Source organism: Amborella trichopoda, chromosome 3, assembly GCF_054954075.1.
Source record: "Amborella trichopoda isolate Santa Cruz 75 chromosome 3, AtrichopodaSantaCruz75HAP2 v2.0, whole genome shotgun sequence".
Taxonomy (NCBI): domain Eukaryota; kingdom Viridiplantae; phylum Streptophyta; class Magnoliopsida; order Amborellales; family Amborellaceae; genus Amborella; species Amborella trichopoda.
The window spans coordinates 37,661,780-37,733,868 of NC_142338.1; the positions used below are offsets into that span (position 1 = coordinate 37,661,780).

General features: G+C 39.9%; 1 protein-coding gene, 1 long non-coding RNA gene and 1 pseudogene across 4 annotated transcripts; 1 reads left to right on the top strand and 2 right to left on the bottom strand.

The window, feature by feature from the left end:
• The first annotated feature begins 6,943 nt into the window (after positions 1-6,943).
• On the top strand, positions 6,944-9,030 carry LOC148782867 (uncharacterized). 2 transcript variants are annotated; one of them, XR_016052465.1, is made up of 3 exons: positions 6,944-7,708; positions 8,236-8,283; positions 8,368-9,030. It is a non-coding gene; the product is annotated as an uncharacterized LOC148782867 (long non-coding RNA). The 2 variants fall into 2 exon arrangements; XR_016052466.1 differs by having other exon boundaries at positions 6,945-7,708; positions 8,412-9,030.
• A 2,465-nt stretch (positions 9,031-11,495) lies between these two features.
• Positions 11,496-20,747, bottom strand: LOC148782868 (polyamine oxidase 1-like; annotated as a pseudogene).
• A 9,951-nt stretch (positions 20,748-30,698) lies between these two features.
• On the bottom strand, positions 30,699-42,585 carry LOC18422596 (neuronal acetylcholine receptor subunit alpha-5). 2 transcript variants are annotated; one of them, XM_011625195.3, is made up of 3 exons: positions 42,355-42,585; positions 31,854-32,048; positions 30,699-31,016 (listed from the first exon to the last, which is right to left on the bottom strand). In XM_011625195.3, the coding sequence occupies exons 2-3, from the start codon at positions 32,019-32,021 to the stop codon at positions 30,969-30,971; spliced, it is 216 nt and encodes a 71-aa protein (XP_011623497.1). In that variant the 5' UTR covers positions 32,022-32,048; positions 42,355-42,585; the 3' UTR covers positions 30,699-30,968. The 2 variants fall into 2 exon arrangements, with proteins under 2 accessions (XP_011623497.1, XP_011623494.1); XM_011625192.3 differs by having other exon boundaries at positions 31,854-32,053.
• Positions 42,586-72,089: the final 29,504 nt, after the last annotated feature.

The window sequence follows — 72,089 nt, forward strand, 5'->3', positions numbered from 1 at the left end:
GGTGTAGCGCTAGTGACTTCTTGCGAGTATTCAACCGGCGCTGAGTTCTCAAAAACACAGCCAACACTGGGTTGTTAAAAGCTCAACTGACACTGTGAATGACCGTGACATTATTTGAACACAACCGATGCTAAGTTAACCGGCGTTAGGGTTGTTTTGAAAACACACTCGGCACTAAGTTAACCGACACTAAGGCTGTTTTGAAAACACACCCGACGCTAAGTCAACGGGTGCTAGGGTTGTTTGAAATTCACCCGACGATAGGGTTGGATCGATGAGAGTTACCTCGGGCCTCGAATCAAAGCCGGACCCTACTCATCGTCGCTTGGCTTCCCTTGGATGCGACTGGAATTTGCAGTTTGTGAGGGACATTTGAGGGCAACGTGGTTTATATAAGGGGGTAAAATCATGTTTTCCCTCATTTTTCACCAAGGGTAAAAAAACTATTAAGCACAACTTTCCTTTAACTGTGAGGAGAGGGTGCTTGGTTGAAGTTCCGGTGAGCAGTGGGACTTCAGCAAAAGTTTTGTAAGGAAGGTTTTTGGCCAGCAGTGGAATTCTAGGCGGTTTTGCAGAGAAGACCTTCGACGTGCAGACTTTGCCAAGAATTTGATGAAGTTGCAGGGAACGGAGCGGGAAGGAGAGTTCTCCTGGGAGTTTTTCGAGAAACAAAAGAGGTTCTGGGTGCAACAATTTTTTATAGAAAAGGGGGGAAGTCAAACTTTGATCATTTCCAGGAGCCTTAGGAGTTTCTGGGGATTTCTAAGGAGTTTCCCTTGTGGTTGTGGTAACTTTTCGATGTTGTTAGTGGTGTTTGCAGAGGTTCCCTGGGACTTAGGGGAAGTTTGCAGAAGTTTTTTGTGAAGTTCTGGTGCTGTCCAGGTGACAAACACAGACGGGAAAGTTTTTCAGTAGGTTTTCTGGCCATGTAACAGAAGTTTCTGCAGGAGATGAACGATTACGGGAGGTGGACCGTCGTGGAAGGTGTACGGTTGGAGGAGGTGAACCGTTGTGGAGGTTAACCGTCGCAGGGGAGGTGTACGGTTACCTCCGAAAATCTTGCGACCATTAAGGAGGTGCAAAAAGTTTAGGCTTTGAAAACAGGGAGTCTCGACAAGCGATTCAGTTGTGACAAGGCAGACGCTAACAAAAGTCCAGCCGACACTGATGGTTTGGAGTGCTGACTCAACCTGCGCTGTCCCTTAAGAAAAGCAACCGGTGCTAGGGGTTAGAAGCATAACCGGTGCTGGCCATTAGAGGACATAGCTGACGCTAGCTTCAGACGGTGCCCACCAGTATGTGTGGCTTACGGCAATGTTCATGGGCCATGTAGAGAGTGATACTCGCTTATGGCAGTAAGTTACATGCAGGATTTGCGACGCTCGGTGACGAGCTACCTAGGACGATGTTCATGGGCCGGCAAATTCTCCAGGATCACAGTGAGGTCTATGTTGTTATGTGGAAGGGCAACCCTTATGAACAGGATATGCTTTTTATCATAGGCCAGTCCCTTGCCAGGGCAGCTCACTTTGTATGTTTGATATACACGTCGAATGAATCCTTCGACGTATGTTTGATATACACGTTAGATGAGATATCTTGCTTGTATGTTTGGCATACATGTCAGATGGACTGAGGCTAACTTCTTGGAGTGGTTTTGCTTTGCTTTCTAGCCTGTAACTGTCCTCTTACTCATCAAATGAATTAAAGCTAACTCTCCAAGTGGTTTCGCTTCTTCTTCATGAGGAAAGCCTTTCTTTCATGGGTTTGCTTTTTCCTCATGGGGCAGGCATTTGTTTTGGCCTGTAACCGTCCTATTATCCTCAGATGCAAGAGAAACACTGTAGGTTTTGGTTTGTAACTATCCTCTTATCCTCAGTTGCAAGAGACATGTAACCTCCTTAGTAATGGACTTCTTGTAACTTGTAACTCCTTTTTACTACAATAAAAAGAGTTAGAGTTTGTTTGGACTATCTTGCTTATTTTCACGTTGAGTCTCTTTCTTTTGAATATGCATCATGGATAGTACTTCTTTAAGTATTGTTTATTGATAGGGGGCATCGCCTCGTCTCCATCAGGATGTGTCAGTATATAGGCTCCATTGGGCGAGAACTTTTTTACTATAAAGGGACCTTCCCACTTGGGCTCAAACTTCCCTTTATGCCGGCCGTGCATAATAATAGCCCTTTTGATAGCTAAGACTGGATCACCGCGGGTGAATTAGCAAACTTTGACAGACTTGTCGAAAGCCCTCTTCATTCTCCCCTAGTTAAGTTCAAGGCTCTGTTGAGCCTCTAACCTCTTTCCATCGAGTGCGTCCAATTCTTGATACCGGAGCTTAACTCTCTCATCTTCGGTTATCCCTTGGCTAATAGAGACTCGCAGTGAAGGGATTTGTATTTCAAGTGGTAAGACTGCTTCACCCCCATAAACTAAAGAATAAGGAGCGGAATCAATGGCATTTCGCATAGTAGTGCGATAAGCCCATAGGGCTTCAAGAAGCTTCTCATGTCAGTTCTTCCTTGTTTTTTATACTGACTTTTTGAAAATGTTTCACAGAGTCTTATTGAAAGCCTCAGCTAATCCATTCGCCTGAGGGTGGTACACAGTTGAGTACCTCCATTCGAAACCGAATTGGTTAACTAAGTGATCGATGTGATGACTCCAAAATTGAGGACCATTATTAGATATAATCTGGTCGGGCACCCCAAAGTGATATATGATATGATGTCGCACGAAGTAGGCCATCATTCTCCCAAGAACCTGCTTAAGGGGGACGACTTCAACTCACATAGAAAAATAATCTGTTGTAGCTAGGATAAATACGTGGCCCATTGTAGAAGGAGGGTCAATGGGGCCTATGATGTCCATACCTCATTGTGAGAAGGGCCATGATGCAACCGTAGGGTGTAAAGGCTATGGAGGCTGGTGAACCAGGCTAGAGTGTATTTGGCATACTTGGCACTTTTTAGCATATCTTAAGAATCAACATCCATGGAAGGCCAATAGTATCCCAACCTACGTATTCGTTCATAGAGCTTAAGACCGGACTGGTGTAGTCCACAAATGCCTGAGTGGACTTCTTTTAACACCTTATTTTCTTCTTGGATATCGACGCATCTCAGAAGAATGCCGTCAAACGACCGTCTAAAGAGAGCATCTCCTTCAAATGGTGGAAAAATTTTATGTTTTTGGATCATGAAAGTTGAGGGTTTTAGGGTTTCCGCTTTTCCTATTGTTTTATGCCAAATAGGGCATGAATCTGTGAAAAGTTTGAGGCATATTGATCGTAAATATGTTCATTAGAAATTTCTGTTACGAATTTGTGATTATCTTTGAGAAAAACAGATTAATTTGGAGATTGAAGCCACGGGTTCACGAAACCAGGTAAGAACTCTGCGTGTTTTTTTTTTTTCGCCATTTGATCAATTTCAGTCCATATTTTGAAAATAATCAGTTAAATTTTTAGGGTTTTAAATCTTTATTGTGTCTTTTATCATTTACCATATTCAATTTTATTTAATTTACTCAATTACATCCTGAGTTTTTAGAAGAACACATTGATGACTATGAAAAAAAAAATTCTACTGTTTTTTTTTTTTTTCCGCCTTTCGATCTATTGTTCACACTATATATTACAAATAAGGTGTTAGACTTCTAAGGTTTTGAATCGTTATAGTCTTTTTTATAATCAGATGTATTCAATTTGATCTGATTTATTCAATTTGAGCTTCATTTTTTAGATTCAATGACTGTTGTCCGTGAAGAACAGCCTTTTTTTTTTTTTTGCTCAATTTAATCGATTTGATTTGATTTATTGATGCTAATGTGTTCAGAATTTAGGGTTTTGATTCCTTATAGTGTTGTTTATCAAAACATGTACTCAATTGGATGTAATTTATTCGTTTGGAGGTGGATTTTTTAGTTGAAATGGCTGATGTAAGGTGGCATTGTGAAGAACAATTTTTTTTTTTTTTTTTTTTTGTAATCCATGATTGAAAAACCCCCGACGGCATATGAGCTCAGTGGGCCAATATTAGATGAAGAGGTGGAGGAAGTTACAAACTGGATTGAAGAATATAAACAGAGTAGGCCAAGGACAGGCATTACTCTCATGAGTGATGGCTGGTTGAATAAAGTTAGCAAAAAGGAGTTTTTAAACTTCTTGGCCTATTCCCCAAAAGGTACAGCTTTTTTGTCTAGCAAAGACGTATCAGGGACAAAGAAGGATGCAAACTTCTACGTATGACTATATGATCAGATAATGGAGGAGGTGGGAGATAAGCATGTAGTCCAGTTTATTACGGATAATGCGCGTGCATGTGTTTCTGCGGGCAGCAAGTTGGTGGATAAGAGGAAGCATCTAGTATGGACCCCGTGTGCTGCACACAGCATCGATCTTATATTAGAGGAGATCGGTGAGATCAAAATTGTGAAGGAGACTCTAGAGGAAGCAAGGTTGGTGTCGAGATTTATATACAACCACTCTAAAATTTTATTTCTGTTTAGAGAACACTCTAAGAAAAAAGAGATAATCAGGCCTGCCATAACCCGCTTTGCGACCGATTACTTAGCTGTGGACTCCATTCGGGAATCCAAAGGTGCATTAAAGAGATTGTTTACCTGTGAAGAGTGGTTAAATGACCGCATCTTGAAGTCCAGTACCGAAATAAAAGTGGACGGCATAGTCTCAAATGGGAGGTTCTGGCCTCGATGTTCTAGTGTCGTAGAGGCCACTGCCCCTTTGGTCACGGTGTTAATAATGGTGGATGCTGACAAGAACGCTACCGTGGGCATTTTTTATGAAGGTATCGAAAGGGCGAAATCAGCTATTGGGGAGAAGTGTAATTTTGCTAGCAAAGTGATCGAGATTATAGAAAGGAGGTGGAACACCAAATTTGGACGTCCAATTCATTATGCTGGTAAATATATATTTATATCATTAGAATGTTTCATTTTAAATCATTTTTTTATGAAATTGTAAATGACATTTTTCTATCTATATATTTTTTAGGTTACTACTTCAACCTAAAAATTTTCTATTTGACACCTGGACATCCCTACAAGATTATGGAAGGGGTCAGATACATTATTGCAAGGTTGGAGAGAAGCCATCGAAACCAAGTAGTGGCAATACAAGAGATATTATTTAATGTTTGGGTAAGAACTTCATTGAGTTGTTATATTTGTGAAGAATAATGCACTAAAATGTAATATATTTGTTTTAGCTTGCTATGTATAGAGATGCTATAGGATCCTTCGGAACTAGACTTACTAGGAATTCTCGAACTAAGATGGATCCAGGTTATCCCCTAGCTAATATTGTGTTCATTCATATATTTAATCATATGAATTGTTCTTGCCCTTACAATGCTTTTTACATTTTAATCTAGCTGAATGGTGGGAGATATATGGTACTGATGCACCTCACCTAAAGAGGATAGCAATCAAGGTGCTCTCCCAGACATGTTCTGCTACTGACTATGAGCGCAACTGGAGTACGTTCCAATGGTTGCACACTACTAGGAGGAATCGACTCGCTTCGGAGAAGCTTCATAAACTAGTCTACGTTCATTACAACTTAAACCTCCGAGAGCGACAAATAAGAAGGAAGCTTGAAGACTATGGGCCGATAGACTTAGACATAATATTTGTCACAGACACAGCAGACCAATGGGTAGTAGAAGAGGAGGAGCTAGTGTTGCACAAGACAGCGTTCCTTGAGACTATCGGTGAGGAAGATCTTGAAGAAGGTGATGAACAACATGAAAGAGGAAGCAGCCAGCCAACGTATCCACAATTCGTCGGATTTATCGGTGATATTGCACCTAATGAGGGAGAGAGGGAAGGGGGTCTAAGGGAAAATAAGAGAGATGATAATTTTGAGGCCACCCTATCCTAGCCATATTATTCACATATCGAGTCCCAACAGCAACAGGGTAGGGATGAGCACGGCAGTGTAGGTGAGCATGAAGGATGGACAAGCTTCGGGGATTTTGGATTGGGAACACAACAAAACACTAACACTCAGGGATTTGAGTATAGTCAGACGCCTGCTAATATCGATGATTCGTTTTTAGATCGAATCAATGAATTGTCAAACGAATTCAATCAATGGCACCAGCGTGAACAAGAAGAAGAACGACGTCGTCTGTCATTTTATTTTTAGATTGTATGTTACTAATTGTATGCTTTATTGTAGTCCATGTATGTTGATATACTTATTCCATGATAATTCTATGTTTATCCTTTTATGTGATGTAATTAAATGGTAAATAGTAGTTCATGCAGGGAAAGAACATATCAATATTCGCAGATTCATGCAAAGAAATGAAAATTCTTAATGGAGTACCCTCATTTCTTATTGAATTCCTAAAAAAAAATATTTATAATGAATTTTAATAATTTTTTCGGATTTTTTTGAAGCTTTAATCTGACCGATTCAGCAGATTCCCGATCCGGATCGCCGATTCGCCAATCCGGATCGGTTTTTGAGGTGCCTGATCACCGATCCGCTTTTTAAACCATTGGTATAATGAAATCGTTATACTATAGTTGGGCTACTTCATGTATTCCATTACATTTTTGGAGTGTCTACACCCTTCATCTTGCTGGATCCATTTTGGATGATTTATTATATTCTCGTTAAAAAAACTAATACTACCCGAAAATAGAAATTATTCAATGTAGGGATTAAATTGGTTCTATTAGGTCTCCAGTTCGATAACTTCTAGGTGGTACAGAACACAGGTTTCCAAGGTCCCTCAAAATTCCCAACAAGCTACCAAACACAATACTTTCTACTTTTAGGAGCCAGATCATCTAGATTCACAGTGAGAAGGAATTTCCAACTTTCAGATAACCCCAGCTTCCAGTTGTCAAACAAGCCCTTACAAATTATCAAAGAACACATCAATAAAGCATATCCGTATGAAGTCCACTACACGAATAATCAATTGATCAGTCTCCCCGTTAGCTTCTCCATACACATGTTGAAATGAAATTCAACATTCAAATTGTCACAGATATACATGATTTCAATCCACTGCGCTCAAATTCTAAGGCACTCTTTGCTCCCTCCTGCGCCATTTGATTGTGTTCCTGGTCTTGGTACACATAATGAAGTATTTCATTTGTCGTTCTTTATTATCCTCAACCCTTTTACCAAAGCAGTTATCTTTGTTGCATTAGTTGTAGTTTGTCCATAAGAACCTGCGGTAGGCCACAAATAATTCTCCAGATGATCCCTTGTCAAACTCGCAAATCATATTGGCAAGATAACCCAAAAAACTCCCATAAAAATGCAGTTTGATCATACTTTCCAAATCATATGGGCAAGATAACCCAAAAAACTCCCATCAAAGTGCAGTTTGATCATACTTCCCAAATCATATTGGCAAGATGACCCAAAAAACTCCCGTCAAAGTGTAGTCTGATCATATTTGAAGGTAGTGAACTGCGTGCCATCATTGTACAAGGTTTAGCAGATGCCATTCTAACCACCTCATGAGTATTTGCCATGATATCGAGATGTTATATCCCAACACTCCTTTATTACCATACCCAGCTGGTCATTGTCTCTGTAGTCCTTTTCTTAATCTCTCTTCATCCAATACACTTCTTTAAAAACCCTTCTATTTATCATGCATGCATATTTCTTTGTTATAAGCGAGAGCGGTGGCAAAAGCCTATGCTTCATCGTCTGCAGGTGAGCTCTACAATTTCATCAAATCTAAATATTACAAGTTTGAATACTTTCTAAAGAGAAGTATATTATCGAGAAGTTAATGGAGTTATTGCCTTGAAGTTTCTTGTCTTACCTGGTGACTAATAGGAATGATATTTTGCTTCAACATTTATTTAGTATCCATTGATATAGAACAACTATTTGGCTGAAAGCCTGCATATCTTAATGTTGATCTCTTTCCCATGAATCAAATCATTAATAACATATATGTGAAAGATTATGTTTTAGTCCTTAAATTTAGACTTGCATAACTATTTGTTTGTGCAACCGTTGTTTCTAAGGCATTTATGTGTCTGTACAGCCCCCACCTGTTAATGATGCCATCCCATATACTGTTTTCTTGCGAAGGGACACAAGGAGGGTATTTACTAAAGTTTATACTCGAGTTGGAAGATTTTTGTTTCTTATTTTGCTGCATTGCAATAATTTTCTAAATTCATAAGGGCTCACATGATTTTTAAGTTTCTAATACATTACTTGGCTTGTAGGTGCAAAGGCGGGAGGATAATGTTCAGTTCTTTGAGGAGGTTCTCCAGGTAATGGCTTGGTTCAGAGACCCATCTGTGACAAGTTTAAACTATTTTCTTTTTCAATTTAGTTGTTTTTGTTTTTTGTTTTAGAGCTTTCGAAAGAGGTGACGAACAGGTACTGGGTCTTCTTATAGGGTGTCAGCAGCTCCAGGAAGTGAGGAGTTGAGGACGATGAATTGAAGGAGTCACCCTCTCGGCTTTCTGCAAGCTCATATTTTATTTGTTAAGGGAAGCAAAAATAATACATATTTACTTATTGTGTTCTACGTTTCGGAGCCAAATCGACCCTGATCGTTTCTTGGGGTCATCTCTTGGAAAAGGGGATCTAGCTGCGGATTCCGATCTCAAGTATCTGCATCTTAAGGCGGTGGATATGACGAAAATCTATAGAACCAATTTTGATATGCAGACTGTACAGGCTCAAGTGTTTAAGAATATCCTGATAGAGATGTTGAATACTTCCAAATATCAGAAAGTTGTACAGAAGGTTGGAGGAGGAGGCGCTGAAGGAGATGAGGCTTAATCAGTGAACCCATATGGTTATGACTTGAAGTTAAGAATCTTTTGGTGTTAATGAATCATAATTTTGAAGGCTCTCTCTCTCTCCAGTTTGTTTCTGTCTGTGTGTTTCCCCTTGGTCCTGTATGCATGCATACCGGAGCAAACAATCGTCTATCTCTTGTTTGTATGGGATGGGATGGGATTGGATCCATATTAAAGCATATCAATAGAATACCCGTGATTTGGATGATTTGAATTATTTGAATTGAACCAACCTCAATAAATTTATTTTTGATTTTTATGGTTTTTTTTTTTAAAAATTTTTATTAAAAAATGAGATTAAGCTGAAATTCGGGTTCTAGCTGTTTTTACAAGTAGAACTGAATAAAAATAATTAAAATATACTTTGAATAAAAAATATTGATCAAAATAAAATTTAGGGGTATTTTATTTATTTATATTTAAAATGATTTTTTAATCATTTTTGTTTAGTTATCTTTATGAAAGTAAACCTACACAAATAAAATGTGAAAGTAATTTTGGCCATTAAATAGGACCTTATCAGATCTCAACTGTTCGAAATAGGCTTGTGTACCCGTACTTTCCACCTGTCCGTAGACGGGATACTTTTACAGAATAAAATGTTGTAATTTTTTCAAAAAATATTGGGCTACTTCCGTACTTTAAATACATATTAACTCTAGAAAATGGTGTACTTATTGGGCAAACTTTAAAAAATCGGTTGCAATGGACTAATATCATAAGGAAAAGTATACCATCCACATGATGTGGGTGGCTGGATGGAAGGGTACACAGGCACCCTTCCAATGGTGGAGATTTCAATTGGCCAAATCTAACGGCCACCAATTATTCTCATATCAGAAACCATTGTTTTCAAATTAGAGATCTTATATGTCCATCGAATAAATTTAAAAAATCGGCAGCATTTTGATCATAATCAGGAAGATACTTCTTAAGTTTTTCAAATTAGAGATCTTATATGTCCATCGAATAAATTTTAAAAATTGGCAGCATTTCAACCATAATCACCTGGTAAAAATCACCATATCACAAAATATTAGCCGACGTATATCAAATTTCATAATCAACTACTGCTTAAGCTCCTGCATTCATAATAAGAAGAATGGAAATAAAGTGAAGCTTGAACATACCAGCTAAATAGGCTCCATGAACATAACCATTGTAACGCTCACTAGTGTGTTCCCCAGTGAAGTAAACCTTGCCAACTGGTGCATTTGGCTTATATGGATAATGTTAGAAAATGGAATAAGTGAAACGGGGGCGGAAAATTGTGTAAATCCTTACTTTGAGTCCGAGTCGTGTAAAAATGGGGTTAAGAACAAGTTCGACTCAGTCATACATTTCACATGCTCCGCATATGTATTCACACTCTCTCATTTGTTCCATAAACATAATGCACAAGAGAGTTCCCATACAACAGCCACTCCAGTGTCGCTCTCGTCTTCCATGTCGAATTAAAATCTACCACTACCTCTCTATTTATTAAATGGGTGTGGTTAGTATAGAGCATATCTTCAAATACTGTCGAGAAATATGGTTTCAATACTAAAAATCTTTGTGATTGACTTAAAATATGTTTTTATATTTAATTATAAACTTTAAAGCTTCAAAAATATTCTAGATCGAGAAGATCTATGAAAACTTGAAAATCTTGAAAATTGACGGTCCAAAAATACATTACAAAATACGTTATTTCCAAAACTTGAAATCCATTTTTTTCTCATATCCATGCATCTTGATGTTAAGATGATCAATTTGAAGATATTTGAGCATCAAAACAAAATTTTCTAGTGAAATTTTTGAAATAAACTTTAATTTGATTGTTTAGAGCCTCGGCTCTATATAAACTTTTCCCTTATTATCACATTGTTTTGAAATACATATATTATTTTCCAAAGTCAAAATGCCAAATGTAAAACGCGCAATCTTACCCATATTTATATACATGCAATGCTCCTTATGTACGATAACATTGACATTGAATGAATTTTGCAGCTGTTAAGAACTGAACCAATCCCATGAGAACAGGCCAAGTCTACCGATTTTCAAGATTGTATCATTATTTTTTGTTTGGACCCGATTGAGTTGTCCGACCTGACTCGAGCTCAGGACCCTAGCGAGTCCGGGCCCCTGTCCTTACTTTTTATCACTATATGTTAGATAGAGGTTCTCACCCTTATTTGGTCATACTCGAAACGACTAGCCCCAATTTTCCAATAAGAGTTTAGTGCCCTTGTAAAACCTATCTGACCAAGAACAAGTGTAGCCTCTGCATCAGGAACAACGTTATGAAACTCGGACTCGGCCCATGGGCGAGGCAAGCTTTGGCCGAGTTAGTTGTGTACAATAATTTTAGATGTTAAGTATAATATTAGCACAAATTTATATCCCACTGACGAGTAGAATATATTCCAATCCGGGTTTGAATCCCCCAGCTGTCACCCTTTTCTTTAATACATCAAGCTCCCCGCCGAGAATTAAGTTGAAGACCTTTGGTAGCGGGTTCCCTTAACAAGGGCACTAACCCAACACAATGTTGCTTACTTTGTTGATAACAAGGGCACTTGTATTGTGTATAACCATTAGTTTTCTTCATTTTATTTTTTTCTAAAAAAAGAGCTGTATTTGGGCGGGTTACTCGGACTCGCACGCCAAAATTGGCCAAGCCGATTTTTTTAACATTGATAAGGAATGTTCTTCCCAAACATGTTCCTCAACACCTCCATGGCTTCAGCTTTTGTCTCTTCATCTGATTGTTGCTCTATTCTTCGTGACTCATCATCTGTGACTAAACCTAAAGAAGATTGGTCTGATTGTTACTCTATTCTTCTTGACTCATCTGTGAGTGTCACTAAAGAAGATTTGATCCAGTCCAATTGCTGCAAATCCAACCATAATCCTCTTGACATTTATTGAAACTTATCCATATTAAAAGACATCTATAGACTACAGCAACATAGAAAATTACAGAAAATGATACTAAAGTTTGCAACTGTGGATTCACCTGCCAGATACTAAAGTTTCTAGTGAGCATATATAAAAAATTCGGTCCTGGGTCCAGTTAGCCAGAATTTGCTGGGGAACTTGAGGAAGATCTTGGTGTAGATGGCCATGTTAAATTGGTAGACTGCTAGTAGTTTCCATTGCTAATGGAAAGAAGAGAAATAGTAAAGCCCTTTATAAGTAAGATCTTCTCAAACAACAGGCCATAGGATTGAATCTCACACTTACTATGCAAATCAACACAGGAAGATATGTCATTAAAGGCTTACAGGCAACTCAGGATGAAATTTGATGAGATTTGTCTGGACGACGCTGACACTTGCCTAAACCATTGCATATTTTGCTTTGTACATGGATCCGTCCTCCGTTTTGGCGATTACTCCACTAGCTGCCTACAAATATATTCCTTTTATTCACCTATAATGGCATGTAGTCCTAAGAAAAATTGCTGCATGATGATATCTAAGATTTAGTATATCTATAAATTAAAACTTGGAAAATATGCGGAGAGAGTGAATTTCAATTAAGAAAAAAATACTGCATGTAGGCCTAGGCCTTGACTGGCCAGTTCTAGATGGGGTAGGCATGGGGCAGCCCTACAGGAACTGACCAGGGCTGGACTAGGGGGAGGGCTAACTTGGTCCATTACATCCCTAACTATAGCATGCATTTTTTGAAGGAAAGTTGTTTCATGCAGGTTGGATCGCATTTCTATAAGTAGGTGTTCCATCTAAAAACAATGGAAGCCACCAGTCCAAGTGTTTTTTTATTAGAATTATTATTTTTTATTTTTAAAATTTATTTGTTTTTTCATATTCATGATCCCCATGTTAAAAATTATATATCTCCATCTCAAAAATAGATATATTAAGAGACCTGCATTTCTATATATACGGGCTTGACCCCATAGAATCCAGATCCTTATTTAAGTATAATCTAGTGGCTCTCCGAGGATTGATTTTATGTCTCTCTTCGCAGCACATAGGTGTGGTGCAGGAGGGCAATGTGCCTCGGCATCATCTTATTGTGTTTCTAAGTGCTGGAATTTGAGTTTTGTTTTGAATAGTATCCAGCTCACCCACCTATAAAGACCATACGTCACCGTCCCCCAAGATTTGAGACCACCTTTGGATTGAAATCACATAATGGATAAGATTGCGATTGGTTTCACCACATATCGTCCGATTCTCCAATCCGATAAAGTTTTTGGTACGGATCGGCGACATGAATCGTCCGTCACATAAATTTTGTCGGATTGGAGAATTGGGCTAATCAACAAGTCTGGGCCCAACATAATTTCAAAAAATAACTAAAATTTTTTTAAAAATTTATAATTTGTTTGTTTTCAAAGATATTTAAGGGGTAGATTTTCACTATTTATTGACCACTACATCCATTTCATAATCAAATGTAGTTTAAAATATAACTCATTACAATAAAAATGGATCACTCTAACTCAAAATTTTTTATTTTGTTTTTTTATAATCCCTATCATCAATTGCGATTGTAAAAATATGGGATATTGCCTCCTCATTTCTCGTTGTAAAGAAAAAAAAGATAAAAATTACAGATGACATAATCTTTCAACATTTTCACGAGCAAAGAATAAATCACTTGTATTTTTGTAATCTTCATAATCTAAAATTACAACGATTTACAATTATTTTACTATATAAATATAGATACTTTTAAACTTTATTTTATAATAACTTCCCATATAAAAAATTGTTAGTAACATCTGTAACAAAAAATTATACACATTAGGTATTTTATAACATAAATAATTAATTACTGACTTATATTATCTGTGTTATTTATGTATAATGATAATATGTTAATATATTACTTCTTATATCCGAATGACCCATCTCAATAAAACACATGATATATTAATATGGTAGATAGTAAATATGATAAATAAAAGATGATATATTTATATTAGAATAGATTAATGTATTCTAAAGAGCCTTATATATATCAAGTGTTTTATTATTTGAAAAGACGTTCAAAATTATATTTGAGAAGACCTTCAGAAAAGAGCGTCTTATTTAATAGAAGATAAACGATAATTGTCGTACATCGAAAACTGTGGGAGTAACACGCAGTGTAAAAAGAACTAAATCGTGATGCCCCGAACAATAGTTCGATGGAGAACCAAGACTGCATGGTTTGTTTAACACCTGGCCGACATTAGAGGCAACTCATGTTAAGAATTGGATCACTGCATGGTTTGTTTGACACATAGCCGACTTTAGTGGAAATTCATGTTAAGAATTGACACGTGGCCGACTTGACACGTGGCCGACATATAGCCGATTTTAGAGGTAATTTATGTTAAGAATTGACATATGGCTGACTTTAGCCGATTTTAGAGGTAATTTTATATTAAGAATTGACACATGACTGACTTTAGACGCATATCATGCTGAAAATTGACACATGGCCAACTTAATTGATACATGGTCGACTTTAGAGGCACTGCATGCTAAGAACTGACACATGGTCGACTTTAGAGGCAATTCATGCTAAGAATTGACACATGGCCGACACATAGCCTACTTTAGAGGCAATTCATGTTAAGAATTGACACATGGCTGACTTTATTCGCAAGTCATGTTAAGAATTGACACATGGCCAACTTTAGAGGCAAATCATGCTAAGATTTTAGAGGCAATTCAAGTTAAGAATTGACGCATGGCCGACTTTAGAGGCAACTCATGCTAAGAATTGACACACGGCTGACACATAGCTGACTTTAAAGGATTAAGAATTGAGGCATGGCCGACCTTAGAGGCCAGTCATGTTAAGAATTGACACATGGCCGACTTTAGAAGCAATTCATGATAAGAATTGACATATGGCCGACTTTAGAGGGAATTCATGCTAAGAACCGGTTCACATTAGCAATCCATGCTAAGAACTGGTTTTCTCTGTTTATCGGCAATTCATGCTAAGAATTCGACAATTCATTCGGCAATTCATGTTAAGAATTCGGCCGTCTTTAGAGGCAATTCATGCGGTGGCTGACTTCGGCAATTCATGCTAAGAACTCCGCAATTCATTCTACTAGGAACTAATTCTCTCTGTTGTCGACTAAGAACTGGTTCTCTCTGTTGCTTATTGCCGACTTCGGCAATTCATGTTAAGATGAAGTCGGCAATTCATGCTAAGAAGTGGTTCTCTCTGTTGTCGACTAAGAACTGGTTCTTTGACTCGGGCAATTCATGCTAAGAACTCGGTTGGTGCAATTCATGCTAAGATCATGCTAAGAACTCAGCAATTCATGCTAAGAACTGGTTCTCTCTCTTGCCGACTAGCCGATTGTCGACTTCGGCAATTCTCATGCTAAGAACTCGGCAATTCATGCTAAGAACTGGTTCTCTCTCTAGCCGACTAGCCGATTGCCGACTTCGGCAATTCTCATGCTAAGAACTTGGCAATTCATGTAAGAACTCAGCAATTCATGCTAAGAACTGGTTCTCTCTATTGCCGACTAAGAATTGGTTCTCTGACTTGGGCAATTCATGCTAAGAACTCGGCTGGTGCAATTCATGCTAAGAACTCGGCAATTCATGCTAAGAACTGGTTCTCTCTCTTGCCGACTAGCCGATTGCCGACTTCAACAATTCTCATGCTAAGAACTCGGCAATTCATGCTAAGAATTGGTTCTCTCTCTTGCCGACTAGCCGATTGCCGACTTTGGCAATTCTCATGCTAAGAACTCAGCAATTCACGCTAAGAACTCGGCAATTCATGCTAAGAACTGGTTCTCTCTGTTGCCGACTAAGAACTGGTTCTCCGACTTGTGCAATTCATGCTAAGAACTCGGCTGGTGCAATTCATGCTAAGATCATGCTAAGAACTCGGCAATTCATGCTAAGAATTGGTTCTCTCTCTTGCGGACTAGCCGATTGCCGACTTCGGCAATTCATGCTAAGAACTGGTTCTCTCTCTTGCCGACTTGCCGACTAGCCGATTGCCGACTTCGGCAATTCTCATGCTAAGAACTCGACTGGTTCTCTCTATTGCTGATTGCCAATCGACAATTCATGTTGGTTCTCTCTGTTGCCGATTGACGACTTTGGCAATTCATGCTAAGAACCAGCTGCTAAGAACTCGGCAATTCATACTAAGAACTGGTTCTCTCTGTTGCCGATTGCCGACTTCGGCAATTTATGCTAAGAACCCGGCTAGTTCTCTGTGTTGCCGATTGCTGACTTTGGCAATTCATGCTAAGAACTGGTTCTCTCTGTTGCCGACTGCCGACTTCGGCAATTCATGCTAAGAACTCGGCAATTCATGCTAAGAACTGGTTCACTCTATTGTTGATTGCCGACTTCGGCAATTCATGCTAAGAACTCGGCAATTCATGCTAATGCTAAGAACTCGGCAATTCATGCTAAGAACTCGGCAATTCATGCTAAGAACTGGTTCACTCTATTGTTGATTGCCGACTTCGGCAATTCATGCTAAGAACTCGGCAATTCATGCTAAGAACTGGTTCTCTCTATTGCCGACTTTAGAGGCAATTCATGCTAAAAACTGGTTCTCTTTGTTGCCGATTTCGGCAATTCATGCTAAGAACTGGTTCTCTCTATTGCCAACGTTAGAGGCAATGGTTCTCTCTGTTGCCGACTTTAGAGGCAATTCATGCTAAGAATTGGTTCTCTCTAACAGAATCGGTACAGACAAAGAATTATTAGGGTTTTGTTCTGATTTTATGACAGAATCGGTACGGACAAACAATAATTAAGGTTGTCCTGATTCCATGAAGACAATATGCTAAGAACTAATTCTCTCTTACAGAATCGGTACGGACAAACAACGATTAAGGTTATATCCTGATCTTATAACAGAATCAGTAAGGACAAACAATAATTAGGGTTTTGTCCTGATCCCCATAAACATTTCTTTTTAAGGACTCTTTAATAATATTTACATGTAATTTGGATCCTAAGTTGTCTAATCGAGATCTCATGGAAGTAAGTCATGTTCCAGCAAGTCATTTTCGTAATATGTAATATTGGTAGGAATGATATCGACCGTATCTGCATTTGTCCTGTAATGTTTATGGGCATTGTCAGCTATTTCTTTAATAATGTTTACTATGTATTTTGGATCATAAGCTGTCTAATCGAGATCTTATGGAAGTAAGTCATGTTCCAGCAAGTCCTTTTCGTAATATATAGCATTGTTAAGAGTGATCCCTAGCCTGGTTGCGTGGTAAGACAATGTCACAATATTATCTCTGAAGTTCCATTCTTGAATTAGTAAAAGAAACTAACCCGCAACATTATTGTCTGCTCATTAAAAGCCATTTAATCATTGTCAAATTCTTAAATATATGCATTGCATATATAGGTGGAATTATAAAAGCGTTCCCATCTTTAAAACATGATCGTTTAAATCTTTAACGCATAGGATTTAAAAGTTTGATTAAGTCTAATCAAACTTTATAATTGGGTAATTATCCAAATCAATGCCTAATGCCAATGCCATGTTCCATATTATGACAATTATCACCAAATGAGATGCAAAACATATTCTAGGGTTGGTATTCCTTGGATTAAAACTTTGTGATATTTCAAATCTTTTCATGTCGTATCACTTTCTCTTGACATGACCATTAACCCCTAATGAGATGCCAAACACATCCTAAGGCTAGAATTCGTGCAAATGATCCAGAAAGGGTTGGAGTCTACATGGTTCTACATTGTAACCAATAATTAAAAAATAAGACAAATCTAAATAGTTACCATTCAAAAGGAGAGGGGAAAAAAAAATCATTACCTTGCTTAGCAAAAGATGTGGATCACTTGTATTTCCTATGCGCTTGGAGGTGGTGAGAAATTGATGAGCAATGTGATGGACCATGCTTTCATAGCCTCGGAGGTCAGCTACACAATTAGCAAAAGTTGGAAGGGGTTCTGTGTTTTGTAAACTGGTAGTCGATGTCTCGGTGGTCAGCTACACAATTAGCAAAAGTTCGAAGGGGCTCCGTGTTTTGTAAACTTGTAGTCGATGGCCATGTAGAGTGGGATTGTAGGAACACTAATGGACAAAGTCGACAATTTGAGAGAGAGAGATGTGTGTGTTTTTTTCGAGCACTTGTGCATAAGAGAATTCACATAAAATTAGTAATTTAGTCTTGAGTGTGGTTTGTATAAACCTTAAACAATACAAGTAAGGTGCGTCTATAAATTAAGCTAAAAAATGTAGTTTTGTGATGGTCTAAAAAAATGTTTCGTTTCTACCCATGAAATTTAAAGCTCTAAAAGTAGTGTAAATCAAATAACTCTATAAACATTTGAAAATCTTAAAAATTTATGGTCTAGATAATACTTTATATTTTCATGAATTCAAATTAATTTGTTTTCTTCATATCCATACATCTTTATATTTTCATGACTTCAAATTAATTTGTTTTCTCCATATCCATACATCTTTAAGTTAAAATGATCAATTGGAGCGCTTTGTAGTGTAAAAATACTCTCTTATAGTAGATTTTTGAAGTGCCCCTTATGACACGTTATAAAAACTTTTCCCTTAAGACATTTTGTTAGTTCCCTAGAAACAGAAGTGTATTATTATGCAGTAATCATTTGTATGTACTCAAAATAAGTTTGCGTGTTTTAGGAGTATGCGAACCCCCAAAAACACATACAGAAAGACATGAACCACGGTGGTTCGGTAGAATTTAAAAAAGTTTGGGTCTTTTTATATTGCAGTTTGTACAGAGCCGAGGCTCTAAATAATCAATTTGAAGTCTACCTTCAAATATTGTCGAGAAATAGGATTTTAATACTAAAAATATTTGTAAAAGCCTTAAAATATATTTTTATCGTTAGTTATAAAATTTAAATTTTAAAAAATAATACAGATCGTAATCTATGAAAACTTGAAAATCTTGAAAATTGACGGTCAAAAAATGCGTTACAAGTTGCACTATTTTCAAAACTTGAAATTTATTTTTTTTCTCATATCCATGCATCTTGATGTTGAGAAGATCAATTTGAGGATATTTGGGTATCAAAACAACATCTTTTAGTGAAATATTTGAGATAGGCTCTAATTTGATTGTTTAGAGCCTCGGCTCTATGTAGATTTTGTCCCTTTTATGTTTGCGGGTGATTCAAAAGTTCTATTTTCGATCCATAGTTGAAATAGAAATACTTACAAAAAAAAAATTGAACTTAACTGTAATTTTTAAGGTGTCCAAAAATACGGATAGTTCTTAAATACCAAAACTTATTTTGGATTTTTGTATCTTGAGAAGAAGGAAGAGGATAGGGATAGCACCAACTTGTTTAAATGGCCTTTGGGAAGCTAATATGGAGATGTCTTCTTCTCGGTTTCATACAAAGAGGAAAGAGCGTGCAGAGGTATAGTTTGATCTCGTAGCCACATCAAAAGCCACCGCAGCAACCGCATCTGGATAAAGACCACGGTACATCCACATAAAAAGACGACACGGTTTTCTATGAGTCGATGTAGAAATGAGTTGTCTCTTAAAAATCTATTTTGAGATGGATTTTTAGTCCTAATTTTTAATGACATGTAATCTCTGGAGATCATGAAAAAATTTTAAAAATTAAAACTAATCATTTTATTAGGAAAATAATTGGACCGTTATTTCCAATTGGTTTTAGATGGATTGCTTTATACCTCGTGGACCGATTATGTAGAAATGTGATCCACGCTACATGAAATAATTTTTCAAAATACAAACACACTAAAATACTCACACGCATGCGTGCACACACACAAAACTAAGCTTTTTCTCCCTAGATCTTCATCTCTCTAGCTTGTTAACGGAAATAAAAAAATTGCTACAATATAGACCACGTGTATAGTATGTACCATTGCTTTGCAAGTTTGTTGGTAATGTTTTGTAATATCATACACACATATTATGGCATTACAAGTGTTGGATTCGAAAAACAATCATACTACATGTTCTGCAATGAAATATGGAAAAGTATATAAAGAGATCATTTACTTTGTGTACAAAGAGGACACAATTATTCTGTCTCATAAATTTTAAATTGGGTGGTTGTAGGAATGTCAATGAATACACTCAAAGTACAAAAAAAAAAATTTCGACTTTGTAATTCACCCTAAGCTATCTAATTTGACATCCAATGCATAGAAATATTTGTGACCTCCTCATACCAAAAAAGAAATATATTATAAAATATCGTAAATTTTTTTTTTCTACAGTAATGTAAACCACAAGGAGAAGTAACAGGTCTTACTGTTGCTTATAGGTATTCACAGTGATGTTATCATAGTCGGAAACGAAGGTACGTAGCTTCAGTTTCTAGGCAAGGAACCAAATGGGGTTCACTTGTTTTCCATTTACGCCTTCAACCCAAGTTGCTCCAATCTCCACACTGAGCCCTTGAAAATTGGTCTTGTATGTATATACCACCACCAATCCTATTAGTGGCCTCTAATACCAACCCTTGAAAAATGGTCTTGTATATACCACCACCAATCCTAATAATGCCTCTAATATGAAGAAATCTTTGACTCCTGCGTTAGATAATGTTTTCGCAGCTGATATACTTGAAAATTGAGGTACCCAAGAGCAGACTTGTCAGTCCTAAGCAGCGACCTAAAACTCGAGCGAGTTCACTCAGACTCGTGCGAGTATGAGTCTACTAGGACTCTCAGGGGTGAGCAAGAACATTTCAAACTCGGTAGAGTTTGTACGGACGAATTGGACCCTGGACTTGCCAACGCCAAGCCTTGTTTTCGAACCGTAATCCTGGAAAAATATCCAACCAATACTCATAGAGTATAATGCAAAATAGTTAAAAAGTTAAAACCGATGTACCGTACCTGCTTACAAACAAATGGCAGATATGAGCCATTGTCCTCCTTTCAAGCCGACTCGAATCATTCACAAAATGGTCGCTCATGTCTGTCGTCCATTGATAACTACGACAGTGTATTAGCGTCTTGAGTACAATGTACGGTCACAAGAGGGTCAATTAAAAAACGTATACAATAAGCTCATTTAATTTTTGTACAAGGTGATCACAATCAATATTGACCATTGATTTTGACATTGACTAACCTCAAAGTTAAAAAAAAAATTTCTTTAACTTTGTTACACATCCAAGCTGTTAGATTTTACAAAAGATGATTATCAATACGAAAAAAGTTTATATAAGGTGTCAACCTTATATTGTACATGTAACATGCACCTACAAAACCCACTAGAGAAGGTTGTCCTCATGATGGAAAGATCTCAAATCGATCATCTCGATCTCAAGATTCATATACATGAAAAAAAAGAGATTTCTAATCCTAAAAGTAGTTCATCTTCTAACATATTATATGGACTGTCTATTTTCAAAAGTTTCAAGCATTTATAGATTAGCTTGATCATCATTCTTTTTGAAAATTTAAATTTCATAATTGGAGCAACAAAAAAAATTTAATATCATTACAAAGCTCTATGGTACCGAAATTGCATTTTCAGTATAATTTTGAGGTGCACCTTATTTTAATAGTATAAAGTTTGATCTTCCAAAACACTATCGGACATTATGCATTGAGTTGACGGCTTTTTATGCTCTTTTTCTCTCGCGTGAACAATACGCTATTTTCCTGAGGCCCTTTGAGCAAAGGTAATAGCCATTTCGAGAGAGACGTAAACGGTTATAACTAAGGTTTAAAAATTATCGATCAGGATTGGAATATGCTGATATGGATTGGAATCGTCCTACCCAAACTGATTTCCTCAATATATCAAGAACTAGTTATGCTACCTTTAGAATCGGTGATTCCACTCTAGCGCTGATTTGCTACAATGGAATCGACGATTTCATTTTTCAACCATGAAAAATGCACTTTGTTCACAGGTCTTTATTGTTGGATCATTTTTTATCCACTCGTGATATTTTTTTGGAGAATCATTGCTCTGAAATCAATGAAAAATGGTCATAAAACCTGTATCCAATCGATTAAGAGTAACAATATGAGATTTATGAATTGAAAAAAGGGATTATTTGAAGGTTTTGTACAAATCCGCCTTCCTTGAGATTTTAACATCAATCTGTAACCAAATTTTATGAAATTTGTTTCGATGCTAAGATAATTGAATGCAATACAGTATTCTAGTTCATATTTGTTTTGATTAAGCTTGGATTCCCATAGATTTTGCTTCCAAAGGCAAGGAACCGAAACAGTCAAGCAAAATTGAAGATGATAGTGCTGATTTGGGTTGATTTTGATCCAATTTCAGTAGAGTTTATGATCTACAAATATTTAGTTCTCATATAAAACATGTATTTTTAAATTTCACTTTTGTATTTCCTTTTCCACAATTTTTTTTGCTTGAATGCACCACATATTTTTGGGTTCCGCCACACCAATTTATTCTTCCTCAAATTTGAATCAAATTTTTTTAAACAATTTACTTCTATAGTATGATACAATATTTCACAAAGAGCCGACACGGGATTCCATTAACTGGTTGTTTCGATTCATTGGAATAACTTGATGAATTTAGTAGATCCTATTAGGAGGTCCCAATGACCATGTATAGAACCTATCTTATTTTTGCAATGAGACCACTTGGCTATACTCCATACGATCGGGTCAGTGCCTAGGGGGAGGGGAGAAGCAGGGCTCAAAGAACGAGCCGTGCAAGTAGGGATATAGCAAGCAGCAAGGTTCTTCCCGACTACAACAAGCTCGTGACTCTACTCTAATAGAAAGAAATGATAAGCTCTCAGCTCTATTTGCTCGCCGGCTCCCCAATCCACAGAGATCAAAGTCATCCTTTTGCGCCTACTCAATATCCCGTTAGTAGAACAACCTAGACCACGACTAGAATAATTGAGTCCAACTCACCAGAGCGAGTATCAAGAAAATTTATAAATGCTTAAATTTTTTGAAAATGGACTATCTAGATAATGTCTTCAAGATGCACTATTTTTAGACTTGAAATCCTTTTCCTTTCATATAAATACATCTTGAGATCGAGATTGTCAATTGCAAGGTTTTTCGATGCTAGAACAACTTTTTTAGGTGGATTTTTTAAGTGCACCTTACTTCTATAGTATAAGGTTGACACCTTAAGTAACTCTTCACTATGTGTGTGTGTATGATGGATACGGCAAAATCATTCTATTAGATCGAATAAATACATTAAGTATCTTGTGTCAGAATTGAAAAAGTCTACGAGTCAAATCTTGAGTATTCTCTTGTTTATCACCTGTCTACTATTTACGTAGAATACCATCGTCTATTTTCACTAAGAAACTGAAAGAAACCAATAAAGAACTTATGAAACGAAAGGGACTGAACAGGAAAAAAAGGGATCAACAAAAGAATACCTTTCTTTTTTTTGTTTGGAAGAAAAAGGGGATCCGAAAAAAATAGATAAAAGAGAAAGAATGAATGGAAAAAAAAAAACAAATAATTATTTCATCCTCAAATAAATATGGTATAACAATAAGACTTTATTGCGGGATCATGCAGATAATACTGCATATGGAGATGGGAATCAGGAAGATGGAAATTGAAAGCACTTAAACTTAAAGAAGAGAAAAAATGATTCTGGTTTGAAAATCCCTTTCTTACTTTTCTTTTCGACTATCAACGGATGGAATCGATCATTTCAATATATAGAAAATGACCAATTTGTAAATATTGTAAGAAATAAAAAAGTATTAACGAGTCTTTGGCTCCCGAATATTCAACTGACTAATTAATTTCTTATATCGTACTTTATTTTTCTTTGACTAATAAGCCAGCTTTCGATGACATTTCCCCAAATTTTTACGCATACCTCTTTTGGATAAAAAGTCATTTTTGTGCAGTTTCAAGAAGTAAGTTTGTATGAACATATGAACCCACTAGTTCATATGAACACGAACTCATATGAACATATGAGCCCAATGACCTAGATTCAATCTAAGCCGATCTGACGGTCACGACTTCATTTCTTATTTGAATTTTAAATTTGTTTCTACATATCCAAATAATTTGAAATTTTAGGCATGTATTCTTCAAAAATAAGATAATCTAATAAAAATATATAAAAAAAACAATTTACAAGAAATAAATTAATCAAAATACCCCCGAAACGTTTTAAGGGTATTTTGATCAATTTATTTTTTACAAATAATTTTTAAAATATTTTTATTAGATGCACCTTGATAACAAGAATACACGCCAAAAATTTTAAATTATTTGCATTCATAGAAAAATAAATTAAAATTCAAATACGAAATGAAGTCGTGACCGTTAGATCAACTCAGATTCAATCTAAATCGTTAGGCTTATATGTTCATATGAGCTAGTGGGCTAATCTCAGCATTTTCCTATATATATATATGAAAAGTTTTCCCTATAGGCAAAAATAAACAGTGATTTCGCCTATGCTTTTCACCATCCAAAGTTCATCGCATGATCACGATTGACCGGTAGTGTTTTATTTTTTTTTTCTATAAATTAGAATGATACGAAATTTGGAGCGTATGTACATCTTAATGAGTCGCACGTAATAAAAATATGAAAAAAATAATCCACAAAATATAAATTGACCAAAATACTCCAAAAAATTTACAGGGGGTATTTTGGTCAATTTATATTTTTCGAATTATTTTTTTTATATTTTTATTCAGTGCGCCTCTCTAAGATGTACACACGCTCCAAATTTCAAGTAATTTGACTTTTTAAAAAAATAATAAAAAATTGAAACACTACCAGACAACTGGAGCTCTGCGATGAAATTTAGATGGTGATGGGGGTAGGCGAAATCACTGTTTATTTTCGCCTGTAAGTGTTGGGAAGAGTTTTCCATTCATATATATATATATATATATATATATATATATATATGAATGATCATATGTATTTTCAATAAGAGGTTTTTAACCACTCTTTTTTTCTTGAAATTCCTTTTTACCCCTTTTCCCTCTCACCCTTGTATCTTCAGTGTACTTCTCTCTCTCTTTATCATCATATCTCTCTCCCTGCCGGCTCTCTCTCTAGAAAGCCAAATTCTACCTCTCTATCTCTAACTACTCATAAAAACCTGCGAGTCCCCCCTCTCTTTCTCTCTCTATCATCGATGCTCTCTCTTTCTTCCCCCTGCCCTCTCTCTAGAAAGCCAAATTAAAGAACCCTTCACTCCTTCCCTAGGAACCCCCTGAAAGCATGGCTTTAAAATCCATCCAGCAATGTAACATTGGGGTTGTTTTCAGTGTTTTTTGTTCTCAATTCAGTGGGCTCTTGATAAGATGGTTTTAGGAGGAGAGGGAAAATAGGGAGTGGATTCCCTAGCATGAAAAGAGATCATCTGAGGTTTGCATCTTGAGGCATTGAATTTTTGTAGTAAAGTAGGAAGGGTCTTGAGAAGAATTGAGCTAACTGTTATCATTCAAATAGTATACACACACTTATACTATTAGACAACATGATAAATTGAGAACATTAACTCGACCAATTCAAGACGCACTTTAAGATAATCTTCAATATAATAGATGCACAAGTCAAGTCATCAAGATCACCCATGTGTTCAAGGAAGGCTTGGTTTGCCCTTATGAAAAGACGGACTTCCTGTGAAAGATAAAGAGTAAATTATCAACCAGGGTTTCCCAACTGGAGGAATAACTTGGATGTTTTATTGTTTTATGATCATATGCTCATGCTTTATGAAAGGATTTCTTCATATGCCCAAATTTGTAATTAAATTGGTAATCCAGTCTTCACCAGATCCTAGACTGGCATGATGGATGCCCATTAATTTATTGATCATGGTGCCTCATTAGTACTTTAGTCTTCACAAATCTTGGACTTAATACATTTCCCTAATTGAGCACATCCAGTAGGGGTGGCAACAAGTCAGGTCAGGTCAGGTCGGGTTGCCAGACCTGGATCGGACTGAACCCGAAGTCACCAAACCCACCAAAATTTAAAATACCTATATATTTAAATATATTTCATAAGTTGGGACCCAAAAATGCAATGAGACCCAGACCCGACCTGACCCGGGGTCTAAGATTGAACCCGACCTGACCAGGGTCCCGACGGGTCCATCGCCACCCCTAACAGTCACAATAACTCTTTACGATTACATTATAACACTTTCTAACAGGATAATCAATATACTATGGGATATGATTTGTTTAATGTCCGAAAAAATTCCATACATAAAATACAAATACAAAGTCACCTTTCTTGCATACATCCTCCAAATCCCTAAAGCTACTAATTTGGTACCTCTACTAACACATTTGCAAGATGATATTGTTTTTTGTTCTTTTATTTGCATCTCTTCGTGGTCAAATTGATTCTAAAGGTAAAATCAGACTAGTAGTGTAGTGTTCAGTATTGTCAATAGGAGATTAGTTTGCCTTTTTCCATTTATTTCGTTGCGAGGTAAATTACAGTAGGCTGATTCAAGATAATATATTTACATTCCCTTAACAAGTAAATCCCATTTTTATAGGGGACCCATATTGAGTAAATCATGGTCAAGAAACTCAATTTGTTCGACCCTTCTATAAAAAAAATGTTCTTCATAGTGTTCAACCTCCATTTTTCCTCAATTATGATGCAACATTATTTACAAAAGGAAAAAGTTTATATAGAGCCGAGGCTCCAAACAATCAAATTAGAGCCCACCTCAAAATTTTCAATAGAAGAGGTTCTTTTGATGCCCAAATATCCTCAAATGGATCATCTCAACATCAAAATGCATGGACATGAAAAAAGTCTCATAGATCTGCTTGATCTACACTACTTTTTAAACTTTAAATTTTATAATTAAAGATAAAAATATATTTTAAGGCTATCACAAAGATTTCCACTATTGAAACTACATTTCTCTACACTACTTTTTAAGGTGTACTTTGATTGTTTAGAGCCTCGACTCTATATAAACTACACCCTTTACAAAAAAGAATAGGACACCAATAATTAAGGAAAATTATCAAAAATATACCATAATTTTCGCCTAATTGAAAAAAAAAAAAAAAAAAACCCTCAACTTTCAAAAACTTCGTCTACACCTTTTTCCTCAATTTGACATATTTTTTTATCAAAATAGCTTTCACGGTAGTTGTATTACGATAATAGTTACCGCATTACATTACTTAAAGGTATGATAATTCCTTCATGGTAATATGAATAAGGTATGATAATTCCTTCATGGTAATATGAATACCTTGAAGGATATTTTCATAAAAAAAGAAAAGCCAAAATTCAGAAAAAAAAGAATGTGGACGAGGTTTATGAAAGTTGAAGGTTTTTATCCAATTAGACAACGCCGAGGAAAGATATGACGAAAGACACGCAGATCAATCTAGTCTAGCTTTTCCAGATCTAATAATTTCCCAATAATTAACTTGATTATATTGATGGATTCCTATCCTATCTTCGCAAATAAATTATGGGTTTCTATGTGGCTGCCTTCGCATTATTTTCCTAGTGGGAACCATATCAGTGCCGTGCACTCTGCTGACATATTATCAATTGCACGCATTCTCAGCGAAAAGTTGCTTGATTTAAATGTCCCACTAGAAGGGACTATGTATAAGACCGAATCCATTCAATTTTTGAAAAAGATTATTCTACTGATCCTTTAACTTTTCGAGGAATCATTCATTAGTGGTTGTGAATGACTGATTTTTTTCAATCCTTTCAACTCGAGTTCTGTAGACTAGGCCAGTGCATCAGCCACAAATGCATGAGGGTAAAGTGACTCCAGAATCAGACGTTGAGGTTGAGGTTGAAGTTTCAGTAGGAAGCAGCACTCTTCAAGTTACCCAAGCTTACTATGAAAAGCGGAAGCAAACCATGGGTTACATTTGTCGACCCAGGTGTCACCAGTCGAAACCATCACTCAGCATGTCTCTAAGGATATTTCTGAGCTTCAAACAGTTAAAGCGTTAAAGTCTCATGCACAGGGGAGCGGCTTCTTCACTGATGATCCCAAGGTTGAAGCACGACAAGCATGCCTTAGAGTCTAAATATTGGCAACCCTCAAAGTTGCTCCATATGCCCTATGAACATCATATGCTCTATGAGCTTCAAGAAAGGAGACCTCTTCTTCTCACCTCTTTTGGTTATGGTAGATGTGCCAGACATTTTTGGAAGATTAACAGTCTCACAGATTTTTTAAATGTTTGTTCTCTGTTCCAAACAAAGGACAGGAATCTCAATTGATCCATTTCATGCCTTTAACATAAAGGTGATGGAAACCTGATAGCTGAAGTACGGTTACTCCTGTTCACAACTTTGAATAACCTCTTCAACATAATAAAAAAATTTCCATCACCATTATATTTCACAAAAATATCACATATCACTAACAACCTTCATATTCACATCTTCTTGTACAGACCTTACATATTTTTCTTTTTCCTTTTTTTAGTATATCTTCAAGATAATTTTGCAATGTAAATCAGGGAAATGGTCTATTTTTGTTCACTATACTTCAATTACCAATTCAATAGAGAAATAATGAACCTTCAGTGACACAAATGAGCCCTGAAAGTATAAAATTGGAAAGGGCAGAGCATATATTTATGGACATGTGGATTTGCTTAAATTTACATAATCTGCCAGGGATTGCCACTATTCCTTCCATGTACAAGTGGTAGTGGTGGCTAACAAGGTCAATAAAATGAAAACCCATTTCTACAAGAGTCCATGATTATCAATAATACCTCTTACTTGATATGACATGACATCCACTAGCCATTAGCAGCTTACAGAGATTGAGAATCCTCAATGTCAAAATATTCAGTGTCCTCCACACCAACTGGTTGCAGCACATTTTTAAGCTAAATATCCATTGGATTTCCTGGGTCTTTCCAAATATGCCATATTATATCATGAACTCCATATGAGCTGAATTGCAAAATATTGGATCCTCCATCTGAATATGATAAGTGAGTCGAGGAAACCGTTTAAAGGTTTGGGATAAACATGTGGACAGCAACAAAAGTACATTCAAGAGAAGTTACAGCAACAAGGATTGAAGGCTCTCTCCATGTTTGCTATCCATATTCTCTAATTCTCACAATAGTTGAGGCACTCATAATTGGTTTCCATAGGGTATAGAATAGTTATGAAGTTGAAACTCACCCCAAAGGATCCCCTGTTAATTTCATAGCGATGTTTATAACCTTTTAAATAGAAAAGAAATATGCTAATTTGGCTCCCGTAGCATGTTTCCACAATGAAGTCGTGTTAATGTCTAGTTGACCATCCTTGTGCTGTTCTCAGACTCCAGAAGACAAAGTTTGGCATTTTAAGTCTGGTATAAAGAGTCTACAACGAGTGTATTTCTTTCCATAGAATTGCTATTCCAAGCACAAAGTTCTGACATTAAAGCAACAAAAAAGCTGACTTGACAAGTGAATTTGTTGATAATGTGTTAAAGGTTACTCATTTCAGCAGATCTCTTGGCTGCTAGTCCTCATCATAGATATGGGTTTCTTTCTTATCCATGTATGGAATTTGTTGGCCCTCTATAGAGATCTTCAAAGGTCTTCCTTTCCATAATTGTTGACTCCAATACAACGTAGCCCACTAGGCTAGCCCACTAGGCCACTAACAACTCAAGCCATATATGATGACTCGAGAATAATTAGGATGTCATTATGCAGACTTAACAATCCATCCACTAGCCTTAATAAGAAATATTGCATATCAATAATATAAATGCATCTTTTCTTCTTCTAAACAAAAATATCTTTCAAAAACTAATAAAAACATAACAAAATTACAAAAAGTTGGGGAAAATCATACATCAAAAGAAACATGGAAGTTTTCTAAATATAAAAATGTGACAAACACAATATTCAATGCTCAATGGATAATTGAATAATTCACACGGGGAGGCTTCATTTTCCAATGTAATTGTCAATTCAAGTCAAATAAACAAGTCTATCAAACATGACTAACTTCAACAAAATTGTGCAGGATTTTAATATAAAGTGCATATAATATAGAATCTGTTCCAAAACCCTTTAAGATGCGATATTGTTCTAACTTCAACAATGTGTACCATATACATAGTCTAAGAAATATGCCAAAAAACCAACTAAAAGAAAAGTATAGAAAATCATTTCCTCCATTCTACAAATGTAACATGGCTGCCTCAAATTTCAATATCAACTCCAAACTTTAATTATAGAGAACATTAGCATGGGACCTCCAGAATAACTAGGGAATGGGGTACTTCCTTTAACTACTTTGTTAAAAAATTTCAAATGAAAAGTCAACAACAACATAGGAAATTCAATATTTAAATCTAAGAAATGTACTCAAATGATCAAACCCTTTTGCCCTGCTCCTCTACTTTCACTGGTTGGCAAAAAAAAAGAAGTGAAGAGAAATACTTAGACGCAAATAATGGAGGAAAGGAAAAAAAGCAAGGCAAGAGACTCCAAAGTGGTTTTATGGGAATCAAATAGCTTTGGTAAGTAGTCGAATCATTCAAAGCATTGAATAACTTGCCTTGCCTCAGCACAAGTAGTGACTAGGCCAAACTAGTTCAAACTGATGATTATCTGACACAATCTGATTGAGCCAAGTAATTAGGATAGAAACATGACATTTTTAAGACATGCTACACATTGCCCATGCACGTGTCACCGTTAGAAAACATAAGGGTAGGTAAGATCCCAAAATAGCAAAATTGGGCACAAAATAGCATTTCCTCATTTGGTGCCTTTTCTATAACACTAGTGAATATTCATGACTTTCATTATTTTTCTTGTTTGTGGAATAACCCATCATTATAAATGTAACTTTTATTGTTTTTGTGGTATTGTTTCCCTCTTCAGTTTTACCCGCGTGGGACATGCATCGAAGGTACTACCAAGCTTCATGCCATTAAGTGAATAATTAATCATGGCAGCATATATAACCAATTTCAATGTCGAAAGAAGTCTTTGTTACCACACAAAATAATGAAGAATGAAGGAGAAGAACAGCATTACCCCAGTTATACAAACGAAAACAAAATGAAGCCTTGACTACTTCAACAAAGTCCAAAGATTCCAAACATTCTAGTTCAAACACCATTTGATGAAGAAAGGAAAAGCATTTCAGGTCTAAGAGGCTTATGTTTGACATCAAACACCATTAGTACATTGATGTTTTTGTACTCACAGGAACTTCCTTGGCGACCTTCCCGCTTCCATATCTTGCATATGCTACCACAAAGAAGGAAAACAAATGCATTAACGTGCATATACAAATAAAAGACTGAAAAGGAAAAGACAAAAGAAAAAACATATTGGTCCATTATTAGATAAAAATTGCATAATTGAATGAAATAATTATGACCTGGGATATTTGATATAGAAAGAATAAATGAATTGAAGGGGTTCCAAAATCATGGAGATGCAATTAGAGAGAGAGAGAGAGAGAGAGAGAGAGAGAGAGAGAGAGATCTGTGGAATCAACAGTGGGGTAACATCAGGGCTGATGAATTAGACGAGACAAAAACAAAAGAGAACAAAGCAGACAAATGAATGGTCAATCCTCAACCGCGATGGACAATAGAAAGACATCAATAGAAAACACAATATAATGTATCAAGAACAAAATTGATTATGAAAACGAGAAAATAGACTGGAAAAAAAGGAAAAATATTTCAAGAATTAGTACTGAAAAAAGTTGGGTTTACAAACAATAAGAAAAAATGGGCGTTTGGAAGCCTTAAGAAGGTCATCATACAGACATTTGGGGAAAAACAACCAGAAAAATGAATGAAAATAAATTTTGATTTAATTTCATTATATGCCACGTCATTTTGGACGTAGTAAAGCAAGAAAAGCATTATTATTATTTTTGGACTGAATTAAATCGTTATACTGTTATATGATACCACCATTGTAGACAACATCCAGATTTTCACAGTACGAAATAGGACCATGAATTAGATATTCAGATTCATAGTGATGTTAGAGGGGGGGAGGGAGTTAAGAGATAGACGCCTAGAGAGAGAAAGAGCTTAGAGAGAGAGGGTAGGTGTGTTAGAGAGTTACGAATTCCTTGACGATGCCCTTGTAGACGAGGACAGGGAGAGCAATGCCGAAGATGCCAACGAGGGCAAGATTACGCCTGGTCCACCTGAAGCCCAACTCAAGGTTCTCCCTCGCCGCGTTCCAATTCTCAATGTGCTTGTTCTTGTTCACCTCCATGCCACCCCCCATTTTCTCTTTCTTCGTTTTCCTTCACCTCTGCCCTAGAGAGAAAGAGAGAGAGTGTGTTATAAGCACCGGCTCCGAAGACAATAGAGAGAGAGAGTTATAAGCTCCGGTTTCGAAGACTCGCTACTCTATTGCAGAATAACAAGAGGGCATTGGGGATGAAGAGTTTTACCTAAATTATTCATTCCACCAGCTTAACCACTCCTCTCTCTCTCTCTCTCTCTCTCTCTCTCTCTCTCTCTCTCTCTGGGCAGAGGTTATGAACATCTAATAACATAAAAATAAGTATAAAATTAAATAAAGAAGGTAGACCCTCCTTTTAATAACATGAAAATCAGCATTAACATTTTTACTTTTTTACAATGTTTCAAACATCTTGCACAACATTTGGTATGAAAAAATAAAATTATTTCAAGAATTTAAATAGATTTCTAAAATTTAAAAAACCAGCATTGCATAACTAAGTTTATACCCTTCAAATAAGTATTGACAATTAAAGAAATGAAAACAGGGCATCCAACACGGACACATAACTATGTCATATCAAACTGCTTATTATGAGATCATAATCAGAAAGCGTATCAGCAGAAAAGAGAAAATAATCCATATTGTAATAAAGAAAAAAGCGTTCGAAACGTAGCTTCAAAATTCATGAACAAGCCCCACTATAAAAATCACATAATGCCTTATGCTAACTGCACCCTATATTTAAACTTCAAACGCACACATTGCATTGGAACATGCATTACTCCTAGTGTTTCAAAAAGCGGACCGCCCAACACCTGGGCGGCCGAATAGGCAGGTGCCCAAGGTTTTCTGCCTTTGGCGTCTAGGCCTGGGCAGGGTTTTCTGCCTATTGTTGGCACCTAGGCCCCCTAAACCACCTAAGCAGCCGCCCAAGGACTGCGCCCCGCCCAGAGGCGAAAATCAGTTTTGGTAGGGGCATTTTTTGTCTTTTTTTTATACTAAAGGGCCAAATGTCTTGTTTTCATGTTTATTTGTAAACCTAAAACATATTAGAGACCATTTTAGACAGAGAAAAACCCCAAAAAACCAATTTTTGGTAATTTCATTAGGATTGAAGGGTTCCTCAAAGTTATGAGAAATTGATCAAAACAACATCCATTGATATTAGATTTAATTTGTGATGTTTTATAAATCTATTGGAGGTTTTTTAGAAGATTTTGAGTCTTTAAAAGCATTTTTGAGGTGGAAGTTTGGAGATTGAGCAATCGAAGAAAGTGATTTTTTTTATTGCTTGTATAAGTTGTATTATTTTGAGATGTCTTCTTCGGTATCTAATAAGAGTGGTGATCTCGATTGGAAATATGGCTACAACCTAGATCCTAATGATAAAAATTACATAAGATGCAAGTTTTGTGAGAAGGATACAAAAGGGGGCATAAACCGTTTCAAGAAACATCTTATCGGTACCAGGGGGGATGTTGCCCCATGTAAGAAAGACTCTTGATACTGTTAAAGAGGAAATAACCAATTTTTTGAGTATGGTAAAAATGAAAAAATATGAGAAATTTGCCTCCATAGCAGAGATTAGGTCTGGGTTTGGGTCAGTTATGATGATGATGATAGTAATGAGGATGCGGAGGGATGTCAAGAGGTAGAACAATCCATTATTAGGAGAAAGGGAAAGCGAGTTGTAATTGCTTCTGGGTCTGAGAGTAAGAAGCCTTGGGTTAGAGGCCCTATGGATATTTTTTTGCCTCGACCTAACCCTGAGGTTGCAAGAGAGAAAACAAAGAAGCAAACCACTATTGAAAATAGAATGAAGAAGGAAGAGAGCGATAGAGCTATTTTTTTTATTGCTACATGGTTTTATGAGGCGAGGATTCCTTTCAATAACGCTCGCCTAAGCAGCTTCTATGCCTTAGTAGAGGCAATTGGCCAATTTGAGCCTAAGATGAAAAGCTCAACTCCATATGAGCTTTCAGAGCCTCTTTTGGAAAAAGCAGTGAGTGTCAGGAGGGATGCTGCAGAAGTTAAGAAAGATGTAATGGCTCGGTATGGAGTTTCTATTATGATTGATGTTTGGAGTGATAGGAAGAGAAGAAATCAGATGAATTTGCTTGTGAATTGTCCTTTAGGGACTATGTTTTTGAGATCTATTAATGTATCTGATTATACCCATGATGCCCATTACATATTCCAAGTTGTAGAGAAGAGAATCAAGGAGAGGTGGGGAGCATCTTGTTGTACAGGTTGTCACAGACAATGCTGCTCCTAATGTTGTTGCTGCTAATTTGTTGCGCATAGCTTACCTAGAATCTTTTGGACACCTTGTGCAGCACATTGTATAGACCTCATGCTTGAGGCTCTTGTTTAACCGAAATATCAGGTGCAATGATGAAGGCAAAGTCAGTTATAAATTTCATTTATAGCCACCATCTCACCCTCAGCATGATGCGTAGATTTACAAAGAAGAAAGAGATTGTGAGGCCTGGGGTCACGAGACTTGCGACCTGGTACTTATGCCTAGATAGCATACATTCGAGGAGAGTGCAGTTGAGGCAGATGTTTACCTTCGATGATAGGAGAGCATGCAAGTGGTCCAAAGATCAGGTTGGGAAGAAGGTGAGAGATATTATTTTTTCTAAGGCTTTGTGGCGAGGGGTGAAAGGTGCTCTTAAGGTATTTTTTCCTCTTGTCAAAATCCTTCGCATGGTTGATAGTGACAAGGCTTCTATGGACTACATATATGAGGCTATGAAGAAATGCAAAAGAGAGATAGCCCAAAATTTTGATGATGAAAAGAACCGCTACAAGCCTGTTTGGGAAATTATTGATGAGAAGTGGGATAGGCAGCTACATCGGTCATTGCATGTAGCTGGTTATTATTTGAACCTAGCTTTTTTTTATGTTGACAAGGAAATACACACAAATAACACAATTATGACTGGATTTAATAAGTGTATAGATTTACTAGTCCTTGATCCTGATATCCAGGATATTATATGTGCTGATGAGCTGATAAATTACAAGTGCTCATTAAAGCCTTTTGGGAGTCCAATGGCGATAACCCAAAGGACCAAAATTGATCCAGGTAGTAATAATATTCTTAAGTTCATCAAGTTCAAGTAATCAAGTTTCATTTTTATAATTTTATTATTTATTTATGATTTTATTCTATATCTTTGCAGCCAAATGGTGGAGCCAACATGGGTGTATTTATCCAAATTTACAAAAATTGGCCATTCGGATCTTAAACCTAACCACTTCCTCATCTGGTTGTGAGCTCAATTGGAGTACTTTTGAAGGGGTAAGGCCGTAAGGGTAATTTGTATAATTGTAATAATAATACATGAACCATAGATTTTAATTAGTTGCATTTGATTTTGTTAGATTCATACAAAGAAAATGAACAGGCTTGAATCAAAGAGGCTCAATGACCTAGTTTATGTCAAGTATAATCGATTCTTGAAGGACATGTTTGCTAAGAGAGACCCCATCAAATCAAAAAATATGGACAATGCTATGGAGTGGTTAGTTAATGATGATGAGGTCGAGGGGTATGAAGGATTGACATGGGTCATGGTTATGGATGCTTCAGGGACATCAGTCGACCCTCCTAGGGCCACTAGATCTTCTGCACAGAGGAGGAGGGTGGAGGAAGAGGAGGAAGAAGAGGCAGATTCAGAAGAGATGGAGAAGGACGACCAATATGTCAAGGAGGGTGACGACTCCGATGAATATGATGCAAATGCAACTGACCCTACTTTTTCTGATGATGAATGATAAATAATGATTCAACTTTCAACATTGATTGAAGATTCTTTTGAGTCTTCAAGTATTACTTTCATATTTGTTTTCTTCCTCTTGGCTGTGTATTGTGGATAGTGGATTTGTAGTTCCACTGGTTTGGTAATTGGTAACTTTGGTTTGCTAATTTGGTTGGTAAATTTTAAGTTTTAATTGGACATGGACCGACTTATGATTATGCTTATGGAGTGTGTGCTAATGTATAGTATATTTTGAATTCTAATGTGCCCTAAATACCTAATTCTTATATTTTATACAATATATATAATGTTTGAGACTGTAAAATCCTTTTTGGATTCAACTGGGCCTCCCAAGCTTTGGGCGCCTGCCTCGGCACTTGGAGGCCTGGACCCCCTAGGCCGCCTAGGACCCCCTAGGCCGCCTAGGACCCGCCTTCGCTTTTTGAAACACTGATTACTCCCACAAGAACTCTCATCTATAGGTTTTACCAGTCAAATACTCGAATGTACAAAGAGATTGGCAAAACCAGTCCATATGCCTCAACAGAATACCGAACAAAATTCTAGGTTTATTCATAGTCATCATAACAATGGCCAATGGTTCTTGAAATTTTCCCTGCTACTTCAGATCGATCCCAACTAATCAGGTTGATGGCATGTTTAACAAAAATATATATATTCAAAAATATTTATTCCATTCAAATAGGCAAAAGAAGCTTTTTTCCAGGGCCAAAAGATTTTCAAGTCAAATATCATATACATGAGGCACGACAGAACAAATTATCCACTGAATTCAGCCATCAAATTTCAAGAAAATGTAACTACAATAATCAATAACACATGAAATAAGTGGAGGATAACAACTCCTAAACCGACAAGAAATAAAAATTCCATACACAAACAAAAGTTAACACTTAACATGAACACCATTATGAGCCAATACATGTACATTTATGAAAGAGTTGAAGCGCCTTTGCTATGCAGACTACATTCTATATTCAAGAAGATACAAAGACCAAGCACTGATCCTGCAGGCACACCAGACCATGGGAAGGGGAAGCACATGTGGGGATTCGTATCAACTCCTTCCCTATTTCGATCTCCAAAATACTGATCCCCACGCTCATGTTCACATGAGCAAACAACAACTGCTTCTCTCTCTCTCTCTACTTGCAATTACACCAAAACCACCTATCATCATCCATTTTCTCTCTCTACCTGCTTTACCCATGACTATTTGATAATGAGCAGCAGCTTGCGTCCACTAAACTTTGCCTTTGTTTCTTCACAGCAAATGAAGCTGTCTTAGTTATTCCTTTTATGCAGCCAATGTCATGAAGTAGAGAGAGAAAGAGTAAGATCTCGACACCATTCAACAAGGATTATGTGGACCATTAGATTTCCATGAAAAACATTTCCCACACCAAAGTTATGACGAACAAAGAAACAATGCTGCAACAGTATGCTGTTGTTGACCTTGAACTTAAACGATGCACATTGTGATGTGTCCACTATGTCACAATGCTATAGACTGAGCAAGGTGATAATGCATCCAACACTAACACTTAAGTGAACACAGAAGATTTTAAATACAGTTTGAGACTCTATCAAATCAACGTCTAAACAGTCCTTTATCAACAGAAAATGCAGCAACAATCAAACTCAACTGAGCACATGAACATGTACAAACTTGACAAAATACGAGCAAATAGTCATCCCAACAAGAGATCTATTACTAACCATGTTAGGCTGTGAGAAAGGAGTACAGATCAAGTTAGAAGAGTCCATCCATCAGGCACTACATGATCACCATTGTTATACATAAATGTTTCATACTGAATGAAATGCCCCCTAAAACAAGTGAACAAAATAGTAGCCTAAAGCCCATTGCCCACTGGATAACCCTGAGTCAGGGTTACCCTCACATTGACTCAAGACCCTAGAAATTATAGGAATAACAATACCCATTGAATATAGAGCAAACCTTGAAATAGGAACTGGAAAAGGAGATTTTCAACTCAAGAAAAATAGGAGAAGTAACAACTCTCAAACGGAACTTCCAACTCAACAAAGATTGGAGGGGAATTTTTTAACATTAAATTGTAGTGAAGTGAAGCAAACTCAACCTATTGCACTTCCACGTTGTTGCAGAAAACAAACTACAAAAACGTAAAAAAAAAAAAAAAACAATTGCCAAAGTCAGGCCTCCTAGTTCTTCAAAACCCTGTAATAGGAGGGGCCCATTGTTTGGGTTTAAGCTCAAACAAGGAAATATAGACGTAAGAGGGATATATTTTTCTAGCCTTTGTGAAACCAACTCAGAAAATAGTTATAGATTAAGGACAAGATAGAATAGCAGCAATTTACTTCAAGCTCTTCTCAATTATTACACAAGTTTGACATGGAACGCATTTGGTGCATGTTTTGTCTACTGTCCACTACTATTATTGGAAACCCAAGAACATCCCAAATGTGTTGGTTAGTGCACATGGATCCAGAACCCCTCCCTCCCACCCGGGTTCTGCAAGCCATGCACATGGATGCGTTTGAACACGAGAAAATCTGTTTTCTTGGGGAAAAAAAAGGTTTATGTTTGTCATGGTAGTTTGCACAAAAATTTCTCAAGACACTTGTTTCTCAATAGGTAAGCTGAGTTTGAACATGAATGGAAAAACACACCTTCAATTGTGTTTATATGACTAGAATAAATAGATTGTAAGCTCAAAACCACATCATTCCCAAAGAGTAATAGCCTGATACAAACTAACTCAGCATAGCAAAAAATATAAAAAAAGAATGCTATAAACATAGAGAAATCAGTAGGCAGATGCACTAGAGAGGTGGGGAATGATAAAAGACTATGGAGATTATCAGTCTACAGATGGAGAAACAGGAAGTGAGAGCACCCTCAACCAGAGCCCTCGGTTGACATAGTTCAGTCAGCAAGTGCTCGGTTTTCTCTTTCTTTCCTCTCTTTTGCTACCCCTTTCCTCTCTTTTGCTACCCTTTCCCCTTCGCCCCAAAAAAATTTTAAACTAGATCTCCAAATTTCATATGGATAAACTATTCTTGAATCGCTCTGAGAGAGTAAACATTGTCGATGAGACAAAGTTGAACACCTGATCTTCCATGGCAACAAACAAAGACTCTTGAAGTCCATATAAATATTAAATCCAACACTGACGAGAAAACAACATTCCAAGCAGAACTCTAAAGAAAAATATCAAGCACATACATTTCTGAAACCAGAACATAAAAACAAACATGATACAAAATCACATTGCCCAAATAAATAAAGAGAACAAGTAAACGGCCACTGAGCTCACAACGTCACAAAAGGAAACAATTAAATTTTTCATGATGATGAACAAGCCCCACTATAAAAATCACAAATGGCTTCAATACAACAAGGTGATCATTCACATCTCTATTGATGACCACATTTCACTAATCATTCTCATATTATAGAGAGGCTTGAATTGTGAACTGAACCATATCAAATCACAAATTCACAAGTGATTAAATAACAAAACAATCAAGCCCAACCTCAACAAAAGCAGTCATTCATCAACATCTAATAACAAGTATCGACACGAATTACTTTATGGGAAAGTTTACTATAATCAAATTCACTATATAAAACCATAGTCCATTCAATCATCATCATCCAGTATTTCAACAAGCTAATTTTTCATTCATCTTTTTACAATAAAGTTAAAAAACAAATATATGCAGCACTTTGCCCTAGTTGGAAAAACCATTCATGGAGATCCTATTATTCTCTATAACCATAGCAAAACAAACCACAGTTCAGAGCACAAATTGAAAAACTCAGAAACCAGGAAGATAAAGTACCCATTTTCTCTCATAGCATAAAGCAATAGAAACTTCAAATAATTGGTGACAGAAGAAAATGGATTTACCATTGTTACAAGGCCCCATTTACCACGAGAACTAGAAGAATAGCAGGAGAAAGAGGGACCAACAAAACAATAAAAGTGCTCCAGCCAAAAAAAAACAAACCTTACCTTGTTGAAGAAGATGAAAGCTTTCAATTGGATCTTCTCTTAAAGGAGTTGAGGTATCTTTTATGAGGCTTGCAAATGGATCCTCTCTTGTGGGACCGTGAGAGAAGTTGCAGAGGGTTAAGAGAGAGTGTCGAGGGAGGCTTTGTGCGAGAGAAGGTAAGGCTTTGAGAGAGGAGCAGGGCTTTGTAAGAGGGTTGTGAGAGAGGGACTAGGGTTTGTGAGGAAGGGGCAAGGGTTTGATGTAGAGTGAGAGAGGGGCAAGGGTTTTGTTCTTCTTTTTTTTTATAACGTTAACCTTGAGAGGGGCAAGGGTTTTGTTCTTCTTTTTTTTTTATAACGTTAACCTTGAGAGGGGCAAGGGTTGACATAGAGAGTTGTGAGAGAGGGGCGAGGGTTTGACGTAGGTTTTCTTTGCGTTTGCCATTCACAAATGAAATATTATTTCGGGTCCACACGAGAGTAATGGACCCCCAATGACATACTCCCCTCCTTGTAGGATGGGGATTACTTTTTACACGATTTGTTCCTTGTGGTGGTAAAATCTTTTCCTATGGGAGAAGTTTCCATCGACTTTAAGCATGAACCAAACGTGCGTAACTGTATGTCTCATATGAAAATTGTTTCATGATGCAAGTTTTCACACGAACCAAACGACAATGTCTGTTAATGATAACAATATGTGGGTCTTTTCATGCCTTCTCTTTTCCCTCCTCTCTTTTACTTGTATTCTACCTCTCTCTCCTCTTAAATTTTGGTTATGGGGCATGCTATGTCTTCATCTAACAAATATCATATTGGGAAGAATTGAAATTGGGAGAAAACATGAAATGGGTATGCTCAGTTCCTTGTGACTATCAATTCTATACAAAATATAAAATTCTCCATTGCATTCTGCATATGTTAGTCCATACAGCAACTTTCACAAACAAGTGCCCAACCATTGGATGTCCATCACAGTGTCTAAAACAAGGTACACATCAAACAAGCGATATTTCTCTCTTCTTCAACCTAATCCACTTCCCATGCATAATAAACACAAGAACCATGGTACACATGCATTGTCAAATAAGCCACATACTCATTCTCAAATAAGTTGACACTGGCCAAAATAAGTAGCAAGAACCATGGTACACATGCATTGTGTTCTCAAAAGAACCTTACACAAAAGGTAGGGTAAATATATGGTTCTTTAAGCCCATCAAGCAAAATATATAAATAAGATCATGATGCACCAAACTCCTAGGAAAACTCTTTCATGGCTTATTCATCAGGGAAATGTGAAAGCTCAACCAAAATGGAGGAAAGGGATACTAGTAAATTAATCTCAAACTAGTCAGTGTCATTCGTGAAGCACTCAGTTTCATGATAAGCTATGATGCTAACAAATAGTGATATAACCAAGCAGATTGTCGGTAACATCAACAGCAGAAGTTAATATTTGGAGGCTTGAATACATTATAAAGAAAAAATAGGAAGGAGACGTAAAATGAGTAAAGGTAAACATTTAACAGACTACCATGAATAATTGCAGATTACCCAAAAACTTGCTTTTTCTAATTTCAATCATTTATAAGGTTCTATGGGCATAAAACCTAGAGATTAGTATGCTATGGATCACAGATAAATCACATAAATAAAAAACGAGAGATCATATCCTTCCTAATGATTGTACAAATTACAAAATACAAACTAGCAAAGCTAGTTTTCATTCAATAATTTCTCCAAATTGATGTTGTTAAAACATGCAACATTCACATTTGATAAGCATACTATCCATTAAAATATGAAATTAAGAGAAGCAAAGAGATGGGGAAAAAGAAAACTCTGGCTCAACAGAAAACCATGAGTTCAAACTTCAAAGTAACCTTAATTTCACAATACTATGATATTAGGTTACGTATCCATTTATCAGCATACAATCAATCATGTTAATAGTTAAATACTCAAATTTTAAGAAATAAATACGGATCCAATAATATAGAAAAGGAACCAAAAAAAAAAAAAAATTGAAATTAATAAGAGTATACCTCCTAAGAAAGTTGGAGAGAGAGACTACCAATGATCAATAAAACAAAATAAACACCATAAAAAATGTCTAAGATTTACAGGAGATGAATGGACAACAGGAATGCCAAACAAACACCAGCCAACAGAGATAAAAGCACAAAAATTAATCAATTTTTACTCACAAAGCCCCCAAAAACACCACCAATAATCACCATTTTGATTAAATGCAAAGCCCCCAAAAACACCACCAACAACATGGAACCCTAACACTGAGATATGAAGTGTTATTTTTTCTTTGAGTGGAGGAAATAGTTCTACAAAGAAAAGGGGAAACAGAGAAAACTCTCCTTTATAAGAAAAATGGCCTAGATTTACAGGAAATGGGGAGATGAATGCCCAAACAAATACCAGCCAACAGAGGTAAAAACAGAAAAATAAATCAATTTTTACTCACCCATTCCATTCAATCAAAACCCCCAAAAACATCATTAACAACATCAAAACCCTAACACCATCTACACGAAATACAGTAAATGGGTCAAAAAATCGAGTTAATCTTTGTCATACCTGATCTGAGAGTCAACGAGAGGAAGGGTGAAAGCAAGCTTCTGGTTCTGAAAAAATGGGCCAAAATTGGAGCCAAAATTGATGCGGTGAAGAAGGCGGCTTGATTGAAAACTTTCTGATCTTCGAATAGTTGAGACAAAATGAGGCAACGGGTGGAGCAAGTAGTATCGAGACACTCTAGATTTGTCACGAGAACCATTCTATCCTGCGTGCTGGACCGCATTTGTACAACATGTGTTAATATGTGTTATGGAGTATAAAACATTCATTTTAAAAAGGGTGCGGTTTGTATAAGGCCAAGGATCTAAACAATCAAATTAGAGCCTACTTTCAAATAGTGTCTAGAAATGCAGTTTCAATATCAGAAATCCTTGTGATAGCCTTAAAATATTTTCTATATTTATTTATAAAGTTTAAAGGTGTAGATCGACATATTTATAAAAACTTGAAAATATTAAAAATTGACGTTCCAAAAATGCGTTACAAAATACACTATTTCCAAAACTTGAAATCCATTTTTTTCTCATGACCATGCTTTCGTGATGTCGAGATGATCAATTTGAAAATATTTGGGCATCAAAACAACCTCTTGTAGTGAAATTTTTGAGGTAGGCTCAAATTTGATTGTTTAGAGCCTCAACTCTATATAAACTTTCCCTTTTAAAAATAGATGCGTCCATCTATAACTAATGATTCAAATGGTTTCTTAATATAATTACTATTTCTAGTTTTTAAATTTTATTTATTTATTCATATTCACGATCTCCATCTTAAGGATTATATATTCTCAAAAAATTATGATTAAATTATATTCAAAATATATATTTATAGCAAAGCCGCATTTGTACATGTGCAGGCTTGGTAACATGCTAACCGCATCCTTGTAAAAAACGAACTTTTTGTATATTTCGGACTTTCGTTTTTTCTTTAGAGTAAACATATGCTCATTTTGAGCCATTTTATGGATATGCAAATACGGGTTTTGGACAAGTAGTGGTGCCAATCAGCCTGAGACCACAAAACCTATACTCAAAATCAGGTTTTACGTATTCAAGATCCCAAACCACCCATAAGCGTTAGACCAAACTTGAAGTGCCCTTTTTTTTTGAGGCTTCCTAACCTCCATCTAAGGCCGCATATATATTTCTTACATTTAACATGGCATCCAAGCCTTGTGCCATTTTTTCCATAATAGATATAATAGATTTTTCTATATATTTGATGTATGATCAAATTTAGGTATCTTATAAACAAGTAATGGACAGGTACATGGTGAGTCAATAACCCACCTATGGATATGGTCCCCCTTTAGAATTCATCTTACACATGGATTTTGGATCTAAAATTTTAGGGTTTATTAATCGGATGATCATCAATCTAGAATTTTATCCATGCTTCCATAATAACTCTACTTGGGTAAATGGGAAAGCAGCATATTCAAATTCATCAGTGGACAGGGATCCAAGCCACCACATCAAAGTTGTGACTTCTAATAAGGGCAATAAATACGGTTTTCAAAAGAATTAATGCAAATCGCGTCGAGTCATTAGCTGGAACAAGTCTATATTTTTTAATTTAAAGTATGGACAAGTCTAAAATCACAATATTTATTAAGTTAAACATATAGACATTATTTTATTTGTTAAGGATTCTTTTATAATTTATCATTCATGGGTTATTTTGGATTTTAATTTAAAGTCAATGTTAGAATAAAGTGTTGTAGAATCTTCAAGTAACAAGTTAAAATAATATCGTTTCGAGTTCCCATGAGGTAAAGAGTCAATCATGTACAGTTTCTATACATAGGAATTTTGTTGTATGAATATAGCTTGCAACATAAGAATTAGGCTGAATACCAGCTAATTTAGTTACATAAGAATTTTGTTGTATGAATAGAGCTTGCAATATAAGGTTAGATAGGTCATTTATTCCTTTCTTATGGGTAATGTCTAAAGCCCATGAGTGGGGTTTATATATATTGTACATCATTATAACAATAGCAGTAGTTGATGATATTTTGATTAATAAAATTGAAAATTTCCTCTTGCTTAGTGTAAAAAGAGTGAGAGATTACGCAACTCATAAGTCGTAAGGCATCTACGAGGAGGTGTAATGCATGATATAGGGTTAAACGTCCCTTCCTTTCCTTCCTTGACCATCTTTGAAGAATTTTTCCTTTTGTTGATCGACCAACATGATCGATGGCAATAAGTGTTGTGTCGGCCTTGGATCTATCCTTTCTAGATGTTGGTTTTACCTCAGGAATCATCCTCCCTATTTTGAAAGAAATCATTTTCTTGTATCTCTTCAACAATCAACTAACAAGAACGATTCCAAAATCATTTTCAGAGTTGTACAACCTTGAAGAATTAGATCTCTCGAGCAATTTAATCGGAGGTAGATAGCCTTCTAGTTTAGATCATCTCAATTCACTAGGGCTCCTTTTAGTAACAAATAACATTTTTGAAGGAACAAAAAGTTGAACATCTTAGAAGAGAGAGAAAGGAGGGGGAAGAACCCATAGGTCTACGGCGATGCTTCAGAGGGCCGAGTGATGGAGGAAGCGAGGGATTAGGGAGATGATGCACATCGAGGTGTTTAACAATAGGGGTGAAAGGTTTGGAGGAAACTTTTAAGTGTTCTGTGTCGGTGATAGTTGGATCTTTTTGTCCACCATCTAATGATATTTTTGGCCTGAGTGATTGGGCAAGGCAGGCATGGCAATTGTCTTACATGCCAATGGTGAAGCAATTGGGAGAGCATAGATGTGCATTATTCTTGTTAGAAGATGATGAGGCCAAGAGGGCCTGTTCGTATGACGATTACAGGTAAGTTTCTCACTATTTGCCTTTGGAATAGTTCTACACATTCATCTTTTATTCCTAAAAATGCTTGTTAGAATTCTTTGGTGTGCCATTTAATGCTTAGAATGTGAGTGTTTTTCAAAGGCTAGAAAACTTAGGTGGGGAGTTTTTGGAGGTCTATTGTGGCCATCTCAGAACTGAGGATGCATCTTTTGTGAGAGTTAAAGTTAAGTGAAATGTTTATTCTTCTGCTCCAAAGAATAATAAGCTTACTGTTGGATCTGAGGATTTCTTGGTTAGAGTGGAGGTTAAAAGATTAAAGGAGTGTTTCAAACCGAAGGTAGGGTCCATTGCTATTGTAGAAAAGAAAAACCCAAATTCCAAGAAAGACTTTGATGGTCAACCTCTGGATTATAATGATCGGTTGACGGTTAAGAGAGATCGGCTAAAAGCAAGGGCTGTGCCATTGAAAGTTGAGCAAGGGAGGGACAGCATCAGAGATGGGCCATTGAGGCCAAGACGAAGTCCGCAACTTTTTGTCCACGTGGACGGACATATTTTTTTCATCAAACAGGAAATGGTAGGTTCTTTCCAAATTCGAAATTGAAAAAGAAGTGGGTTGCGGAAAAAAAAAAAAAAAGACAGAGGTTGATGGGTGGGTTTTAGCATCTTATATCATTGAAGATAAAGGCAAGCTTTCTATCCTTTTCTTATGGCATAGAAGTTCTATTCTCCCCCTTATCCAACCGTCCATTCTGAATGGGGGTTAAGATTGTCCCAATCACAATGTCAAGTCTCTACATTATTTTTTAAAAAAAAAAATTTTTTATAAATTGTTTTGACACCAAATTTTGGACGTCTATTTCTCTATTAAACTCACACTACTGAAAAATATATAAATTTTTTTTTCCAATAAAATAAAATGACCAAAATACCCCTAAAAGATTCAAGGGGTATTTTGGTCATTATTTTTATCAAAAATTATTTTCGATATTTTTTATAGGTGCGCCCCAATGATAAGATGGCACATACCAAATTTCATATTCATACAATTTGTATATAAAAAAAATTAAAAATAAAATATTTTGAGACGTCGGATCTAAGATCAAACGGTGAGTGGCTCTCTTGATCAAAATTCGACGGCTGGATGGTAGGGGGAAGATAAAACTTATATGTTGTAGGGGAAGCATAGAAACCTTTCCCTAAAGATAATACTAAGGAGGTGTGGTCAATGAGATGCCTTCTTTGGACGTGTATAGAAACCATAATAGTAATTTCCTTGAAAAGGATAAATCGGTAAAGGGAGGAATATCTTTAGAAGTCGTAGCAGTTTTAATAGGAAATGTAAATGGTGGTGGGTTATTTCCAAAGCATTATATACTAATTTATGTACTCTTCGGGGCTATTTGGGTACGTGAAAATCTATTACAAGGAAACATATTACGAGGAAATATGAGATTTATCATGTTTGGGTACACTTCAGCAATAAGAAAATAAAAATAAATTACACAAGATTCCCCCAAAATATGTCAAATCTATTACACATGCTGTGAAATATATTACACGTTTTACGGGTAATCTAATTATGTGCATCTCTTACCCAAAAAAATCCTCTACCCCCAATTTGGATTGTAGCCCTCATCTAAAACTATCAGCTCTCATATAAAAACAAATATAATAAAAATAATAATTGAGAAATTACACAACACAATCATAATAAAAAATTTCACACAACATAATCCTCATAAGAGATTAGTAAAAACTCAATTGAAATAAAATACCTCTTTAGTCTCCTCCAATGCCTCAAAATTTTCTACTACAACTACCAAACCTTCTAGTTTACTAATCAAACTTCTTCCCATTTTTTAACTTGTACCATCAAGATTTTGAATTGGATATCATAAATTTATTGCTTACTTGAAATTATATAGAGAGACATTTGAAAGACTTCTATAAAAAATAAATAAAAACAAGGCTTATCGCAATAAAATTATGTTATTCCAATCATATTATTCTAATGACTTATCATGTTGAAACCAAAGTCTAATCATATTAGAAAATATGTGATTCCATGTAAGTGCCAAAGGTAGGAAATGGTGTCATGATGACTTTAGAATGGTATAAGTTATTATTAGAAAATATTTTTGGAATGGTGATGATGTTATCATTAGAAAAGCTTTTTGAAATGATGTGATGATGACTTTAATTCCGCATTTCAGTAGAATTTTGTGATAAAAAAGAAAGAAATGATAGTTTATAGGCAAGTGCTAGTAAAATGTTGGCAATGCATTTCCCATATTTCTTCCAGATATAGCCAATAATAGCAATGTATTTCCCAGGTTGAATCTAAATACTATCCAAACAGTAACACTATATTTGTAGGTAATATATTACGCAGTAATATATTATGCCAGTAATATATTTTACAAACAATATATTTCCAAGTATCCAAACGATCCCTTACTGAAAATGAAGGTTGCCACATGCAACCTCTTTTGGGAAATAGGGAGGAAGTGAAGAATACAAGAGAAGAAAGATTTTTTGCTATAATTGGTAGATATCTTTCTTTTGATTTTAGTTCTTTTGAACTCAAACAAAGTTTTAACAAAAGTCTTATGTGAATTTTAGTTGCAAAAAATGGAAAAAAAAATTTACTGTTATATGCCATTTTTGACGCACCTCGGCCCTTCAATCAAATAAAGGAAGAGAGCCAGCTATAGCCTGATCACCGTGGTGCACAAGACATAGTCGCGCGAAAAATGGTTGCCATAGAGGAAATAAGCCTCGAATAAGGATGACCGAAAATGCCTACTTGAACAAAAAGTCGAAGCCTTATCCGCGGCCCCGTATCTATAGGAGTCGGATAGGCATGCTAAATGATTATCGTCATCTTCCAAGGAAAAAAGAGGTGGACCTGGGCTCAAACGGACCGACCTGGCAGCCTTAAGCCCAGATCATCGTGAAGTAGAGTAGAGGCATGCCTTCCACCGTACAGCCTCAGCAAACCAGTGGACGGCCATGGCGATTCCTCGGCCACCGCTCGGCGAGCTCGCACCTTCTTCCCTGCTATAGAGGAGTAATCAAAAACCTCAGACACTCACGAAAAAGCTTCGACAAAATCCCTTCCTTTGACGAACAAGCACGAAAGACAAGCCTCCTACACGAAAGAGAAGAAAGAAGGTCTAAGACCATGGATGCAAGAATATTCAGGACGATGTCTTAGCCCTTAGCAGAAGAGGACTCGGCCGCACGAGAACTAATGCAGAAAAGAATACTTCTAGGAAGAACGCTCAAGTCAAACATGACAGGCAGCATTCAAAGCAGAAACAAAAAAAAAAGGGACACGAAACCCAAGGTCACAGCAATAAGAAAATCCCCATTGTCGAAAATTCCTTTTTTGATGATCCATCAAAGTCCAAAAAACAATGCAAAAGCAAATCGAAACCTCTTGCAAAAAGCACTCGAAGAAAACCTTCTCCAGGCTCGCAATCGACTCAAAAACACCATCAACGAGTTCATAGACACCAACCGAGTACCTCCACTCATGAAGGAGATTGCCGCAAAATGATCAAAAGGGATCAAAACGATCACAAGAAAACAAACGTTAAGAAAATAACAATAGATCAACCGATCTCATACTGCAAGTACCCGGGAAGAGCTCTCGAAGATTGACAATGACGACGGGCTCCTCAGAGAAGGACGAGTTTGTCATATGTGCAAAAGAGTTTTTAGGGAATTTTTGTCATTGTACCCAATTTTAGGACTTTATTTTAATTATTTTTATTTGTATTTAGGCTTAGTTTTTTATTATCCACCCCTGTTTTTTAAAACTCTTTATAAACAAGCTTAAGTCAATTGTAAAAAAAGGATTACAATTCAATAAAGAAGAGGCATTACGCTTGATTCTGCTTGTCTTTTCTCTTAGCCCTAGCATCCCAAGGAGAGGAGAGAGAAAACTTTTACAAGAGAGGGAATTACCTCCGATCGCGTGAGTACGCACTTTCCTCTTCTTGAAGATGTTTATCGCTTCCGAAACTTTATCTCTTATTCTCCCACACACGAATGCCACGTACGTGCAAGATTGCACGGACCTGAGCAATCGAAAAGGGTTCTAATCCCTCTTGCTCGCTTTGAGAGCCTAATAAGAACAACAAAGTTCCCCACTCGCTTATTCGATCAACGAAAAGAAAGTCAACCCCAAAACCAAGAATCAAGACATCCATCGGAACCTTGACTTGAGAGGAGAGAAGAGAGTCATTGACCAAACCACACTGATGAACAGTCGGAGGGCTTTCGTAACTAATCTAAGAGGGCGACCTGCCCGGACATGTCCCATGAACTTGCAACGATGAGGTAAGTGAATCAACCCTTCCCCGTCGTAAAATCTCTCTCTTTGTTGGTAGCCTATCCACACTCTAGAAAGGTAGCGCGCCCACATCACTCAACGCGCCACGCATGTGAGCCTTCAACGGTTGTTTGAGAGAGGATCTTGTCCCCGAGCACCCGCGCTATGGAACCAGAGAAAATCAGGCCTCGACCAACTGGCGACTCCACTTGGAACACGTCACCCTATAGTAGGCTCGAACTGTTTTCAAACGAAAATCCTCTTCTCCTCTCTTTCTAAAATTTCGATGGATTCCCACTCTTCTTGTCTCCTTCAATTCAGGGATTTTCCCATCCCCATATCGGTGACTCGTTCATCCACGAGTGGGTTGACTGGCCCTGCTAACCTAGTCCAATCTAGGGTAACACGGAGTAAGGGCATCCACGCCGTTACTACTTCCTCCACCCTTGACTGGAGGGAACTCACTAGGGTTACCTCCAAGGACTGTGCCGCGGTCGCTCTTCCACACCTTCACGACTGACACTTAGTCAGTCGTAGGCCTAATCGTAGATTTCCCCGCCACTCGGTGAACCCTACCAGGGCCGCCACCTCCACCGGCTTTCGTAACGTAGGATGATCTATCCCACGCACCACTCGCGCATGACCGTCCTCCTTCACGCACACTCTCGTCACAACTAATGGCTTAGCCATCTCTATGACAAGTCGGGGTAAGGGGCAAACCTTCTCAATCCCTTCATCCACTTCGGTCCCTCCGGACCCGAATTCATCACACGCGGTTCGCTGACCGCCTCCATGCCACATAACAAACTCGCCGCTCGGGGGAATCCACACGGTAGTTCCATGAAGGCACAAGGCCTTCAGATCAATCGAAGGTCACAAAAACCCCTGCACATATATGTCGAAAGCCATAAGGCCTACCAAAGCAGACGGGCAGACATTTCAAGTACCGAGTAGTTAGTTGCCTCGATCTCACATTCCGGATCTAGATGATTTGGCGGCACGTATCTCGGGTTTTTTGTGAACCCAGGATTTGAGATCGCTCACTCGGAATCTTGCTCAATAGTAAGGGCAGGTATACCAATCGATGAGATAGGAATTTAAGGTGGGTTCAGGACTTACTCGGACTGGCTCGCGTGAGCGCCCTCTTAGATCACGAAGAAAGCCCCCCAACTACTTTAGCTGCTTCAGAATCGCCTCTCTTAACCTACAATCCTCTTGTTTTCTGTACAACACTTCTATGGTTAATTTGCAAGACAAGTGGGTCAAAGAGATCCACCATTGTCTTAGGGCAATGCACGTTCAAATGAGAAAGTGATGAAGTGGCAGGTTCAGTTATAGATAGAAAAGAAAAGAGAACTTGATGGAGGAGTGAGACTAGCATGACGGCCGAAAAGTTACCGACTCGGAGTGGTAGCAAGACATGCATAATTCTCAAGACCAACAAAGCGGCAATACTACTCGAAACCGAGGCGGATATGGCGGTGCTAGGCTAAGTCTACCCTCAGTCAAGTGAGAAGAGAAAAGAATGAAGAGAAGAAAGTGAGACGACAGAGGGAGAAAGAACCCATATGGTAGTGGGCCTCGCCTTTGGTATCATGAGAAGACGTCACGTCCATTGCGAAAGGTGATGACTTATGGTGAGGCTTACGATGATAGCTCCCCATGAACCGCACGACATTAGGTGAGGAACACGAGAGAAGCCCGCGGTCTGCAATAAGCGTCGCCGTTGGCAACATGAGGAGGCAACACGTCCCTTGCGGATGGTGATAACTCCTGACGAGGCACACGACGATGAGCGCAGAGAGGCACGGAAGCAGCCTGCGCATGGTGACAGGTATTGTCGTGACCCTTTGCGGTCAGTGATGGACATCGCTACCTGCAATAGTCACGCGATAGGGTGAAGCCCCTGCGGACGGCAATAGGCCTCACTACTCGCGTCCCTCACTGAGATGCTGAGGGTACGTCTACAGACGATGATGAGCAGCGCCGTCTGCAAGCCTCACTAGGAGGTAGAGATGAAAAGCTCACGCATGGCACTGCCATCGCCAGGTGCGACATGTGAGACCACCGAAGACGCACTCACGGCACTGCCACTACCGTGCATGACCTCTGAGAGGAACTCAAACAAAGAGGAGGAAGAAGATAGAGAAGGAAGAGAGAGAAGAAAAAAAGAAGAGAGAGAAGATTTACCTTGAGTCTAAGGGTACCGGCCCAAAAATTTCTCTCACCTTACTCTCTCTCTCAAACGTGACCCAACAAAGAGAAGAAAGATAAACTTTATTAAGTAAAAACTCTCTCTTTTGTGTGTTCTATGTGTGTGTCTCTCCTTTTTCTTGTACAATGACGATACGTGATACATATAGAATTTGCCCCAAAGATAGGTGGATGATCAAAAGTAACCTTAATTGTTGAAAATTAAGATTAAATTGAATTAAAAAAATAGAAAATAGGGTGCAAAATAACAGAGTTGCCCCTTCCTAACAACTTGTGGAATTTCTGAGCAGTCACCGTGTTGCCCTAGAATGTGCATGATTATTCATGGATGATCCGGGGTCGTTTTGATGCCCAAATGATCGAAAGATGATTGTTTTCTTTGTAGGGCTCGGCATGACAATCGATTTGATACCAACTTCGAGCCATGGATCGTGTTTTTTATGCACGATCATGTTACTTGAAATTTGAATGGATCTTGAAACTTTGGATCAATAGTGTGCTTGTTCTTTGATTTTTTTTGGTGATTTCTTCACTGGATTACACTGAGCATGCTGTTACGATCACAGGGCAACAAACGTAGCTTGATTCTGTTCCCGAGCGAAGATTTTGCAACTTTGGAGTTTTGGCCAGAATCTGGAATTTCGAAGAGGAATTTACAGTCTCTTCGTGTGCAGAATTTGACCGTTCATCATATACGGGGTTCGGGTCAGAGATAGCTCGAGACCTTATGCATGCGATGGAATTGGTCTCATGTTGATTGGGCTCGCGAGCGACATGATTCGACCACTCGAGCGCGGCATGATGCTGCTGAATTTCCTGCACTTTCTTCACAGATCAACAACTTCTCTCTAGCTTTTCTTTGCGCTTGGATGTCGTCATGGGGCGTGCCACATATCGAATCGCTCGTCTTGATGAGTCGAACATGCTCACCAAATTTGAGTGCGATCTCACTTGGGACGGGTGATATATGAGAATTGAAAGTCATTGTTCGTGACTGTCCCTTTAATGGTGTGGAGTTGCAGGGTGGCCGCACGGGAATAGCGTGCAACTCCTCCTGTTTCACTCTTTCGCCTATAACTTCTTCCTGGAGTGTCCGTTCACTAGGGGTTTTCAGTCATGCCAGATCTAATGGTAGTGATCCCACAGTAAATTGAGACACCAAAAATGTAGCTTTTGTTATAGGATCCATTTCAGGGTGCTAGAGGTCGATTTTGCGGGAACTGCTTCTCAGTCTGGACTGCCTTAGACATGTCGGAATGTGACAAAACTTGGCAGGAGAGTTTTGAGAGACTTCATGAAGATCTTGACCAATTTCGAGGCTATTATGAGACTGTCAAAATTTCTACTGTTTGCTAGGATTTTATTGAGTGGGGGCCCCATGATGATGAAAGATATCTTCCAACAGCATGCCCCACCAAATGTTGTGCTTCGAGATAATTGTGAAGTGCAATCATTCAGGAAGTTTGAAGGATCTAGTCGGAGTCCTCACCCTCGAGGGACTATTTGCGATTCTGAAGCATGAGACTTTTGTAGGGCCCTCCTCGGACAGAATTGGGCTTATCTGAAGGCTAAGTGCTGTGAACCTTTGGTCGACATTATTTGCTACATCAGGTTTGCTTTTGATGTTCATGGTATCTCTGTAGGTACCATCTAGCGGTGGTCAATCAGGGGCTTCTGACCTTTCTCGAAAGTCTTGTTCCATGTTGACTAGGGGATTTGGCGAGGAATACCCTGAGGTCTCTGGCTGATTAGACCTTGGCTTCATCAATTTCTTGCCTTCATGATGGTCTTTAGCATTTTGAAGGCATCATCCTCACCCTCAAGGACTCTTGTTGTTGTTGGGAGATCTTATGCATCTCTCACTCCCTGGCGAGCCATGTTGTTGATGTTGAAGTGCGGGAGATCTTATGCGACTCTCACTCCCTGGCGAGTCATTTGGTGTTGTGATTGTTGAAATGTGGGAGATCTTATGCGACTCTCACTCCCTAGTGAACCATGTGGTTTGAAGATTGAGTGTCGGTTGAGGCTGTGGTAGTGCGTCAACCTGTTTTGTCGATCCAAGCGCCTTTTGCGGGTTTTCACTTGAATAGGGGAAGTGGCGTCGTAAAGATGGTTTTCACCAACTTTTGTTATTTTTGGGCTCTTTTACCCATGACCTTGCAGTCATGTCTACCCTTTCCATTTGTTGCTCATGATGCCCTTTTGGGGTTTCCACCATCCCTGGGTTTTGTTTTCCTCGGAACCCTTTTACTCATGGTTTCATGACCATGCCCGTTCGTCATTTTTGCTCATGACAGTCCCTTGTCCAAGTGTACACCATGCCCGTTTTTTCGTGAAGGCGTGTTTTTAGGGTCGCGCCTTCGAGACCTGTGCAAAGCCTTTTAACGTCATGCGGTCAGGATGTGTACTATAGTTTAGGGTCATACAGCTGGACCGTAGTGGTAATGAATGGCCGTCTGTAGAGGCCATGGAGTGCGTATGATGATGGTTTTGACTCACTTTGGGAAGATGACTTGAGGTTGCCTGTGAAGGAAGGATGACGTCTGAATGGTGGGCGAGAGTGGTGACCCACTAGCTGACGGTGATTATGAGTGGCGAGATGGATTGCCGTTTTGTGAGCATGGGTAAGACTCACTGGGGAATGATGAAAGATGGCAAAGGTGGTGCACACACACGAATGGGTCGATTAGGGAAGACGTGCATGAAGATGCACGTAAAGGGCGTGTGCGTGTATGTGGACTCACTGGGGTGGTAATGGAGGTGGTGCGCGCATGCGAATGAGTCGGTTAGGGAAGACATGCGTAAAGATGCACGTCAAGGGGGTGTGCGCGTATGTGAGGGCATCTTTTAAGGTCATGCCCCCTGGACCTTGGCAAAGTAATTTAAGGTCATGCGGCCAAGACGTGTACTATGGTTTAAGGTCATATAGCTTGGACTGTGGTTATGCAGTTTAAAGTCATGTAACTAAGACCATGCAGTTTAAGGTCATGCAACTAGACCTCCACTACAATTTAAGGTCATATAGTTTGGACCATGGCTGTGTAGTTTAAGGTCATACAACATGGACCAAGGCTTTGTAGTTTAAGGTCGTGCAACATGGACCAGAGTTGTACAGTTTAAGGTGATGCAGCATGGACTTAGGGTGTGGGTCGCCATGTAGATGAAGCTCCATGGAGATAGGTCTGTGGATAGCCATCTGACTCTCTGAGGATAAAGATAGTTAAGGCTATACACAAGCAGAGAGATTTAGATAAAGATGGTGGCATTTGGGGAGTGGCAGGCAGAAGAGACTTCACTGGGGATTAGGAGGGCCAGTATGACTCTACGGGGCTAATGAGCAATGACATGCATGTAACTCTACTGAGAATGACAGACCAGAGCACAGATGAACCTCATGAGGGTTGAAGGGATAAGAATGACCCTAACTCCTTGAGGATAGTGGGTAGCAGTAGGATGTGACTCTCACTGGGATGTTGGTGCGAACCAAACCCATTGGGGATTAAAGGGTTGGTATGACCTTTGGGTACACCTAACTCCATTGGGGATGTTGATGAAATACACCTTTATTGAAGAGGTGGTCCATCTCTCGATTGGAGTTGTGCGTATGGACTATTTGTCACTCCGTGTGTTACAGTTTTAGGGTCTTGTAGGTCGGACCATGGCTACGCAGTTTAGAGTCATGCAGCTAAGACCATGCAGTTTAAGGTTGTGCAATTAGACCTTTACTATAGTTTAAGGTCATGTAGTTTGGACCATGGCGCTAAGCCCTTTAACGTCATGCAGTCAGGGCGTGCACTATGGTTTAAGGTCACACAGCTAGACTATGGTCGTGCAGTTTAGAGTCATATGACAAGGACTAAGCAGTTTAAGGTCATGCAACTAGACCTTCGCTATAGTTCAAGGTCATATAGTTTGGAACGTGGCTGTGCAGTTTAAGGTCATGTAGCACGGACCATGGTCATATAGTTTTGAGTGGTGAAATGAGGACTATGTAGTTTAAGGTCGTGCAACTAGACCACTGCTACTATTTAAAGTCATATAGTTTGGACAATGCAGTTTAGGGTCGTGCATCTGAACCATGGTGTGGGGAGGGGATGCAACTCCATGGGGAACAGAGCTGTCACCAGAGATTGGACTCCCTGAGGAGTAAGACTGTGGTGCAGGGAATGAACTTTCTGAGGATGCAAGACGATGGCTCAGATGGGAGTACCATGGCGTGCGTGACACTAAGTGTTGGATGGCGTGCACGACATTAGGGTTAGATGATGCATGCGGCGTTAGGTCCCTTGGTGAAGTGCTCAGCAGTAGCCCCTGATGAAGCACTTGGCGATAGCATCTGATGAGGCGTGTGATGATAACCTCTTGACGAAGCGCGCGACAATAACGTTTGGGTGCAGTGAGCGGCGATAACCCTTTCTCAGCCCCAGCCTGGTCTTATTGCCGTCAGGAACTGGGGACTAGATTATCATTTCATGTTTGTCAAGGGTAGTTTACGACACTGTTGAGTATAAAAGGTTGGAAAACCCCATTTTACTATTTTACTGATGGGTAAAACAGTTGAAGAGTTTTAGAGAGAGAGAGAGAGAGAGAGAGAGCTAGGGCCTTTGATAAGATATTTTTTGTGAGAACTTCCGCGCCAAAATTTGTAGAGACTGGTGAGTAGGAGCTTTTCTAGCGAGCTTTAGGAGGTTGCGAAGCTTTGTACCGTGATCGTGAATAATTTTGGGGAGTGCTAAGGCTCTCTGAAGGCGAAACATGGTTTCTCGGGGCCTTCGCAGGTTTTGCAGAGGTGTTCTACTGGAGTTTGAGCATTTCTCTTGCAGTCTCGTGGTTGAACGGAGGTTGTAGAGAGTTTAAAGGGCTTTGTCGGTCTTCTGATTGTTGGAGGAGGAGCAACAATGGGTTCACCGGAAACTTAGTGGAATTCCAATGAGTTTTTGTGGTGAACTGCTAAAGTGGGAAAACCAGGGAGGAGGTAAAATCTGCAAGGTCATAGCGAAGCCTTCTGGGGATTTTTAGTGGTTTCTGCTCACTTTGGTTATTAGCGGGAAAGGCTTTCTAGCCAGCAGAAGTGCATTCCCGGTGAAGAGGGAAAACCCCAGTTCGGACCCAAAGGGTTGCAGGGTCATAAGGGTCGGAGAGACGAAGGGTCGTGGGACGGTGAACCGTCGCCCTCCACACGCACAGTGATAGGCCATGGCTCAAGTGTCAGGCGCCGTGCCTAGATTTTGAGGAACGCATGTGTGGCACATGTGACCAGTTAGAGCATGAGCATCAGTCCACCTTGGTTGTGGGACGGCGATAATCTTCTGTCGGTTGTGAGATGGCGATACCATCTTAGTGGACGGCGACAGTCCCGCCCTTGGCTCCGAGACGACGATACTTTGCCAGTCATTACACCCTGAGTGCCCAATGGGCGATACACCTATGTGAGCACAGTCTCTTCGTGATCGTCTATCATCCTTTGCCAGTGAAGCTTTTGACCTAATGGCCAAGTCTTCAGGTACCATTCCAGATGTGAAGAATTTCTCAAGAGAAAGGGAGCTTGGTACTGATGAGTTGACAGGCGAAAGCTTGGTGAGAGGTGAGCCAATCTGGCTCACTGAGGCCTTATGTGAACCAAGGTGGCCCTTGAGCGTCACCTTTGTGAGCGACGCCGTCCGGTTGGTGACGAGGGAATATAATGATGGCAATGTGAGTGTAGAGGAAGGGGTAGGTGTTTTGCATTGCTTACACCAAAACATAGCCTCCAACGCAAACTTGCCGACCCTAGCGAAGCGGAAGGTAGAAACCCCAGGCATGAAATGGTCTTCTGCTAGCCTGTGGGTACAAGGCGAGCACCATTACCTAAAGGGGTACTCCTCATTGACCATGAAGGTGCTTGAGGCAGGCTTCCTTGCCGGCTGCCCTTCAATGCTCAGCGAGCTATTATGACCGTTGCTCAAACACGGTCAAAGCATTGTTGGAAACTTGGAGCCATGTTTGTAGCACATGGCTACTAGGTCATGGGGAGGCAGGGATATTGTTGATGGACCTGCACTTTGTTGGTGGGTGCCGCTCCTCGGTGTTATGTATGACAAGTTTATTCCCCCAAACTCAGTTATTTTTTGAGGAGAAACGGTAGGTAAAGAAGCCCCACTGGCTGGGCTTCAAGAATTGTTCAGGATCTACCAACAACTCTATGATGAGCCTAAGAGGGGGCGAGTTACCTTTGCTAAGTGGGTAACGTTCTTCTATGGCGACTATACAGATGAAGCTGGTCTGTCACCAAGAAAGGAGGGCAAGGAAACCCCACCAGTTTTCAAGTTGCGAAAGGAGAATGAGCATATCTTCGTGGCGGCTTACGTGGTACTCTTTTTACGTAAATTCGGCCTATCGGGAGGGGCAGATGTCATTCGTCTCGACCCCTTCTATGTGGCCTGTGACATGGCGCGAGGGAAGGAGTACGCACTCTCACAGTCCATTCTGTGCAGTATTTATCATGGCCTGAGGGCCATTTCCAGGGGAAGAAAGTATCAAGGGGATGAAGGAGGGAATGGCATAGTAAAGGGTGAGGCCTTCCCAAGGGATTTCAAGACTCATTTCCCAATCCATTATGTGTATGACTGGCTTGGGGCTTATTTCTCGGACACATATCTCAAAACCAAAGAGTTGGAATACACCGTGTGCCCATTTTTACTAAAGATTGCCGGGCAGAAGGCAATTTTCCATCCCCCAGGTCACACACGTAGCTTACTCTACAACGGCCACCTCCACATGACCCGGGTGGCGTTCCTAATTGGAGGCCTCACAGAGCACGCGTATGTTGACGAGCTGGACCACCACCTAGATGGTGACTTTACTAGCCCAAAAGAATTGATGTTTATGTTGAGTGTGAGAGGTGGAGTTCTTGCCTATCGCACTGTCCATAGCTCAAAGCTTGATGGCTACTTTCCTCATCAGTTTGCTTGGCAGCATAGCCGGGATCAAGGTTGTCCGTTCTCAGTATTCTTTGAGAAATGGCATAGCAGGGATGCTCGCTGGAAGAAGGACCAATTGGGAACCCTCAAGGAGATTTGACTCCCGAGGCACATTCGTACCGCCTGGGCCACATGCTTGGAGGCCACCAAGGTCAATAAGTATGTGCTGCCCCATTTTGGCAAGACAGTACGGGCAACCGAGGCCCATGAGCACTGGTGGAGAATCACGAACAATGGGTATTGAGACACTGAACATCATTGGAAAGGGGAGGGTAACCGTTGGAGCCAAGATACAAGGCAGGAGAAAATGGCTATGACCCCTTCCCAAGGAGAAATCTTGACCCTAGGCTTCCCTCATTACTGGCGCACGACCGGGAGGCCTCTCCAGACTGTCGTGGACGAGTCTTTGCTGTGGTTTCTCAATATGGAGGGAGGTACAGAGAGCGTTTTTGACAACCTCTCTGACATCTTCAAAGGGAAGGAAGGCCGTAAAGTCTCGGGGCATGAAGGGCGTCCAGTCTAGGATTTGAATGAGCTAGCAGGCCCCACCCATTTAGAAGCTTTCCAATATCTATTTTTTTTTGATAAGCAACTTTGACTTGAAGGGCAAGTTGCTATGTATTTTGGAAAGGTGTTAACTTGAGGAAGTTTTGAATAGATTTTTGAAAAGCATGTTAAGGCTTGTGCATTACTTTGGTATGCATAAGATTATATTTGGAATTATTTTATTTAATTTATATTGATGGGAAAATGGTTTAAGAAAGGAGGACGAGGGTTCTAGCACCTTCCATAATGTTGATGGCTCATCTATGGAATGAAGGGCTCAAATCTCTCACCCTACAAGTTACCCAAGATCAATAGTTCATATTCAGTATCACAAGAAGAAGCAAGCCATGGAAAACCCTAATCCTATTCTTGCTCTATAAATAAAGGACCTCTACCAATGAAATCTCTACACCAACTTCTCTCTCTTTAAATATTTCTCTCTCTCTTGGTAGTAATAGGGCATGCCCCAACCCTAGAGCTCTCTTTCTCTACTCTATTGTGAGGGGCATACCCCACCTCTTGAGATCTCTCTCTCACGTTTGACCTCAGGGGCACGCTGTTTGAACACATTTTTCAGCACCTTGGGTCCCCGATGCGGAATAAAGAAGAAGCCGGTCAATAAAGCCCTGATTTATAGTGGAATTTTTTATAGTCTCAGAATTGCTCCAAAACAGATGGAATTCTTCCTAAGCACTTCAAAAGGCCACCTACCAAGTTTCGTCACAATCCGACATGTCTAAGGCATTGCAAACTAAGAAACAATTTAAAAAAAAATCAGCCTCCTACACCTTGAAACGAACCCCGTAACTAGAACTCTATTTTCGGTGCGTCAAACAGTTGTGGACCACCACCATTGGATTCAGCATGGTTGAAAATATTCAAGGTCAAATTTCGGCTCAAACGAACTCTCCAGGATAAAGTTATAGGAAAAATACTGGAAAGGGGTAGGCCGCATACTATTTTCGTGCGCCCTCCCTACACCAAATCACCATTAATGGTGGTTGTTTTCACAGTCTTGGACAGTGATTTCTAGAAGCCATATCTCCCTCGTTTCAAGTCATGTCATGCTCAAATTTCGTGAGCGTATTTGTCTCATCAAGACGAGCGTTTTGATAGGCACGCCCTGCTACGATGCCCGAGTAGGGAGAAAAGCTAAAGAGAAAATGACGATTCACGACAAAAGTTGTAGGAAATTTAACAGCGACACGTCTCGCTCGAGCAGCCATATCACGACGCTCGCACATCGGGTCAACGTGAAACCAGTTCCATCGCGTGCGTAAGATCTAAAGTTATTATTGGTCGAAAGTTTCCAAGATTCATACAAATTTCGAGTTGCATGATCATGGGTTAAAGATGCGATCCGTGATTCGAAGTTGGTACCAAATTGATTGTCATGCCGAACCCAACAAGAAAGTAATCATCTTTTTGCCAAACAGGCGTCGGAGCAACCTTGAATCGGCCATGGAAGATAACGCACGTTCTAGGGCAGCAACATGGTATGTTTTGGAATTCCATGTATTGTTGAGCAGGGGCAAAACCATTATTTTTCACCCTATTTTTATATTTTTATTTTGTTCAAATAAATTGTAATTATCAATCAATTATGTTAGATTTTGGGCATCCACCTATGTTTGGGCCCAATTCTATACATACATGTTAAACCTAATTGTAAAAGGCTTTTTCCTCAATGTTCCATGCTGATGAATAAAATTTGAGAGTTTTTGCATTGAGATTGTGGGCATGTCTTAGAGAGAGAGAGAGGGGAGAGTGAAGAAAAAGTCTGGTACTCTCGATAAGGATAACTTTCTCTCTCTTCCCTTCTTTTCTCTCTTTCTCTCTCCTCCTCTCTTCTCTCTCTCCTCTCATCTCTTTCTCTCTCCTCCCTTCTTTTCTCTCTTTCTCTCTCCTACTATCTCTATATCATCTCTCTTTCTCTCTCCTCTCATCTTTATCTCGTCTCTCTCTTATCATCTCTATTTCTTTCTCTTTCTCTATCCTTTCTCTCCTCTTCTTCTTTCTATCTTTCTCTCTCATTCTCTTTCTTTCTCTCTCTTCTCTCAACATGCATGGTAGTGGGCCATCGCCATGCATGTCTTTCACCCCTTTCATTTTCTTCTTTGCTCTGTATTTAATCACCCCCCTTTCTCTCTTAATCTTTCCTCTCTCTTTCTTGATTTTCTTTCTTTATTTTCCTTCTCTCTCTTCTTTCCTACCTTTCTCTTTCCTCTCTCTTTTCTCTCTTTCTTAATCTCTCTCTTCTTTCTTTCTCCATGTTCTCTTCTTTCTCTCTTTTCTCCATTCATACATGGCGGTGCCTATCACCGAGCATGATGTCCTCCTCTAGAACACATGCAGTGAGTAGGGCGTTAGCCCGAGTGGCGGGCTGGGCCTCTGTCTGAGTTTCTTTCTTTGTCATGGGTGGCAGAAGCCTATCATCGTCCATGTTTCTTTCTCTTTTCTCTCTCCCTTGTCATGGACGGTGAAAGCCTATCGCCATCCATATTCTTTCTCTTTCCTCTCTCCCTTGTCATGGATAGCAGAAGTCCATCGCCATCCATGTTCTCTCTCTTTCTCATGTCATGGACAACGAAAGCTCATTACCGTCCATGTTCTTTCTCTCTCTCCCATGTCATGGACGGTGGAAGCCATTGCCGTCTATGTTCTTTCTCTCTCCCTCCTCTATCATGGACAGTGGAAGCCATTGTCGTCAATGTTTCTTTCACTCCTCTTTCTCATGTCATGGGTTGCGGAAGCTCATCGCCGCCCATGTTCTTTCTCTTGTCTCTCTCCCATGTCATGGACAGTGGAAGCCATCGCCATCCATTGCTTTTTCACTTCTCTTTCTCATGTCATGGACGACAGAAGATCATTATCGTTCGTGTTCTTTCTCTCTCTCTCCCATGTCATGGACGATGGAAGCCATCGCCGCCAATTTTCTTTCTCTTGTTTCTCTCCCTTGTCATGGACGGCGGAATCCTATCACTGTCCATGTTTCTTCCTCTTCTCTCTCCTATTGTGGACAATGGAAGCTCATCGTCGTCCATGTTTCCCTTCTCTCCTCTCTCTTTTCTCTCTCCTCTTCTTCTCTCTATTTCTCTCTCTTCCATCTTCCTTCTCTCTCTTCTTCTTTCTTTCTATCCCCTCTTCCCATCCTCTTTTCCCTTTTCTTTCTTTCTCTCTTCTTTTCCCTCTCTCTCTTCTTTCTTCTTCATCTTTTTCTCGTCTTGTTCTCTTTTGTCCCTTCTTCCACTCCAATCTTCTCTTTTCTTCTTCTTCTCTTTTCACTCTCTCTTTCTTTTTTACTCTCCCCTTACTCTTTCGTCTCTTTTCTTCTCCTTCTCTCTTCTTCCTCTTCCCTTTTCCTTCTCTTTCTTTTCTCTCTTCTTTCTTCTTCCTTTCTCGTTTGACCAAAGGAGGTTAAGATTAGCACTGTCATGGTAGCCTTGTCGTCTAGCAATCATGCCACCTTGCTGGACTGAGTTACCGTGTCTGTCTTACTGCCACGACAGGCTAGCCATTTTGCCAGGCTGGTCAGTGTTGGTTTTGTCGTCTAGTAGCATTACCGCCGTGTTGGTCTGAGTTACCACGCCCGTCTTGCTACTACACCGAGTCAATCACCTACTGGTCAAGCCATTGTGTTAGTCTAGCCGCTTGGTCAAATTCTCCTCTCCCCTTTCTTCTATCCTATCTCTTTCTTTTCCTTTTCTTCACCTCAATCTCTATCCTCTTATTCTTCCCTTCTTCTTTTGGATGTGCATGATTGTGTACATCCGCTCAAAGACAAGGTGGGTTCCTTGGTCTACTTGTCTTGTAAATTAACCATGTGTGTGTGATTATAGAAATAGGAGAGTACAGGTCAAGGGATGCGATTTCGAACCAGTTGTAGGACTGTGGGGCTTTCTTCATGATCTAAGAGGGCGTCCACATGAGTCAGCATGAGTAAGTCCCGGACCCAGGTGAGGTGTGTTCCACCTCACACCAAATTCCTCTCTCAATTGTTGGTGTACCTACTCGTGTTCTTTAACAAGGTTCCTGAGAGAGTGATCTCAAGTCTCAGGTTTTTCTCGAAACCCGAGACACGTGCCACCAAGTCATCCCAACCCAAAGGGCGAGATCGAGGCATCTAACCAGCTTGGCAACCTTGCTGGCGACTTACTACCCCTGTGTCGAATTGTCCTTATTTGGCTAGTCTCTCCGATTATTTTCCCTATTGCACACACATGGCTATTGGGTTCCTTAACCTATTTATCCGGATCGAGAATTTTCTTATCCCCACATTCGCGAGCCTCCCCTCGGAACAAGTTCCTCGAACTTTGTTCCCAACTTTCCTTTTGAGCAAATACCCAATATCTAGCTCCCAGGTCTTAACTTGGATTGACGTGAGAAGGGACTTAAAGGTCCTTAACTCTCCATCTCCTTGCTCTGGTGGAACCCCCACCAAAGCACGCTGCATCAGTAGCACATCTGCTATCACTCATAGCACGCACCCTGTCACCGGCAAGTCACTTGCTGGTCATATTGCCGAGGTACACCGAAAGGTCGCCCAATTCCTTGTTGCAAAAGGAAAAGAAGTTGTTGTTGCTCTTGTGGGTCGCCGTAAGGCTTACCCTCACAATCCTGCACCACCTCGAGTCTCTATGTTTAGAGGTTTGACACATTGAGGTGGAGACCGTGGGGCCTCCACCTCCCGCACACACTCTAAGACTCATGGGTCATCCATACGAGCCACACCTCGAGGCAACCCTTGTGTTATCTTGAGTATGCGTCCAAGATTAAGCCTCCTCGAGCCGAAACCTCTACATATGCATCTGCATCCCACCACTTGGGGCAACGCCGTTGTTGCGCTGACCCGAGTACACGGAAGACGACTACCTCGTCCTCCCTCCAAGCACACACTAGCGCACCCTATTCTCTTACAAACACTCACTCACGGCTCTCGGCCTCCTAAGTTCAAGCCACCTATTCAAGCTCGGGTTGACCCTCAAGTCACCTTTGATCCTTCTTCAAGCAGCGCACACGCCGCCTTCCCAAACTGCCGCTCCTAGCTCCCGACTCAGGTGTCATCATGAGTTGATCCTTCCTCCGCCTACCCCTTCTCTTTCGGGCAAGCACCTCAAGCCTTGGTACTTGAAGACCTTCCCCAAGAGTGCCATCTTGAACCAGCCCCGTCAACTCAGTCATGCCTCTGGAGCTCATAAGAGAGCTCGGGGCAAAGACCTGGAGATCAAGTCCTTCGTCCTCCTCGGCCCAAGTCGACTCCAGTTCCTGGCCTGCACCCATTGCTTCACCTAATGAAGATGGCTCTCTCTTGTGCAAGGAGGGTCGATCAGTCGCAGTCTCGATCACAGTTCTGACATGAGGTCCATCAAAGCCTCAAAGCCAAGTGTGATAGGGGTCTACAGATCCTGACCTTGGAAGCCACTAAAACAGTTGGGGCATCTAGCTCCGATGACCCTCTTCATCATAACCCCTTCTACCCTCTTCAGGTGACAAAGCTCGAAGAAGAGCTGCATGAATCATGCATGGTGGTCTGCATCGTAGAAGATGACCAGCCACGGTCCCAAGGCCATTGAGAACCGATCCTCACACTGTCGGCATACAAAACTTGAATTCAGTCGGGGCATGCTGAGCCCTTGCTTACCGATCTGTCATGCACGACCTGCCAACCTCGGAGGCCCTCAAATACACCTAAGCCTGACCTCCCTGGAGAAACGGTCAGCGTTATGGTTGTCAACGAACCTAACAACTCTCAAGAAGAGTGCATGAATAGGTTCGAAGACATGGTGCACACAATGATGGAGAAAATTGATTGTATGAAAACCGCGGGACACTCTGCTAACCAGGAGGCAAACTCGCATCATTTAGATGATGTAGCTCCAAGGCAGCCTCCTCCTCCTGCTTCGCAGAACAATTTTGTTCCTCACCCCGTCTCACAGGCATATATTTATGCCATGGTGACTCACAGCTTGAAGAACAGACAAATCCCAGGTATACAGGGTGCAACGCTTTATCAAGAGTCATACCCCTCCTACATTGACCAGGTTCCATTTCCCAAGGACTACAAGAATGGGAAGTTTCCCCTGTTCAATGGTACGACATCCCCACACCAGCATATCGCACATTTCCAAACAGCTTATCGAGAAACAACAGCTGATGGGAGACTCCTCCTCCGTTAATTCATTGAGGCCCTTGATGGCCCGGCCTTTTAGTGGTATGCTCGGCTTCCCCCAAATTTAGTACATACTTAAGAGGAAATAGAGAAATTGTTCCACCAACGCTTCTATGAGGTTGAGAGAGAGGTTCAAACCATTGAACTTCTCACCTTGACCCAGGAACCAGATGAACCTGTGGATCAATTCATTGCAAGGTGGAGAGATTAGTTGCTCGTCACCCTAACCCTATGCCTAAGAAGGAAACAATCCAAACCTGAGTGCGAAACATGTGACTTGAGATTGCTCTACATGTTGAGGCCTCCAATCCGACCTCCATGTCAGAGTTGATCTCTAAGTCAGTGCGCATAGAGAGTTTGTCATACTACCATAGCAGGTCAAGACAACAACTTGGGAAATAACCGGGGCAATGGCAATTCTCGAACCAAAACCCGGGGCAATCAGCAAAAAGGAGTAATTAGTGCGGCTGTCACCATAAGTGATTCAAAGAAGGCTGCCTCTTAGACTTTGGACCTCTCCAAAGGGGTAGGCACAACAAAGGCAGTGCCTCAAGGTGGCAAGCAACAAAAATCATAGAACCAGTTACCCCCACCTACGGATCTCAAGTGAGATGGGCCAGGCATAAGAATAAAGTCTACCATTTTGAAAAGGAATGGGTTCCCGCATTACTCCGATTGTTACTAGAGCAGAACATGATCGAGTTGTTTGATACTAAGTTTCCTGAGCAAGTTGGTCTCGAAACCCATGCAAATAACTGTGCTTAATCGGAGGATCAACCATCCCACATAGGAATGCTACACGCTTAAATACATTATCGAGGCTCTGATTCAGAAGGGTTAGATAAAGCTCAAAGAACTTAAGAAAGCATTCGGGGCAGCAGAAGCTTCCCACACAGTGACAGTCCACGAGGAAGACAAAGCACCCGAACTCCTTCGTGCCTTGTTTGTCATGATGCTTCGAGAAGATCGCATCACACCAAAGATGACAAGGCACCCCCGACGCCTTGCTCGAGGAACTGAGAACCATTGGTGCCCGTACCATCAAAAATGGGGCCATGACTTAAGCGAGTGCTCCAGTTTCCATGACATAATCGGGAAGAAAATACAGGGATGCCAAGAAGCTTGTAACGTTTCAGTAGGAGATCCCCAAGTCCCTCCACCAGTGCGAGAGGGTCTCCCCACACAAGACCCAGGTAATAATGATTTAAGTCCTGATGAACCCTCAACTTCCCAACCATGGAGAGTCTACCACGGGCGAAGCAGACTCAAGTCTTTAAAACAAGAGGTAGTTCGCCAAGCTAGGATTGTTCACAAACCTAGTGAGACAGACCAAGTACCTACAAAGGTACCCAGGAGGAGACGAACGCCAAGGGCTACTGGATGAAGGAACAAGGTTCCTCAACTAACGGTCGAGCAAGAATTCCTCAGGCCACTTCCCCCGTTGCTGACTTTACAAGACTTCATCCTCGGCGTAATTTTCTCTACTCGTTCACCTCACCAAGAAGACATCCCCGAGCCATCTTCTACTCAGGACATGCCCAATGAGGGTGACGACGTTAAAATCACCCCCCAACAGTCTAAGCAGGGAAAAGACTTAAAGACTCCGTGCACACATCTAACTCTGGTAATGACATAAAATGCTTCTCAAATCGGTCTGATGAGGAGAATGACCTTAAAAGTCACTCATCTACTAACCCTTTTTTTCTTCTTCTTCTTCTACTTCTCCCTCCACCTCTTTTATGTCTCCTGTAGGTACAATTCTAAAATATCCAGACTTCCATGCTCTTGACAAAGAACTTGAAGGAACCAATATAAGCAGGACGAACCGAAGGCGGCTGAAAAAGATGCTAGCCCAAGCAACTAGGTTCCTAACAGTTATTGATGCCTTAGTGGCTCAAGTTAAGTCAAAGCCATCCTCTTCTACAAAGAAGCGCAGGAAGTTAATGTTTGAAGACATTTTTCATCACCATGGGTCCCCGATGCGGAATAAAAGGGAGAAGCCGGTCAATAAAGCCGAACAAATGATGGAAATTTTGACAGCCTCAGATTGGCTCTAAAACTAGCCAAGATTTTCATAGGAACTCCAAATAAGTCTCTTGCCAAGTTTCGTCACATTCTGACATGTTTAAGGTAGTATAGACTAAGAAACAATTTCGACAGAATCAACCTCCAGCACCATAAAATGGACCCTATAACTAGAGCTATATTTTTGATGCGTCAAATTATTGTGGAACCACTGCGATTGGATCTGGCACGGCTGAAAACCCCCAGGGGTCAAATTTTAGCTTAAACAAACATCTCAGGAAGACGTTATAGGAAAAATATAGAAACACGAGAGGCCGCACAGTATTCCTGTGCGGCTACCTTGCAACTAAACTCCATTAAAGGGACAGTCATTAGCAATAACTTTTTATGCTCATATCTCACCTGTCTTGAGTCAGATCGCTCTCAAATTTTGTGAGCGTGTTTGTCTCGTCAAGATGAGCGTTTCGATACATGGCACGCCCCCCGAGACGCCCGGGTGAGAAGAAAACCTAGAGAGAAGATGTTGATCCGTGAGGAAAGTTACAGAAAAATCAGTAGCGTCGCACCTCGCTTGAGCGGCCAAATCACGAAACTCGTGAGCTCGATTGACATGAAACCAGTTTCATCGCGTGTGCATGGTCTAGGGCTATCCATAGTCCAAACCCCGTATATGATGAACAGTCGGATTCAGCACACAAAGCCGATGAAGTGACTCCAAATTTCATCGTCGAAATTCCAAATTCCGGCCAAAACTCCAAACGTTGCAAAATCCTCTTTCGGACACGAAATTGAGCTGCGTTTGTTGCCACGCGATTGTGATGCCATGCTCAATTTAATCCAGTGAAGAAATCATAGAAAAGCATCAAGGAATGAGCACACTATTGATCTAAATTTTCAAGATTCATCCAAATTTCAAGTCACATAATCGTGGCTTAAAAACACGATCCATGGCTCGAAGTTGGTATCAAATCGATCGTGATATCAAGCCCCACAAGAAAACAATCATCTTTTGATCAAACGGGCATCAGAACACCCGTGGATCATCCATGAGAGATCACGCACGTTCTAGGGCAACATAGGGATTGTCTTGGAATTCCATAAATTGTTAGGAAGGGGCAAATATGTCATTTTATACCCTATTTTATAATTTCTTTTAATTCAATTAAATCTTAATTTCCAGCAATTAGGTTTAATTTTGATCAATCCGCCCATGTTTGGGCACAACTCAATATATATGACATACTACCATTGTACGCAGACCCTTGGCAAAAGAGAATTTTTAGTTAATAAAATTCCCATTTCTTCTTATTGTTGGGTCACGTTTGGAGAGAAGGAGGAAGGAGAGAGAAACTTTTGGACCGGTACCCCTAGGCTCAAGGTAAATATTTCTCTCTTCTTTTCTTTTCTTCTCTTTCTTCTTCTTCTTCTTTGTCTGGGCTTCTCTAAGATGTCATGCACCGCAATGGCAGTGTCGTGTATGCCTCTTTCTTTCTTTCCCCCTACTGTGGCTTCACAGGTCGTGCATGGCAGTGGTAGCGCCATGTGCGAGTTGCTTTCTCTTTCTCTTCATTTATCTCTGCCTCTCTGTGAAAAGCACAGATGGCGATGCTTATTGCCGCCCGCAGGGGTCTCACCCTATTGCGTGCCTATTGCAGATGACGATGCCTATCACTGCCCGTGAAAGGTCGCGGCAATACCTATCACCGTCCAGAGGCTTCTCCCTCGACCTCTGCCTATCGCAGACGGCGATGCCTATCGCCACCCGTAAAGGCTCGTGGCGATACCTTTCATCGTTCACGAGCATCCTTCGTCCACTCGGTGCCTTTCGCCGTCCACAAGCTTCCTTCGTGCACTCAATACCTATCGTCGTCCATGAGTTTCCTTAGTGCGTTCGGTACCTATCGCCGTCCGCGAGCTTCCTTCATGCCCTCGGTGCCTATCGTCGTGTGCAAGATCCTCTTTGCGTCCCACGACTATCGTCGTGCGCTTCACTAGAAGTCATCGCCACTAGTGAAGGGACGTGTTGCCCTCTCGTGTTGCCCACGACGATGCCTAATGCCACCTACAATTAACTATTTGCCCCCTTTTGCTGTGAGCAACAGTGTCCAGTGCCGTCGGGACCTCCTTCCCTTGCCGTCTCGTGCCTTCATTTCATTATCTTTCCTTCTCACTTGACTAAGGGTAGACTCGATCTAGCATTGCCATAGCGGTCTGATTGTCGAACATTATTACCTTTGTGCTGATCCTGAGTGCTATGCTTGTCTTACTGCCACACTAGATTAGGACAGTCATATCAACCTTGGTTTCCAGTAGTATTGCTGTCGTGCCGATCTAAGTTACCGTACCCGTCTTGCTACCATTTCGAGTTGGTCATTACACTGGTCTAGCTATCATGCCAGCCTCGTCCCCTTTCTCGAGCCCTCTTCTCTTTTCTCCTCTTATCAAACCTTGTTCTTTTCATCATCCTCACTTCTCACCTCCTCAGCCATATGAAGGTGCATTGCCCTAAGACAAGGGTGGGTCCTTCGGCCCACATGTCTTGCAAATTAACCATAGTAGTGTTGTGCAGAAAACAAGGAGATTGCAAGTCAAGAGAGGCGATTTCGAACCAGCTGAAGCAGCTGGAGGCCTTTCCATAGTGATATAAGAGGGTGTCCATACGAGTCAGCCCGAGTAAGTCACAGACCCAGGCGAGGTTGGTCCGCACCTCACATCCATAATTCCTCGCTCACTAGTTGGACACCTACCCATGTTCAGTGAATGAGGTTCCCAAGAGAATGATCTCAGGTCTCGGGTCTTTCAAACCCAAGGCACGTGTCTCTCGATCACCAAGATCTGGGGAGACGAGATTGAGGCACCTAACTAGCTTGGCGACTCCACTGGGGACTTATTACCCCTTCATCGGTTCGCTCTTGTTTGATCATTATTACCTTTTACTTTCTACACTACATTCTATGACATCTGGGTTATTCAACCCGTTCATTCGAGTTGAGGATGTTCTCATTCCCACACTCGTTACCGTCTTAGGGAAACGAGATGCTAAAGCTTCAAGTCAGGACTCACAGTCCGGCCCTCAGGTTCTTTCTTGGGTTGGTGCGAGAAGAGACTTAAAGGTCTCTGACTCCCTGCTTCCTCGCCTTGGTGGACCCTCCACCAAGGGCCCTTACATTGGTAACACAACTGCTACCGTACGCAATACGCACCCTACTACTGGCAAGTCCCTTGCCGGTCATATTGCTCAGGTACGCCAGAAGGCTGCCCTAACCGCTTTCGCAAAAGGCAAGCAAGTTGTCATCGCTCCTGAGGGTCGTTGTAAGGCAAGCCCCCATATTCCTTCACCATTCCGAACCTAGAGGCTCGACATACAGAGGTGGAGACCCTTCGGCCTCCACCTCTCACACACACCTAAAGGCTCGTGGTCCATCCACTCGAGCCACACCACGGGGCAACTTTCATGCGCCTTAAGCTTGCGTTCAGGGCTAGACCTTCTTGAGCCAAACCCCGCACACATCATACATCTGCACCCCACAGCTCGGGGTAGCGTCAGCTCGAGCACACAAGGGTTGACCTCTCTGTCCTTCCTCTCAACCCACACAGCCTCACCCTGTGAGAGAAAGGCTGCCGCCTGATCCCTCACAGACACAAGCTCGTCGGTCTCGATCTCTTAAGGACGAACCAGCTGATCGAGCACGGGCTGACCCCCAAGTCACCTAGACGGCTAACCCTAAAGTTGCACACGCACCAGCTTTCCAGGTTCCTCCCCGATCCCGACTCAGGCAGAGTCATGAACTAGTTCCTTCTTTTATCACTCTCCCTTCACCAGGCAAGCACCATGAGACTTGGTACTCAAAGGTTTTCCCTAAGAGTACTATCTTGAGTCAATTACCTTAGGTCAGGCATGCACTAGGCCTCACAAGGGAATTCGAGGCAACATTCTGATGTCAGACAGAAGCCTGCGGCCTCCAAGGTAGGGATCCAGGTTGCCCTCTGTCCTTGGACCCCACTCTCTGCTCTAGCTAATAGACACAACCCTGGCGTGCTCAAGAAAGACGGGGCAGTCCAAATCTCAGGCTCGGTTCTGGAGTGAAATCCATAACATCCTGAAGATTAAGCAGAAACGAGGCATGCAGATCATGACTAAAGAGGCCCCTAAGGCAGTTGAGGTTACCACCCTTAGTAACCTCTTGCCTCATAATCCCTTCTTCCCTCTGTGGATCCCAGAACCTGAGCAAATCCAAGAATATTACTCGGTGATTACTGCCAAGAAGTCACAATCCCAAGATCGTCAAGAACCAATCCTCACACAATCGGTGTACAAGGCCCGAGTCAAGTCGGGGCATGCTGAGCCCCTGCAAACCGACTTGCCATGTACGACTCGTCAACCTCGGCTATCCACTACTCCACTTGGATCTGACCTTCCATAAGAAACGGTCAGTGTCATGATGATCAACGAGCTGAACGATGCCCAAGAGGAGCGAATGAACAGGTTCGAGGTAATGATGCAATCCGTCCTCGAAAAGGTGGAGCGCCTAGAATCCTCCAGGTCCCCTTCTTCTCACCATGAGACCAATCCCCTATCTGGTAAAGACATAGTTCCCAGGCAAACTCCCCCACTGGTCTCTGAAGACAGCTCTCCTTCCCGCATTGTCTCTCAAGCTGATATAGATGCTATG

What these genes read in the sequence shown, in the direction of transcription:
- LOC18422596 (XM_011625195.3), bottom strand. Translation starts at nt 32,021, where the DNA reads ATGGGGGGTGGCATGGAGGTGAACAAGAACAAGCACATTGAGAATTGG. An exon ending in AGGGCATCGTCAAGGAATTC is followed by an intron (nt 31,017 to 31,853) that starts GTAACTCTCTAA and finishes TCTTTGTGGTAG; the next exon opens with CATATGCAAGATATGGAAGC.